The sequence below is a fragment of the Anarhichas minor genome, unplaced genomic scaffold, assembly GCF_050575085.1.
Source record: "Anarhichas minor isolate MPS153535 unplaced genomic scaffold, ASM5057508v1 ptg000004l, whole genome shotgun sequence".
In the NCBI taxonomy this organism is placed as follows: domain Eukaryota; kingdom Metazoa; phylum Chordata; class Actinopteri; order Perciformes; family Anarhichadidae; genus Anarhichas; species Anarhichas minor.
This window is the reverse complement of record NW_027466450.1, coordinates 5,638,427-5,706,778: the sequence shown is the minus strand read 5'-3', so window position 1 is coordinate 5,706,778 and position 68,352 is coordinate 5,638,427. Positions and strand designations below refer to the sequence as shown.

The 68,352-nt window shown below is 40.6% G+C and overlaps 5 protein-coding genes and 1 pseudogene across 8 annotated transcripts; 3 read left to right on the top strand and 3 right to left on the bottom strand.

Annotated features, from left to right (window-relative positions):
* The first annotated feature begins 9,165 nt into the window (after positions 1-9,165).
* Positions 9,166-12,973, top strand: LOC142971249 (protocadherin 8). Its single transcript, XM_076111918.1, has 3 exons — positions 9,166-12,050; positions 12,155-12,353; positions 12,660-12,973. Exons 1-3 carry the CDS (start codon positions 9,585-9,587, stop codon positions 12,971-12,973), a joined length of 2,979 nt encoding a protein of 992 aa, XP_075968033.1. The 5' UTR covers positions 9,166-9,584.
* A 1,461-nt stretch (positions 12,974-14,434) lies between these two features.
* cnmd (chondromodulin) lies at positions 14,435-17,327 on the top strand. Its single transcript, XM_076103379.1, has 7 exons — positions 14,435-14,506; positions 14,673-14,810; positions 15,261-15,401; positions 15,519-15,632; positions 15,799-15,952; positions 16,394-16,581; positions 17,100-17,327. Exons 1-7 carry the CDS (start codon positions 14,435-14,437, stop codon positions 17,325-17,327), a joined length of 1,035 nt encoding a protein of 344 aa, XP_075959494.1.
* Positions 17,328-24,100: 6,773 nt separating this feature from the next.
* ednrbb (endothelin receptor type Bb) lies at positions 24,101-26,998 on the bottom strand. Its single transcript, XM_076103368.1, has 7 exons — positions 26,585-26,998; positions 26,302-26,414; positions 25,906-26,110; positions 25,462-25,602; positions 25,226-25,359; positions 25,021-25,129; positions 24,101-24,265 (listed from the first exon to the last, which is right to left on the bottom strand). The coding sequence occupies exons 1-7, from the start codon at positions 26,996-26,998 to the stop codon at positions 24,101-24,103; spliced, it is 1,281 nt and encodes a 426-aa protein (XP_075959483.1).
* Positions 26,999-27,884: 886 nt separating this feature from the next.
* On the top strand, positions 27,885-42,106 carry LOC142971238 (uncharacterized; annotated as a pseudogene).
* A 155-nt stretch (positions 42,107-42,261) lies between these two features.
* cog3 (component of oligomeric golgi complex 3) lies at positions 42,262-52,981 on the bottom strand. Its single transcript, XM_076107130.1, has 23 exons — positions 52,780-52,981; positions 52,400-52,546; positions 52,227-52,288; positions 51,384-51,549; positions 50,739-50,813; positions 50,245-50,337; positions 49,898-50,023; positions 49,695-49,775; positions 49,572-49,615; positions 49,345-49,471; positions 48,614-48,705; positions 48,258-48,397; positions 47,553-47,713; positions 46,797-46,905; positions 46,580-46,698; positions 46,359-46,448; positions 45,611-45,731; positions 45,237-45,325; positions 44,980-45,114; positions 44,421-44,496; positions 44,170-44,297; positions 43,446-43,544; positions 42,262-43,276 (listed from the first exon to the last, which is right to left on the bottom strand). The coding sequence occupies exons 1-23, from the start codon at positions 52,945-52,947 to the stop codon at positions 43,247-43,249; spliced, it is 2,478 nt and encodes an 825-aa protein (XP_075963245.1). The 5' UTR covers positions 52,948-52,981; the 3' UTR covers positions 42,262-43,246.
* A 1,766-nt stretch (positions 52,982-54,747) lies between these two features.
* mid1 (midline 1) lies at positions 54,748-66,439 on the bottom strand. 4 transcript variants are annotated; one of them, XM_076107134.1, is made up of 9 exons: positions 65,765-66,439; positions 60,743-60,838; positions 60,088-60,195; positions 58,495-58,643; positions 58,275-58,402; positions 57,414-57,557; positions 56,693-56,854; positions 56,402-56,609; positions 54,748-55,818 (listed from the first exon to the last, which is right to left on the bottom strand). In XM_076107134.1, exons 1-9 carry the CDS (start codon positions 66,428-66,430, stop codon positions 55,470-55,472), a joined length of 2,010 nt encoding a protein of 669 aa, XP_075963249.1. In that variant the 5' UTR covers positions 66,431-66,439; the 3' UTR covers positions 54,748-55,469. The 4 variants fall into 4 exon arrangements, with proteins under 4 accessions (XP_075963249.1, XP_075963246.1, XP_075963247.1 ...); XM_076107131.1 differs by having other exon boundaries at positions 56,693-56,880; positions 57,404-57,557; positions 65,765-66,430; XM_076107132.1 differs by having other exon boundaries at positions 65,879-66,430.
* Between the last annotated feature and the right edge of the window lie 1,913 nt (positions 66,440-68,352).

The window sequence follows — 68,352 nt, the reverse complement described above, 5'->3', positions numbered from 1 at the left end:
AGTCAGAATCTCTGCATGTGCATGCATACTTGTCCAATGATTGATTTTTCTCATAAAGACCAAAAAACACATCGATGAGCCACACCCCATGTTGAATGGATGGATGGATGGATGACATGTTTCCCTATGACGATACACAGACACACACATTTTGAATCAAGTGCCCCAAATACCTGCTGGCGCATCAAAGCCGTGGGTGAAAATAGTGCTATAGATGAGTGCTACAGACGGAGAAATGCACTGCTGGCTTTGGTCTTTTCATGGGATTTGTTAACAATGCAAAAATGTTTTTTGTTTCATAATTTGCATGACCCAACCCTTTAAAGTGCCACACACTTCCTTCAGTTCATGTTTGGCAACAAGTATACTTTGTAAAAATACCTAAGGCAGATTTGTGGTTTTGTACCTGAGCACTGTCACAGGCTGTCACCACGAGCATCAAGCAGAGAACTAACTCTCTTGTCAGCCTAAATCACTTTCTTTGATGCTCCCTCATGTTCAGCGTCTCTCTCTCTTGGTTGTATGTTTCCATACAAACTGCGCCGCACAGCTAGATACCATGGAATCTGTGTGGTTTGCTTAGGCTATGTGGACACGCTGTCAGAAGTGCTGTGTTGAATCAAACTGACAAGTCAGACATACAAAATAATCACCCAAGATGCTGTGGATAACTGACTGATCAATCTTCAAAACCTAGAGTTGGTGTAAGTGTTGATAAAGCACTCTAACCAGGCTGGAGGAATGGTTTTACAAACTCATATCTGTGTGCCCTCCGATGTTTTCACTCGTAGCTCTTTGAAGAGCACGCAAATCTTCTCAACACCACAAGACATTTCGAATAAATTCTTCATTGGCCTGTCAAATGCTTTTCCTCTCCCTTCAACACCAGCAAGAGACTGCCGTGATCTACTATGAAATGGCCTCATTGTGCAGGGCATCAAGGATTTCTACGGCTCCATCTCCGGGTGTGCTCTGAACTGTGAGTTTCAGATTCAGACAGCCCAAGGCCCAAGGCCATGAGCCGCTGGCGCTGCTGAAGCACTCTGTTGCTTCACACATCTGAAATTGGCTGACATGTTTAAGTTTGCCGCACCTTTGCTCAATCTTTGTGTGATTGCTCTCAGGAAACCGCGCAAAGCCAAGTGACTCAAGACCTACATGTGTCAGGGCAATGAAGTTCTCCCTTCTCTAAATTTAGTCTGCATTTCCAGTACTGCCATATAGGCACATTTTGATGAGATTTATGGTAAATGCAGAAAGGCTGCTACACACGTCAGCATGAAACATGGTAATCTGAGAGAAGATTTTTGACAGATAGTTTCCAATTCGGTCTCAGTATCCCATGGTGCTTTAATCCCTTAATATCTTACCAATAACTATTAAGGATTTAATGTCACTCGCACGTATTCCGTGGGTTTGACTTGATTCTCTCTCAGTTTTTCTGAACCCAGGACACAGCTGAGAATTACTGAGCCCTTAAAATCGTTAAAGTCCTCACTCATGGGTCGCAGAATTAGACTGGGATTTCTGAGGCTGTCTAACAGGAAGTCATGATGACCATTCCGACCTGAGTCAGTATATCCAAGTCAAGATAACCTCTTTTGACTTGCTTCTGTGAAATATGAGGCTAAGACACGAGGTAATATTCAACTTCACATGGTAAATGATAGAAGAGAAATTACCTTAATATTCTTGTCTGAAATAAAGTAATAAAAGAGTTTTTAAATTCACTTTGTTGGAGTCGCTATTGAATGAAGCTTTGCCATCCAAATTATTTGTACCCCAGCTCAGACTAAAGCCAGCCGGTGTGAAAAAAATGTAGATCACACCGGCTGAGATGGATGAAAAAAGAAAAAAAGAAAAAAAACTCCACATTTCGGTCTCCTCAAAAATCCGGCAGTTAATTTTTCATGGCCGTACCTTTTAAGAGACTTGTCAGTTTGATTTAATTTTGGGCTGACAGTTATTGGTTTTTGGTGTTTACCTCTTATCACTTCAGAAAAATGGGGAGGACAATTTATGCTCTGGATGCACATAGAGCGGCATCAAAAATTAAGATCTTGACGCCCTGGAAACATCATAAAAACTTTCTATAATGCAGCTCTGTGTGTAACTGTGCTACGTTCTTTGTGTGTGTGTGTGTGTGTGTGTGTGTGTGTGTGTGTGTGTGTGTGTGTGTCTGTCTGTGTGTTAAGAGGATGGCAGATGTTTGAAATTGTATCAGTATTTCTCTCCTCTGTGTTTGGACTGACATATCCCCACATACTGTAGAGGCATCTCCAATGCTCCTCTTTTTCTTCCTACTGCAGCTTCACTCACTCACACACTGGGCCGAAGACATTTTGCATCCGAGTGATAGAAGCGCAGACTGGAGATGGTTGTTTTTTTTCACTTTTACATAATAAACAACTAATCTGCAATAAGTGTCCGTTGTAACGTACTCTGGCACATTTGATAGAGAAAATCTTTAAAAGGGAGCACACAGTGACGATATTTTTCTCAAGGGGTTCAAAGGATTTGAAGTGGAAGAAGAGAGGGTTGATGTTTGCGCTGCAAGCCCCTGAGTAGAACTGGCCCACGGTCTAATCAGAGACCGACAGCGACCCCCCTCCCCGGCCCCCCCTCCCTCCACATAGCCATAGGATTTTTTCCTCTCACTATTCAGGGGCTGATAGATGAGCCTCTCATTGTATTTCAGCCATGCACTTTCTTAAATCTGAAAAGCCAGTTTATCGTTGGCAAACGCAAGAGGAGGAGGGAGTAAACGAGAAACTTCAAAAGTCATTTTTTCGCTCCTTGCCAGCACTCAAGTGTCATTCACGAGCTCTCTATGCACTTTGTCTCTCCTTCATTAAATCGTCCCAGTGCTTCACCCACGTCACATGCCTTGACTACTCGGCTATTCCCCTCGGTCTTCTTCTCCATGTTGATAAGTTCACTATAAATAAGGAACAGTGTGCGCAGACTGTTTCATTGAGGGAAAGATATGTTTCCTGATGGACTGGATTAATCCTTGCTTTTCAGGTACAGTGCTTTTCCCACTGTTGGGCAAAGTAGTTTATCTATGCTTGCTGTCAAAATTTAATTCAAGCATTTAGTCGGCCAGTCAAATAACCAGTGTAATAAATCATCCGTTTGGGTAGTAGGGCATCAGAGAGGCTGCTGTGCAGACAGGCTGTTTGAAGTTTAGGCACTTTCATTACACACATGTCAACAACATGAACAAAGTTTAATGGTGCCATAGTGAACTCTGGGGGCAATTTTTTTTATACATCCAGTGGCAAAATGAAAGCCTATTTTTTTTCCGAAAGAAGATTATTTTTCAGCCAGTGAACACAATATACACCACAGTATTTGTTTTTAATCCCGCAGTGTTTTACTGAGCCCATGTGCAGAGAGAGAGAAACGGTGTCATGTTTAATTAGCAAATTCTCACAGTGAATGTGGACACCTTGTTGACACATTCATTCCACATGAGCTATTGCTGATTCCTTTGAATGCAATTTACATAATTATACCTCTTCCAGTCCTGTAGAGCACAAGCCTCAAACACCATGTTGCTCGCAGCAAAACAGCACGAGGAGAAACAGCCATATTAACGCTTGTGGCAAGAAAACACTAAATGTTGAAGCCGCCTCCTCCATCTGCATTGTATGAGACATGATGGCCTCGCAGCATTACAGATATGACCCCCTACCCCCCCCCCCCCCCCACATATGTGTTCACACACACACACACACACACACACACACATAACACCGCCTCCTCTTAAAACATACACACAAAGAGAGAAAATCTCACTGCCTGAGAAAGATGACCTACATTTCCACAATGCTTTGTACTTACTGTACATATTTAAGTTGATCTGCTTCCAATATGCAAAACCCATAGTGTACCACCTCATTCCAAAACATAAATTCTGAATTTACGTGCGCAATATTGCAAAAAGAGACTCGCCACCGATCAGTCTATAAGCTCTATGGTAACATTCAAAGTCAAACAACACCCATCTTCCCCAAAGAACCATGAAGCATGACAGTCTGAATTGCCAAAACATACTGTCAGAGGGCCCCTCCAAAGCTCTCAGCATTCAATTTCCCTCTGAATCTTGTCTTGCTCCTCTAATAACTTTGTTTATGTCTGCTATGGTACATGTCTGGAGAGACACCTTGAACACTGGGATACAGCTCTCAGTCCAAACATAAAGAGAGAAATGAAATATTCACCCGCCTGATTGTCTCCAAACTCCAGGATAAGAATCAATAAAACATAACATTGGCTTCTTTCTGAGTTTAAGGCTTCCGATGGGGTTTGAAACCCCCCATGTGACTTCGGAGGCTTTACTCTCGCATATGAAAACACCAGAGTTTTATTTTGATGTTTGAATTAATCATCGGAGAGCATCTTCAGAACAAAAAGATCTGATGTTGCCTGTGGGATCTGTGGCCATCTGAGATTTCAGCCTGTATTTAAAAGCATGTTTTGAAGAATGCATTTCAACAGCCCATAATAAGCTAAGACGATCCATACTGCCTCTCGTATCTGGTCTACAAACCTCAGCCAGTCTTTTTTTTTCCTCACATAGGCGTCCACAGATTTCTAATGTCCTGATCTATTGCCTTGGTGAGTGAAACTGACTTCAAAGAGTTGTTGAAATGAGTGTTGACTCAATAACCTCACTGCCTGGTATGTTTAAAGACAACCTTCATGTGAAGGTTAAACCCCTGTGAAGTGTGTCACTTGTACAACGGGGCAATTATGCAGACAAGGTCATCATACGTACCAATGTAACACAAAGGACACGGCTAAACAGGAGGAGACTGTGACCCCATTATCTCAGAGGTAACAGAAATCCTTTCAGCCATAACTCTATAAAAAAAGAAGATAACAATAACTTCACTGTTTTATTGAAACGCCGTCTCCTCTAAAATTACACTTCCATACAACTGAACTGTATTCTCAATTGCTTATCGAGGGAAAGGTATTTTCTACCTCCTAAGCAGGGAGTACACGTGATTGAAGTGTAACACAACAATTAAGTATTCGACACGTTTTGCCTATAAATATGTGGTAATACTTTTGCTGATATGTCAGAAGGCCCACTTAAACTAAAATGTAACTTAAATGTCACAGTTTGCCAGAGAGAGAGAGAGAGAGAGAGAAAGGCATACAGCGAGAAAGAAGAGAGTCAAGACGTCCGTGTCTTGAGTTCTTTAAGGCAACCGATCTCCCACTAGAGCAATATTCAGTTGAGCAGAGCTCCGCCACAGTATAATTTGCCTCTGATTTGTAATCTTTGTAAAAGAATGCGAGGCTAAGTGCCTTCCACAAATGCAGACTATCATGGCATTTCTTCAGGCACATTATGGACCAGAGTGATTAGAGAACTTAAAATGCAAAGGCATCCGTTGAAACTGAATGCATTTACAATCCCATTAAATATGGAATTGTGTCTGTGGGCCAACAGTAAATTTGAAATATCTTTCCCTGCAACAGTTATTTTTTCTTTTTTTTTTCTCGTACACTTTCCATTTGCCGCTTGCTTTCTTTGCTCTGTTGGTGAATATGTTTGAGGCTGTGAATAATTAGCCACTAACTTTCATGGAAATAGCTGCACTCGACACAATTATATAGCATTATTCATAAAACATGTTATCGTGATTTTCGATCAGCGTCATGCAGAAATGTTTTTATGACTGATGATTTTGACAGTTGATTGCTTTCACCCTGAGTAAAAACAGATGTAATAATTGTAACAAAGGCTTGGATTCAGAGCATGCAATGCAGTATTACATCATCCCGTGGAAGTGACTTTGAGCTCATATTGAATAAAGAATAAAATAGTTTTTTTAAGTATCAAATTCTGCTTTCTGTGTTATTTTCATTTTTAACCGTAGATCAATGTTGAGATGAAAGTCAGACATCCATGCAGCCTGACTATCTGACAGGACATGAGCAGAAAATCCATCGCTGCAAAAACACCTGACAAAAACACACATTAAACAACCATCTGCCAAATAACCTTCTCAACTATAAACACACATTTGCTTATCATAAATTCACATAAACTCGTTGGCGAGCCAGTTTAAGCTAACGCTGTATTGTAGTATAATAATCCATCTATCACCACAGCCATTTGACCTGGTTTAATGTAATCCAAAGATAACCGCCCACACTGAATCTATGATCATCTCTGTTCTCATTAAAGTAAAAATCAGCCTACGTAACATGTGGCTCTAAATTGAGCTGAGAAAAAAAACTCGTGTTTATCAAACTGTTCATTAATGAACCACTCCAACATTGAATCTGACACCATCAGTTGTACAAATATTATCACAGCTCTCCAGATTGCTTCTTTATTCATTATTTTGATGAGTATAATAGTAAACCAGCTTTCTAATGCAATATAATTCCGTCCATATTTCAACCATCGGGAGAGTTGAGTTTGGAATTTCTTTTTTTTTCTTCTTTGGTAATGAAATGGTAACATGTTGCTATACACAACCAGCAGATATGGAACATTAGCCTTCACTTGGAGTCATGTTTGTGTCCGCCTGATGAATACAAGTCCAATGTTCACTCTCCACTTAGCTCTGTCTGGTTTTCACCAACTCCATAAAAAACCACCTGTCTCTGTTGCTGCTAAATGCTCCACTATGTTCACCAGTTACTGTGTCTGTCTGCTGTTTTGCTGTTTTGCTGTTGTTGTTGTTGTTGTTTTTTGCTCTAAATAGCTACCTGCATCTGATTGATATGACACTGAGCATGAAGCCAAAACGGTGAAGTTAAAAATGCTAAAACACACAACAGGGTCAGTCGATAGTTCTCTGTCCCGTCACTGCTTGGAACATTTCACATGTTCATTTGAACCATTGTTACTTATTAAATATTGCTTAGTGCAGCTTTTATTGCAACCAGTATTCTTAATCGATTGATCAGTGTGCTGTTAACTCCACCATTTTTCTAAATTTCACCCTCAGTCAAGCACCTCCAAGTTTAACCGCTTAATGACAGCACAAGGTAAAGAAAATGCCACCCACTCATGCTTTCTGACATGTTTACAACGCATTTTAAAATCAGAAAACTTGTTCAGGTCCATTTGTATATGTCCCTTGAGTGGATAGTCTCGACAAACAAAATGTTAACATTGTGCTTCAAGAAATGTTGGCAGCCTTGGTGTGATTCTAAAGATGAGTAGAAATATCAATTATTGTTTGTAGTTAGAGCAATTTTAATACTGGATATTACCTTATTGCTAAACATGATCTAAACAGAGTTTATCCTCTAACGTGACCAACCTCTGCTCAAAGAAACAAATACAATCTGTCAAAGTTGTTTTTTCCATTAGCTGGAAGGCTTATTATGCTATAAAATTGTTCACTTCCTTTGTTGTTAACTGCAGCCTTTTCCCTTTTAATGTGTCTCTGTGGGCTTTTCACAATGTTTCAGATCATTATTGCGATATTGTTAGCGTGGTGTTTCAGATTGTTGTTAATGCTTCAACCGTAATACACTGTGGACTATATGGCTGACTAACGAAGTGCTCTGTGAAAAATACAAACTGTCAACAACTCTTCTCCACGCTCCATTAAGATGTACGGTAGATGGAGAAGTAAATAGTGAGCAGAGGCCCCGAACATGTGACTTGCATCCAGATGCTAGTAGAACAATTAATCTCTGGGTTTCTATCCTATGTGGTCTCCACGGCAGAGGAAAAGTGCAAAAAAATACATAATTAAACTGGAGAAAAGAAACAATCTATCAAATCGAATAAGCTCTGCTAGAGGTTGGACAGAGCATCTAAACAGAAGGGATGGGCATGAACACATGTTTGGTGGAAATTAAAACACATCCTTAGTGAAGATTTATAGATTTATTTTCAATATGATCACGTTTCAAAAATTTGGGAAATTAGCTTAACCAGGGTTTACATAAACTGTGCCAAATACAACAAAACGGGAGCTTGTGTTGCAATCCAAGACAGTCTAATGTGCAAGCGAAGTGTAGACTAGATTACGTGGTTGGATTCTGAGGATATATTCTGGTGATATGGTATGTGTATAGTGTCCCACCATTGCATTTGAGAAGATGTATAGAACGAAAAAATATGAAAAAGTATTATGGACCTAAAACCAGAACAACCCAGCATTACATCGCAACAACTGATTGTTGAATACGCAAGTCCAAAACCATGTTAATATATAGACTTTCTATAGAATTTTGGAATTTTTTCTCCTTTTCAGCCACGAAAGCTTTAGTGAGGCTGGTCACTGGTGTTGAGCGATAAGAACTGCAGACATCGACCAATTCCACACGAAGGTGCTGGATAGGGCTGAGGTGAGGGCTCTTTTCAGGCCGATCAAGTTCTTCCACACTAAACTCGGTAAAACATTTCTGTATGGACTTTGGCTTTGTTCACGGGGGGGGGGGGCATTGTCGTGTTGAAACAGGAAATCCCTGCCAGAAAGTTGAAGCACACTTTGGTCTTAAATGTCACTGTGCATAGTGCTGTCCACATACTTTTGGCAATATAGTGTAGTTGAATAAGCAACGTAAAGGTGCAATAGTGAATCGCTCATCCATATCACGGTGTTCTGAATGTGAATCTAATGTTATCTGTAATTCAGAACAGTTGGATATTATGTTTTCAGATTGGGGGATTGTAGTCAAACCCCAGGAGATAAACATGTATTTGTAGCTTACATATATATATATTTTCCATTAACCAGGTGAGATGCTGGGTAAGATCTAATGTATGATTGGAAAGATAAACAACCTCTTGATCTCAGATATGAGAACATTTTGTCAGTGAGACTCCTGAAAGTGTTCCTTTATTCACTTGCTGTTTTATGTGAAATGATCATCCTTTTTAGTAAATAAAAGGTCAATGAAAGAAACTGCATGAACGAATAAAAGTATTGCGATACCAAGTGATCGATCAAACATCACTCCTCCCTCAGAAGTGCTGTGGATGCTTTTAATAATGAAGCAGGATTCTGTTTTTTTGTGTTGTTTTTTTGTTTTCCCTCATCCTTGCTCGGCGCTGGTCTTGTGAGTGCACACACACACACACACATTCGCAAATGAGCGCACGCATGCACACATTTGCTCGCGCTTATAGGCACGCTCAATAGACAATAAACGAAACATTAAAAGAAGAAGAAATAGGCTTTTTCTAAATAAAAACATCACTCGGTGTTGGCTGTAAAAAGACGATAACAAGTGCAGGGGCTATCTTCAAGCAATGGCATATCTTAGTGCCCTTTTCTTCTATTTTGCAACTTCCTTCAGCGTACACTCTCAAAAACAGGCTTAGAGCTTTTTTTTTTTTTTCACGAGGGGGTATTTTTTTAATTCTAGAGCGAGGGATTGGTCACACTTTGTCTCATTAGCATGAGGAGCTGTATAAACCCCGCCACTGCAGAATTGTGAGCTGTGTTGAAGGCGAGGAAACAAGCGTATCTGACTGGCTGCGCGCAAGGAGCGAGTAACTTTCACTTCCAGCACAGTTCAGTTCATAAAAGTGGGAGCTTGTATGGAGAGCTCACTCCGGAGGTGAACTGGTCGCATCTGTTCAGCACACAATGAGGCTGCTTACCGAGGGAAGGATTACTACGAAGATGATAAAGGGCAAATGTATAACTTATTGGCACCGGTGGATTTTTATATTTTCAATCCATCAATTCGCATTTGCCTCACTGGCTGAGTCCGAGGGAAACACTATTCGATACCAGACCAATGAGGAGGACGCATCAGGTACAGTCATCGGAAACCTTGCCAAGGACATGTCCTTGAGTCTGTCTCATTCCTCCAAGACCAATTTCAGGATGATGAAACAATTCAACGATTCATTCATCAGGGTGAGAGAAAGCAACGGGGAACTCACTGTCGGGGAACGAATTGACAGGGAAAGAATCTGCAGACACACTCTACAGTGTCTCATCACTTTTGACGTGGTAAATTTCTCCAAAGACCGCTACAGATTGATTCACGTTGAGGTGGAAATAAAGGACATCAATGACAACTCTCCGGAGTTCCCAAACAAAGAATCTGTCGTGGAGATCTCGGAGAACGCAGCAGTGGGGTCCCACATCCCTTTAGACCCAGCTGCGGACGCCGATGTCGGGTCAAACTACATCCAAAGCTATCAAATTTCTGTCAACAGTCATTTTTCCATTGATGTGCTCCTGAGAGCGGATGGGGTTAAATATGCGGAATTGGTGCTAATGAAAGAGCTAGACAGGGAGACTCAGTCATCATACACCGTGGAGCTGGTCGCCACAGACGGAGGAAACCCGTACAGATCGGGGTCAACAAAGATAACTATCAAAGTGACTGACTTTAATGACAATAGTCCCGTTTTTGACCAGAATAGTTTCTCAGTCAGTCTGCCAGAGGACGCACTGGTTGGCGCTGTTATACTGGACTTAAACGCAGTTGACGCTGATGAGGGCTTAAACGGAGAGGTCGTCTACGGGTTCGGGAAACAGGTTTCTCATGAGATCCGAGAACTTTTCCAGGTGGATAATGAATCAGGTCGCCTGACGCTCAGGAGCACTGTGGATTTTGAGGACAAAAACACCTATGAGCTAGACGTGCAGGCGACTGATCTGGGACCCAACCCGACCCCTTCCGTGTGCAAAATAATAATTCACGTCACAGACGTTAACGACAATGTCCCAGAAATCAGTATCACCCCGATGACCTCCATTACGACAGGCATTGCATACATCAGCGAGGCGGCAGAAAAGGACAGTCTGGTGGCGCTGATCAGCACCTTGGACAGAGACGCGGGTGTTAACAGCCAGGTCCACTGCACCTTGTACGGCCACGACCATTTCAAACTCCGACAGGCTTACGAAGACAGCTACATGATAGTTACAGCGGCAATCCTAGACAGGGAGCGGATTAGTGAGTATAACTTGACGGTCATGGCGGAGGATTTTGGGTCACCTCCGCTGAGAAAGATCACTCAGTACACCATCAGACTTAGCGACGAGAATGACAACGCCCCTCACTTTAACAAAGCTGTCTATGAAGTTTCAGTGGCGGAAAACAACGCCCCGGGCGCTTATATCACCACGGTTGAGGCCAGTGACGCGGATCTGGGCAATAACGGCAAAATTGCGTACCGACTTGTGGACAGCGTTATCATGGGGTCCCCAGTGAACACCTTTGTTTCTCTTAATTCAGTCTCTGGCTCTATATATGCACTAAGAAGTTTTAATTATGAAGTGATGAAACTGCTAGACATACACATCCAAGCAAGTGACGGGGGGTCACCACAGCTGCAGGGCACAGCTGTCATCAGACTAAAAATAGTTGATCAGAATGACAACCAACCTTCTATCATAGAGCCACCCCTTTACAAAGGATCTGCTGAGGTTTTCCTGCCCAAAGATGCACCTGCAGGTTATGTGGTAACCCAGATAAAGGCCACAGATGCTGATGAAGGCATAAATGCACAGCTGTCCTATAAAATCACCGAGGGGGGACACCTGGGTTTCTCTATCAACAAAGACACTGGGAAGGTGCATGTGAGCCGACAGCTGACGTATGATCTCACAGACAATGTCAAAGTCACAGTCTCGGTCAGTGACAATGGATCCCCGGCACTTACCTCCACAGCCATTATACACTTCAGCTTCATAGAAGGAACTCTACCCAGTATTCCTTCCTTGGCTCAAAATGGCAACGAGGAGCTCTTTGAATGGGACATGTCCATAGCCATAATCATTGTCCTGGCAGGGAGCTGCTCTCTCCTCCTGCTGGCTATTATTCTCATCACAACCATTTGCAGCCGCCGGAAAAAAGAAACAAGGGAGGGGGAGTTCGAGGATAAAGAAGACACACCGAATGTGGAGAAAGTGGAAAGTGGTCATGTTGATTCATTGATTTCAAACCACAAAGGCAAAGTGTTTGATGCCCATCCATTTCCAGAGAAACCTCCATTGGCCAGCAGCAACACAACCGAGACAGGCTGTGAGGATGGCAGGCAGACAGCAGGCATCTTCGACTCAAACAGCAGGGTGGTGGACGGCAAATTAAAGGTAAGACATTATTTTTCAGAGATATTTTAAGTTTCTTTCGCACCGACTGTCGTTTTCTGAATCTTGACTCAAAATCTGTGTCGAATGTTTTTGTCTCTTCGCAGGGTTACTCAACGCTACCGGGATATGGGAAAGAAACAGTCAGGCCAATAACAATATGGAAGGGTAATTCCTTCACAACAATCTCAGCAAGAGATCCACACATCAGTGGCAAGGACAGTGGAAAAGGAGACAGTGACTTCAATGATAGTGATTCTGACATAAGTGGAGATGCGCACAAAAAAGAATCGCCGCCAACAAACAGTGAGTGTCAAAAAAACAATATGAGAAAAAATAATTAAATGGAAATTGAGAGGAATAAGCCAAATTTCAGGAGGTGAAATCCATGCAGTGATGTGACATGCATTCCCTTTTGCTTCTCACAGTGTGGTTTATATGTACCGTACAGATTGTACCCTGTTTTAATAATGTGGTTTCTAATGCACTGGACACATTATGATTGATCCTATACCTGGGCTCACTGAGGTCCTTCAGCACCAAACACCTTCAACCAAGTGATTCAGCAAATGTATTGGTATTACATCCTTACAGCCCTGCTGTTCTCCACAGGTCTCTGGGCATGTACAAGCGAGTGCAAAGTGTTGGGACACTCTGACCGATGCTGGAGCCCTTCAGCTACAAGGCCCAACACCAGCATGGCCTGCGGACCGCATCTGTCAACCTTCAACAAGACTGCCTCACTTCCCCGGAACACTGGAAGGGAAAACTACTATCCAGCTCACATGCCCAAAACCAACGGTCTACAAAGTGTGTACGAAAAAGTCCAACACAAGGAATTTGATTATATACTCGTTGGTCCACCGACGCCGGCCAGAATACAGGAAGCGGATGAGATGTCCATTCCAGAGTACACAAACGCTTAAAGATCGAACTTTCATCAAAAGGGATCCCGTCTTTATACTGTACAGTACTTTTGTCTTTATTGAATCTATGTTGGAGTGTTGCAGTGTTTTGTAGTATGTCATGTGTCTTTTGGCTCATATATGACTGTTCATTGTATCATGTGTAATATGCAAGATTTTGTACATTAATAATATATTTTTCATAATGATTCAATGTAAAGAAGAATTTTATTATGAATTTTTGAGAGCATGTGTTACTATTTAAGGGGCATGACCTATGGACATTTAGGCTGAAATGGGCCTCTCTGCTGTGGAAAACAATCAATATGAAAGATTACCATGTTTGTGGTAGATTTTGTCACATTGTTGCACAAATAAACAGTTAAAAAACAGTTTAAAGCGTGAGCTATCTGAGCTTACAGCTCTCAAATGTAATCACAACCTATTTTCCTGAAGAAATATTCACAAAAGCACAGAGAATAACCTCAATTAGCCAACTGAATGCATTTTTATTTGCCTTAAAGGCTTATAAGCCACAATAAATACAATGTGGTCCTCCAACAATCACAGTTTAATTGACAGAAAGCATAAGTCAGTGTCATATTCTTTTCATAACAATGCAGTTACTGGGCTGCCTTACTTTGCATACAAATACTACATTTCAAATCAAATGCTCTTACAATTACACATTTTTTGAAGGTCAAAGAATCCCCTCACCTTTTCTGATTGCCTCCCAGCTACCAATTATCTAAATACCTGCTTCAATCTGTTTCCAAGCAATAGCAGCACTGCACATTTGAATCTCTTTTCTTATTATGTTTCTTTTTTCAAAGTTATGATAAGGGCCGAGTAACCTTGGCTATGAAAGCATATTTCTCCCATTGTCAAATCAGAAAGTTAATAATTAACAAAGGTTACTTTTGTGTGTCGTCGCTAATTGTGTACGCGGTATTGTAAGTCAGTGCTGTCTTTTAGCATTTTGTAGAAATATAAAGACCAAAGAGGACTCGCTTTTGCATAGAGGTTTGACTACAAGCAGTGCAATCTGCTCATTCCACACTTGTAATCAGAGAAAAACATGGCAAAAATCTGCAGTATTTATATGAATTGATATCCGAATTGACAACCAACTACAAGAGGTGGGTGAATAAATGAAAGGCGTAAAGCATAACTGACTAATAAGTCAGCACTTCCTCTTAACACCGACTGAAAGATCAGTGAACAACCTTTCTACCAACCATTACATCATTGCCTGTAACACACAACTGCTTTAAAAAGTATTGTTTAAGTTTGGAACCACAGGATGGCCGCCTTGCTTTAGGCGAACTGGACCTACTGGTAACATCCAGACGAAGAATTTAGCTCAAAGAATTTATATCAACTGTGCGTCATTCACATTCAAATGTCAAGAAGCCTCCTGGTGGATAACCTGATTCTCCAAAGAGAAGCAACAGCATTAGTGGAAGAATTATAGAGGACATCATGAGAGAGACTATGGAGAAAATCCAAAATACCACTCATGGATCTAGCTGTTTTGAACACTGCACGCCTCCGGTAAGACACATGCTTAATATGTATTTGATTAGTAATATAATTGACTTCCATGACTTGTAAATAAACCAGCATATTTTGCAAACTCTTAAGGTTTCCAGAAATGTTATCAGTTGTTATTATTTAGTGTGCATCATTTCCTACTTTTCATCTTCTGGACTTATTGAAGGAACAAAGCAGCACAGTGACCTCCTCTGCGGTCAGTCGCCTCCTGAGATTTGGAGCCGTGGCCCTCATTGTCGGGGCGGTGTTGTTGTTGTGTGCATCGATGGCTGCTCTCTACCTGTGGAAAGTCAGCAGTAAAAATGTAAGTGTCCACTTATCCTCATCTACTAGTTATTACAATGCCCCTAATATATATCGAAGGTGAATGCAAGGTTGCTTTTGGAACGCTCTAATCATATCCATCACAATTCAGACCGTGAAATTGTATCTTTAATTCTGTTATGGCATACATTGTTTCAATTACTTTGCTCCATCTTATATAAAATAGTGTAATGTTTTTGTGTCCTGTGGAGCTCACCTGTAAGGCAACCATTCCCATCAAGGTCTGCAACAGCAAGTCCTGTGGTGCTTTGCTCAATTCTCAGTGTGCCTAAAAATACACAGGATTTCTGTAAGAGAAGCAACACCGATAATCACCGTGGAGAGGGATTGCATGAGCAATAGGAAGCTTGTTTTTCTGGATCTCATTTTTATTGTGTTGCGTAACTTGACTAATCCGTCATTTGTAATGTTCCACCTTGAATGCTGCCAGGTTTATAATGTTCGTTACAGTATGAACATCAATGGGGAGGTGAGGCAGGGCTCCGTGGAAATTGATTCAGACAACAACCTGGAGAGATTTAAAACTGGGAGTGGAGCTGAGGAAGCTGTGGAGATTCATGACTTTCAAATTGTGAGTGAGTTTGTCCTTGTTCTCTCTTCCTGAGGTAGTTCAGCTGGGACTTTGTGTGTGCTTAGCGAAGTGGCAAAGCTGTGAGTGTAAACATGGCATCTCTGTGATTTGGTGCAGGGAATAACCGGAATCCGCTTCTTTGGAGGAGAAAAGTGCTATATAAAATCCCAAATCAAAGCCAATCTTCCACACATGGGAGCTCACAACAAAGAGTCTCTGATGTTTGACCTGGTATGTGCACACTACTGGATACAGAAATATGCGAAAATGGAGGAGAAAAAAAAGGACATTCATATTATTGTGTACTTTGTATATTTTGCTGCTTTGATACAATTTCTTTTGTGAAACTTTCATACAAATAGAGCCACATTGAATTGATTTTGTTTCTTCCTGTCAGACTGATGAAGTCATTCCAGTGAGCTTTGATGAGGAGTTCCTCATATGGGTTTCTGCAGAACAGCCGCTGAAGGACACCAGCTTTCTGAGCAAGAAAATTCTGGGACTTTGCGGGGATCTTCCTATTTACTGGCTCCAACCTATCTATTCTAAAGGTTGCCTCTTTATTCTCCATATTATGTATTGCTTCACTGCATCCCACAGGGTCTGTAAAACTGGCCTGCTTCACAGAGCATGGTGCATTCATTTTCAATTATTACTGTACGTTCTTTCATAGTTTATTCAAAGCTTGGTTGTGATTGCCCTGCTTATCTGCTGACACACTTGTAAAATGTACAGCCTTGTCTGCGAAGTTGGTGAAACACTTGAACATCTTGAACATACTCCACATTTAGAGTACACCGAAAAAGGCTCTGGTCCTGTATTAAAAAAGAATGATCTTGAAATATGCAAGACTGCTTGAAATCACTGCTGCTAATTCAATTATTCAAGACATCTGAGACAGCCCCAGCTATGTAGGATTGAGCTCTTAGGACATGTATGGCGTCTTGTGGATGTTGACCCAAAACTCTTGCCTCTTGTGGCTGCTGTAACAGATGGGGAGAGGAGAAAGAGAGACACACAGCGAGCCAAACGGCAGTTTAACATAGAGGAGATAGAGACAGCTGCTGAGGAGAGGAGCCCGGTGAGTCACACGGAAGATGACACCTCCAGAGTCGTGGAAGAAGAGGAGGGGGCACACTCTGCTGCGGGGTCAGCATACAATCCCGAAAACCCCTATCATGTGAGTATACCAACTTCATCAACAACACTGTTTATGATAAACAAGGCTCCAGAGCTGGTGAATTTTTGATGAACTATCAAGAGGCATATACTGAGCCCTGAAGCAACCCTTAAAGTAACATTAGGAACTGAAGTTTCTCTGTTTTGTCAACACTTTCTCAGATGTCTTCATGCATGCGTAAAATGCCAGTCTTGTTAAAAAATGTATTTTTACAGAAATAGAGGTAGGGAATGTACTAGCCTTTGTCAGTTGATGTACTGCTGCGGCTGTTGAGTAGGTGTCATATCATTGGCTATGATTGGAGGTCATTGGGGTAACAGCTGCAATTGTTGACAAAGTTGAAATTTTGAACTGAAGTGAAAATTCCCATTGGTTATAAAAAAATGCATGTGCCTAAAAGAAGTGTAGTCACACGTTTGGGAGGATGAGAAGTTTTTTGAAAAGATTTGAATTGCAAATGAGTACAGACAAAAATAAAAAGATTGCTCTTCAAAGTTAACACTGTTTCAAAACTGCAGCGCAGCGGAGGGGCCGGAGAGGAAGGTGCCATGACCTTTGACACCATGTTAGACCACCAGGGGATCTGCTGCTCAGAGTGCCAACGCAGCTACACTCACTGTCAGAGAATATGCGAGCCTCTGCGTGGATACTGGCCCTGGCCTTACAACCACAGAGGATGCCAGGTTGCCTGCCGAGTCATTATGCCCTGTCGCTGGTGGGTGGCACGCATTTTAGGTTTGGTGTAAGAAAACACGCAACACTCGTGAGAGAACATATCTTTTCTTTTCTTTTCTGAAGACCCCGAAGGTCTCTAAACTTTCAGCTTCTATGCTGTTATGCATGCAGATATTTATTTTCTGAGTTTTACTCTAAATACTGCCAAAAAACAATGCCTGTTAGCATGAAATATAGATTTAGATGATTAGTATGATTATAATGCATATACAATGTTACATTTTCAACTTCTTTCCATACAGTAAAACTGGAACACATGAATGCCATATTCCTGTTAGCAGCAACACATTGACAAATGAGCACATCTGTTTTTGCATCGTGTGATACTAAAGCTAAACGCGCTGTACTGTGTTTAATGGAAGGCATGGGACTGAATCCAAAGGCTCAGCAGATCATGTACCTTTTCTGACTGAGTAGGCTTCAATAAATTCTAATTACAGTATATGCTGGCTTTGATGTAGATGTTTTCATGCCACATCTTGTTTCCATGGTTCCACAGGGTGCTTTTCTGATAAAACTGAAGTGACAGCCACGGTTGCCATAACTTCAATTCACAGCTCAGAATCAGTTTGAGGGCAATGCAATTTGTGCACACTGACATCTGCATTGATGTGAACTAATGTGAAATGAGTGTCATGGCAATGATGGAAAAATATTTTCATAAAAGTGACATTTTTATTAAATAAATAAATCCATATTTATTTATTTTTCTATGAAAAGAGAGGTGCGGGGATGCTACGCTATACCAAATAACATGATCACAGAGTCGAGCCTTTCTGGGGCTTATGGTGTAGGCTATTCTGAATACCTCAAAATCAAAAGAAATCTGATTACGATCTTTAAAGCCATATGCCAACTTTCTAAATAATTGAAAGGAGCCATGTTGCGATCAAGACGATTTCACAGAGGGAGATCCGGGCACATCAAATTACAACAGATGTGAAATTGCACCATATCTGCCACTAAAGCCGCATTGAAACTCTGAAGCTGTGTGAGGAAACAACACAAAGAGATGCTTGTCTCTTTGCTTGGAGATCGTTCCTGGTTTTATGAGGGTAGAGGTGCTTATCACATCTGCAGTGCTGATAAGATGGCCTCTGTGCTTCCGTAGGCTATATAATATTAATCCCTCTCCCACGTCTGCAGATGCACTTAAAGGAAGGTGACAAGCATGACATATCCAGGACCTCCTGATGGCTCGTGCTCTGGAGTGCAGCCGCTAAAAGAGCCCCAAGTACCCTCAAGTGATGTAAATTTGCAGGGGGAGTCCAATTTCCATCACAGCACTGTCACTGCCATGGTCATTAAACTAAATCATCCCGCTGTGTGTCACACAGCTCCCATTTTAAAGTCCCCTCAATAATGGAGTTATACTTGGACTGAAGATTGCAGCACAACAGTGAATGTCTGACCTGACAGCAGCTGGAAGAGTCCCCTGCACATTATTTCATCTTTAGAAATCACAGGCAGACAATGTATATGGATGTATATGAGATACCTTGAAGTTATTAATTTTAATTGAAAGAAATTTGTATATCTTAGCTGCTCCAGCTGTGGTTCAACGGGACTATATATAATCTCTATAGTTAGTAACTGCAGCTGAAATTCAAATAGGATCTGTTATGTGCCTGTTGCTGTCGGCGGTTTCCTTGGGTTTCACTCAGAATGTGTTGATACAGCAGCACAAGACAAAGAGCTCCGAGTCTAAGCTAGACAAAAGGAGATGAAAAACACAAAGCAAAAAGAAGAAAAAAACATATCACCACAAGCAACAACTCAAAATGGCATTTAAACTGAGAGGAAAATACATAGCTCAGAACAACAGCAGTTCTGCTATCCCGAGGCCCTGTTTCTAAAAAAACGTGTTTCCTTTTGCCATTGCTCTCCTAAGAAGAGCAATGTACCCCATTGAGTAGAAAGGACGAATGTGTTGGAGAGCAGCTTCAGTGTTTGAGACAGTGGTGCCTTTTTTGTTTGTCTCCCCTCTGGAGCCAAGCTTACCCTGGGAGCCCTGCAGGCCAGGGAACAAACAGAGCTTTGTGAGCACTGACCCAGTGTGCCCAGCAGCCAGACTGCAAGCCTCCACTCCTGTGCGAATAGGAAACCACACAAGAGGAGTTTGCAGCAGCAGAGGGAGGGGAGCTTTCTCACATCCACCTGTGCTTTCATCATTGCCCATCAAAACAGTCACAGTCAGGCAGGGGTCTGTGGTACTCTGGTGACCACTGAATCAAAAGTGTTTTTTCACCAACATCCTCTTGGCACCAACACTCAGCACAATACATTTGGGATACCTTAGCTGGTGATTTATATCGTGGCATGGATTTGTGCTAATCAAGCATGCACTCACTAGAGCTGCCTATAAATACGTCAATCGCCTGTTATAAATCTGCCTGTTGTTGCCCAAGAGGCATTAGAAGTGTGAATAGAAGTGTGAAGTGAACCACTCTAGTAAACGTGTCCTACATTTGATTGCATGTTTTCCATTACAGCCAGACATGAATGAAATAAACAGTAGTGACAGTCCATTTTGCACCTAAACCAGAACACAGAAACCCTTTTAGGCTAGCTAGCTCATTATGTTTTTCTGCAAGAAAGCACTGCAATACGTTTATAGATGCTGGCGTCGTGAAGAACCTGTAACCCGCAGTTTTGCACCGGCAATAACAACCCAGGCAACAAACATTTGTCTTTTTTTTTCTCCCGAATGGCAAGAAATAACATGGCTGGACGAAAGGGGTGGGGGGGTTGGGGGGGATTGGTATGCTGGTACAAGGCTTAAATGCTTTTTAATCCCATGGTTGAGTGACCACTTGCAGCTCTGCCCAGTAGTCTGACTCTGCCTGCCATTTGTAGGTTTCTCTGAAGTTTCATTGCCATTGGCTAGAGTGTTTGCTAGACTCTCTCTCTCTCTCTCTCTCTCTCTCTCTCTCTCTCTCTCTCTCTCTCTCTCTCTCTCTCTCTCCCTCTCACTCTCTCTCTCGCTCTCCCTCCCTCACCTCCCTCCTGCTATTTTGTATGCAAGCCCCTAATGGCCATTAATTAAAAGCCTGCTGGTAGTGTAAGGAAGTCTGTCTTGTTACAGAGTTAAAACTGTAAATATTGTCTAAAGCTACCTGCATTCAGTGAATAATACTTTCTATGTCATCAAACATTATAGCAATTCTCCCGGGTGACTCAATTACTCTGCACACACTGCAGGGATTGTTTTTGTGTATTGCACCTGGTTGCATGGTGTCCTTGTTACACTCAAACAGAAAACCTGTAGTGTGGTGTGTGGGTCTAATTTGGACACAGTGCTAGAATTTGCCCAATTCTTTTCTCAGGAACGCACTGTATAATTGACAGTTAGTGTGGTGGAGGCATCCAACCTGCAGTGGATGTAAAGAGTTCCTTTACAACACAGCAGGCATTGGACCAACAGTGTAGATTATACTCCCTCCCCCATATAATTTTATTTTACCCTGATAGTGAAATTTAATTTGAAAAACCATGCCATGCCTGATGGGATCATTATTAAAAATGTTCTCTATCAAAATATGGCATTTGTCAAAGTCATCGTAGGATGTACCCAGGAACGTACACGTCCTCTGGTGGGGTGCTTAAAAAGAGCTATACATAGCTCAAAGCAGAATCAAATCAAGACTTCACATCTACAAACTGTGAGAGAAAAAAAAGCTCCTGCACAAAGCAATGTCAAGAGGCTTCTCACATGAAAGCAGAAGTTGTCCAAAGAGTTGTGGGAAGTACTGACAAAGTTTAGGAGAATAAAGTAAATGTGTTTTTAATCTTCAGCAGCACATGCAACAATGAGGGAGCCTGAGCCCCACGATATGCCACCCCGGGGGCAGGCGCTATACTTAAGGCTTACAACAGCCTCATTATCTCCCTCAACTCACATCAGATCCTAGCAGCAGTTTGTCACAGGCAGGCTCCTCTCTGCCAGTAGGCATCAGACCAATCCTCCTGCAACACTACTGTACATAATTGCCATATGGACAGCATTTTGAGCCAGACTGAAGACTAAAAAGCCCTCCAGGCAGATTCCCCAGATAACTAAATGAATATTTTATCTCATTTCCATCTAATTTGCACCACATTATTATACAGAACTGAAATTTTTAATTAATTGATAGAACAGATCAAACACAGGTTTACACTTTGATTTTCGGGAGCTGTTATTTTGATAATTTGCATGACTTTTTTCCACGCCAAGCTTTTTAATCTCCGAGAATTTCTGCATCTCTATATAGAAACAATATAATAAAACATACAGCAAATGAATAACTGTCAGCGCACATGAAATGCTTGTCTTGGTTGTGTGAGCAGTTCCAGTGAGAAGTCATTTTACCTGCCACCCCACTGATTCATTAATTTCACACTGTTTAATTAAATCCACAGTCTGGGGAGTCTGGGCAGCATCGTGGGGAGCCCTATCTGAGCCTCGTGTGTACAGAGATTACTAAAGAAGGTCTCAGACACCCGCTCTCTCGCTGATGTTGACACTGACGTCACCCTTCTCTGGATACCGGAGCTTGATTGTGTCAGTGTCATCTGGCATTTGTGAGCTTTTACTGCTGGGGACATGATAACACTGCACCATTTGTTAATTATCTGCTGGCATTTACATTAACCGAGGAGAATGGAGCATTTGACAGCATTTGACACAAATTAGTATCCGACAGAAGCTTCGGATGAAGTGTGCTGCTGCACATGAACCTTGGATTTCCATTAAGTGAGTTAGTTAACAGCACAAATAAAAAGCAAAGACATCTGAAGTGCCATGCAAATTTAACACGAAATAGAAATGAGTCTAATAAATTACAAAAATGAAACAGCAAAACCAAAACAGGACAGATTCCAAAATGTGTATGTACATATATGTGCATAAACACATAAAATACATGGACTATGTTGTTCTAGATCAAAAACAGTGCAAATTGGCTTCCTTACAAATGAGCATATTGAACTCCCATATCCTGTCCAACACACTGTTGTATCCAACAGTCAAAGCCTGAGAGACAGAGACACTATCTCTCTTATGTCAGAACAGAGAGAGGTGCACGAGCGCACGAGTGTGTAGCGCAGCAGGCAATATGACTGTGTGGGCTGAAAAGCATGCATGTTACGCTCTCTGTTCTCTTGAAACATATTTTTGGCATCTCTAACCACAAACACATTTTGAGTCAGATGGCTCAAATTTGTCTTTACAACTTAAAAATAATCAGATTTATGGCTAAATATACAATTTTGAGGACTATGGTGTGTACAGTATGTACATTTAAAAGGATTACATTGATTCTTGCTAATCTCTCATAAAAACAAATATATTATACAAATATAAAACCTGATTCTCACTGTCGTTTGCTCAATCTTGTGTTTGTGTGTGGAGGAAAGCAAGGATAATCGATTAGGTACATAAAGATGGCAGCCTGCTGGTTTGAGGTGATGTGATGTGGAACCAGCATTTCCTTGTGCTCCATATGTGATGTGCCAAGAGCTATCAGAGCAACAAACACTTTGTACAACGTCACAATATAAAAACAAAATTGCCATTCTCATGGATTCATTTCAAATTTTAAAAAAAAGTGTGTAGGGCTTCAATTATGGTTTAATAAGGTATAAACAAACAATGAAAAGTAGTATATAATGAAAGTTTAATTTGAGCAATAAACAGTACTTTACTGGAGAGTAGCTTTATAAAATATCACAAAGTCATGTCCTTATCACGCGTCTTTTCTATATGAGCATCACAAACATCACAAGTATTCACACACTTTTATTCCAACAAACAACAGAATCTTTTCAAACAGTTGAGTGTTGTGCTCTTTACTTAGACAAGATAAACTTTTAATAGGCATTGCTGTGCACCGCATCAAGACAGTTTTGCCGACTGATACAGCATTAGCTGGAAGAACAGCGCTCTATTTGTGCTTGCCTTGTCCTGTGACAGGAAGACCTATCAGGTGCTCATCTCTACCCACCCCCCCCCCCCCCCCCCCCCCCCCAACCCCCAACCCCTCCCATCCTTCTCTCCTCCTGACCTCATTCTGTCATCTTCGTTTTCCTTCTTCCCCTCTCTCAGGTCTTTTATAAAGTGTCTCCATGCATTACACATTTAACAATGCATTAAAAATAGGCCACCATCAATCAGTCATTCAGTGGCGGAGACAGAATCTACTTGTGGCACCAATTTGATATGTTTCTCAAGGTTCAAGAACGAAAGGAATGCTATAAACTCTTTGTGTACGCGGAAACTTAACAGAGATGAAAACACACATTTATACGCTAATAATACACCGTACCCCATGAAACCCATCGTAATAATTTTGAATTTTCATTTGCTTGATTTCGTACGGCACGGTGTCTTAACAGAATCCAGACACAGAATCAAAATAATACATATGCGGTATGTACAAGCCGTGACAAGATTTCTGTTGATGTGTGCCAGGTTAGTGTCATGCCCAAAATAGTGATTTAAGGAACTGTGATGTATGATACGGGATAGGTACTAGGTAAAATCTGATGTAATGGTTGGGAGTGAGTCAAGCCCCGGGGGCAAATGGTCTGACTCCAGGTTGCTCATACCAAAGCAGATGTCCAACTGACGACAGCAGTACAAAAGACAGTGCTGCATGTTATTCAAATGGTACTTTACAATATCGGTGATGGCATGTCATGGTTGCTGAGCTACAGATAGAGATGTATTGGTAGCTGCTTTGATAGCCATATATATATATATATATATATATATATATTTTTAATATAGAAATACTGTGTTTTGTTAACACAGTAAGGTGTTCTCAGGTAGGGGTGTGGACGTCGGCTCTTGAGCTTTGATGTTGCAGCTGTGCTCTGAGGCTTGATCCTGCATTCTGGACTTCAAAACAGACTGCGCCTCATCATGTGTAACAGCTTGAAGAGGTAGACACCAACTGCACAGACATGCCTGAAGGACCACACACACAGTCAGAGAACAACAAACATTTACCATCAGCTTTACGTGGAGACAATGGCACATTACTACGTTTGTTGTGTGTAGTATTCACGGTATAATCTGAGTGGAATGCAGTTTTGCCTATTTGTATGTTTTTGAATAATGACACACAAATAAGCCTTGTTACTTTGGTACAGAGAGGGTATAATAGGAAGCAGGTTTTTTTTATCCGTTGAAAGCAATCTCAGGTTGGATTGTCTTGTAATGACAGAAAATGGGAAAAAACGATCAAATGTAAAAAAATAAATAGTGATATAAAAAACATTATTGCAGAGGAAGAGTAGTTCTTTATGTGCCACGGTGTGCACAAACCCAAAGACAGCTAATCAAAGTATGTTTTAGACATGTGCTTCTGAGCTGGTAATACCATAAAGTACTACTTTAAAGAAATGCTTTCTTGAAAATTGCCCTGAAGCCATGTTTCCGTCTTCCTCATAACACATCATTCTGATTCAGTGACTAACTCTCTGGTAGATTGCCAAGTGTCTGTTTTTCTTCTGACGAGGTTTTTCCAGACCGTTTTCACTTATTACCCCCTCGGGTCATTGCTTGCTCCAGTCTGGGCATTTTGTAGACATGACTCCAGATGTCCCTGATGACACATATAATAGCTCATCCATTGTGGATCACAATGCTTTTACCCCCACCAATGAATAGTACCCTAGGAACATCTGGAAAAACAAAATGTCCATGACAGCATGTCTTACCTTGAAACATCTTTTAAATCTCTTGCTGACTGTGTACAATGCAATAGGGTTGATGCACGAGTTGAGTGATGCCATATTAATGCCGAAGTAGTCCAGCACAAGAAAGACACTGAAAAAAGAGGGTGAACATTAGGCACTAATCAGACGAAATAGCACGGACCAGGTACAGAACAATGGGAAAAGGTACTTAATTCTGCATGCTCACCTCAGTAGCTGACACCTATTAGGATCTTTCTCATCATATATGGTTGATTTCAAGATTCTGCTTAGGTATAGAGGTAACCAACAAAGTGCAAAGACAATCACCAGGCAGAAGACGGTTTTTGCGACTTCTCGTCTCTTAAAAATAGAAAATGTTATCAATATCAAGTTTGATGTTGCGTCAAAATATGAGAAATGTGCAAAAAGAAAAAGTTGCAAAATTTGCTCAAAAGTAATAACCTGCTTGGTGTGGTCGCTCAATGTGTTCTTAGTATTCCTCAGCATTTTCCTGATCATGAGTGTGTAGAAGACGGCAGTCCAAGCCAGTGGCATGCAGAAATAGAAGCCAAACAGCCACCAGTCCTTTGCTGATTTATAGAACTGTTGATTAAACATGACAGCGGCCCACAGTCAGTCAGTGCTACAGACGACGCGATGCTCCGTTGTTGCTATGTTACAGCATGCATAAAACAATATCAGAGACATGGGTTTACAAGGACATCTACGAGAATATGTGGGCATCTATTGGATAAAGTTATGAGAAGTAATATGAGAGCCATTGTTCGTTTCATTTCCTGTCAACACTTGTAAATGTTGCTGTATGCTGGATGTGAAAAGACAAATCAAACACATGTTGATCTGTTTGTTTTATCCTGTTGCGTTGGCTGGAGACTATTACATTACCTGCATGAACGGAGTGGTTTGCATGGGATGAAGCAGACATATTCTCAGATGCTTGTCTTTATAGTTCATTGTTATCATATCAAAGCCGACAACTTCAGGCACAGCCAGCAGGATAGAAATAACCCATATCAGAGATATTTCTATTGCTGTCCACACTGGAACCCCGATGCCTTTGATTCGATTCCAGGATACTACAGCTCGGTATCTGCAAAATCAATGGGAAAATGTTATGGCTTGGGGGATTTTTTTTGTCTGGAACAATAATAGATTTTTTCAGATAAAGAACATTTCAAGGGCTAATGCTAAACAAATCTGTCTGCTTGATGAAATACAGATAGTAGCCAGCCAACACTATTTTCTTGTAGGGCACATGGACAGTGCAGCTTATCTCCGTACCTGTCAACACTCAAAGCACATAAGCTCAACACAGTAATTCCAACAGAGGTTTTCTGTATGAAGGGGACAAGTTTGCACAGCATCAAACCAAATGGCCAATCTTCAGCCATGAGCTGCAGAAAAAAGAGAAAAAAGACAATTTTCAGTGAAAAGAGAAACAGACCCACAATCAATTCAAGGTGAGATTGAAGTTTTAAAATGGATAAAGAGAGCAGAGGACAGGAGAAGGTGCAACATTGTTTTCTCATTGTAATTGTAACACAGCACAAGGTTAACAGCTCACCCTGTATGCGTTGATTGGAATGTCTATCACGATGTGGATCAGATCCCCCAAAGCAAGACTCGCAATGAGAACGTTTGGTCCACTTCTCATGCCTTTGTTTACATATATGATCTTCAGTAAGGCTGAATTCCCCACTATTCCAACAACGAAAACAACAACAGAGACCACAGTATGGACATATTTGAAGGCGTCTCTGATTCCAGCTGACTCCGAGCACATAGGAGGGTTAGGTGTTTTTTGTCCTACTTGAGGTGGATGGATTGAGCTGTTGGGTTTCTGTTTTGCCAATATTAAGAGACCAGGGGAGGCCGTCTCAGAGGTTTCAGATACAGGGAACGGTCCTGAATGCTGATCACTGGCCTCTCCTCCGATGGGAATATTTGCCAAACAAAAAACGAGAGCAACGATCCACATTGTTGATGATTTCCTCAAAAGGCCCCGAATTGGTTTTCACCAGCCCTGAAATGTAAAAAATTTGAGTGAAAATAATTAGCACAGCATCTCAGCCTTGAGATTTGCATCAAAGTATTCAGGCGAGGTAAAGGATTCATTTAATTTACCGATCAAAAGGCAACAGTAAATAGACAGCACTGACATAATAAGGTACATTGAATTATACCAGCTTACCTTTAGATGCAAACTCTGTATGAAATGAGTCTCCGCTATACCTTTAAGTAGGCTGTGTGTCCAACACAAAGGACTGTTCTACTGCTACTTTGTTGCAGTGCCTGCTGTAAATGTTAGAACCCAGCAGAGTGAAATCATGGTTTTATATACGAAGGTATTGTTGTCAGCATTAGTCATCGATCTGTCACTACTGATTGTAATTACATCCCTTGCTGCATCATCCTCAATGAAAGGATGGCGTTGAAGTGTATTGTCTGTTATCACAGTGAGATCATTTTATAGGCTTTAGTATGGATATTATGTTGCAGTTGTTTCCCACTCTTATCACTAAACAGTTGTCTGTATCTAGTTTTACATAAAACTTCCAAATCTAAATCTAAATGTAGCAAAATCTAAATGTCTATTTTCGCGAAGAGATGATTTTCTTTAGCTTGAAGCCAGAGAGTCTCTATCACTAATCTTAGAAGTCATCATTAGTGAATGTAATGGGAACATGAAGAAAGTATTCTGCAACCATATGACATTTTGGATGTCCATGAGTTTGATGCAAAACTATACTTCCAGGCAACTGCATTTGAACAATAAGAGAAAATGATACAAATGGAACTGCGCAATATTCAGAGAGTGTCCTCCAGAGATTCAGCTTCAGTTGACATATCACGTTTTTTAAAACATGAGTCAGTCGCCATCCTACCAGAGAGATACTGCCTCTGCATCTCCTGAGAGTCCTAAAGAAGGTGACTTCTCCCCTCGACAGCTTTATGACAACCTGAGGAGCCCGGAGGAGCAGGAGACATGTGACGACCAGAAAGATCCCCTTGTTAACATCACAACCGACAACTACTCCAGCTCTCTTTTGAACATTCAAATCTGTGCACCGCTAGCGGCAAATGACCTTGGAAAACTTTGTGCTGGCATGCTTCCACAAGAACAACTGATTAAGAAAAGTGAGTTGGTTGACTAGGATGTTGAAGTATGACAACTGTTGTACTCTTCATTATTACATTTTTTTCCCCTGTATAGGTAATTGGACAGAACCCAGATGCTTCAGTACATCGCCTACAGAAAAAGAGACATAAGGAAATTAATAATATTTGCATGACTGAAAGTTCTTTAATCATAATAATAATAAAATGTCAGTGTCTTCTTTAGGGACCTTATCATTGACCTGCATGGTTACACTTTAATCTCCTGTAGTATTTTGGTTTGATATGCAGCAACATTGATCAGAAACCAATCTGTGATGCTTAACCTTGCTCTACAGTGTTCTTTGATTGTCACGTAATCTGGTCTGGATGGTCTAACGGGTTAAAAAGCTTTTCAGTCTGCAGGGGAAAAAGGAAGAAAAAAAAAGAAACGCTGCCGCTGCTATCTGATTTATGTGTAGTGCTCCCTAAAACCACCATTACTGCAGAGGCATTGTTGAAGCAAATGCAGTTTCTTTCGAATACATGGATGGTTGAGTCTACTACGGTTGGCAAAGGTGGTCTAAAATGTGAATATTACGCAGTCTTAAATTGCATAATGACAGCTTAAGTAGAACAAAAAAAACTTGCTATCCGTAATTTATATCCCAGCATCTACTAAATGTATCTCCCTCAAATTTAGTCTCTTACCTTTTATGCATACTTATAGCTCAGCAGGCAGCTGTTTTCTACAAAACCCTCATAAAACCACTGCACGCCACCTAGCCAGCACCAAACAGCAGACTGATAGTGTGTGACTAACTAGCTGGTAAAGGAAGTCAACTGATAAAACGAGAAGATATTTCCATAAGAGATGACAAAGAACAAAACAGAGCTGAAAGGAGAGTTAGTGGCTACATCAGGTGACCAGACACGTTACTTCAAATGACTCAAATTGTTGCTAAAGTTGTTCCATGTCTGCGGAATTCTTAAAGAAGGGACTGCCAAAACTTCATGAGATGATAATGTCAGCTGTGTCTCGGCAGCTTGTTTAGGGGTTCCTCTTTCCCCAAGAGGACACAAATCAATTACTGTAGCTCAAAGATGAGCATAGAGTCTTTCTGGTAAAGCATTGCTCTTGTCTCTGTTCTATTGTGCAGACCGGTCCCACCAGAGTTCATGGAGGTACTCGCACTGGATGGTAGATTCATTACTTTGGTGAGCGCTCAGACCCAGACAGATTGGGAGTGGGTGGAGCAGAGAATCTCTTGCAGCAGTTTGGGTGCGAAGGGGTCACCTGTTCATGCCCCCTCTTGCCTCTCATGACTTAGACATCTGTCAAATTCCCAATTATTTCTCTTCTGTGCAGTTCAAAAGGAAATTGAAGATCCCCAGTTGTTGCAGGCAGAGGTGGTGAGAAAGGACACTATCGCTGACTCTTCAGTGGTAACCTGCTCATGGCAAAATGTGTTTTATATATAGTATACTTTACTGTAAAACTACTTTTTGAGGTTCTTAACTTTACTTGAGTACTAATTCAATATTTTACTTTATACTTCTATACATTTCAGAGGCAATTGTACGCTTTAGTCATCTACGTGTATCTAATAAATTTAGTCACTAGTTACTTTAACGATTCAAATTATTTATGAAAAATATAATCACGACATAAATTATGTATTATTACAGTATTAATGTAACCAGCGGTATATACAATTATTTAATTATAATTAACTAGCTGATTTATGTAAAATGAGTCCCAAAGATTTAAAACATCTCTCTGCAGTAACATCAGGGATTATTGTCACAAAAACCACACTGATGACAGAAGTAATTACCGGAGGATCCACCACAAGCATTACAGCATTTAACGTGTTAGCTAGATAGAGATGACATCAGAGATGAATTATGGTAAATGCAAGTTTTTTTTGTAAATATGTCAAGGTTAAAAAATGCTAACCATACTCCATCATTTCAATACTTTTACAGATTTTTAAACATTGGCATACACAAAAATACTTTGTTTGAGTAACGATAGTAAATATAATGTTTTACTTCCAACCCTGCTTTTAAGATAGGAGTACTTCTGTCACCACCGCTAAAATCTCAAATTTGTCTCGACGAAGACATTATAATATGAGCAACATACAGATTGCAAAACCCTCTAAAACAAATTTGCAAGGATCCTTTTATGCATATAGGTTATATGTTGCTTATTCATCCAATGATTTGTGCAAGTCTTGGTTTCTTGTATTCACATCAGGAGCCAGGGAATGAAATGATGCCAGAGGTGGAGCATGATCCTTGTGCTGCTTGTGCGGCTCTTCAAGCCAGAGCCAAAACAAACGCCTCGTGTTGAAAAGGTACCGTCGACTTAGTCCTGTATCTCGATATTGCCCATAGTGCTTGGAAATGACAGTGATAGCCTTTTTCATTTTCCCACAGTAGCTTTATAGCGAGTGGAGGCTATAATATCAGAGGTGGAGAGGTGATTGTGTCTTTTTTTTTTGCTGCACTGTAAGTTCCAGGGGTTGAATCTAAACAGGATGTGGTCCTTGCTCACCTTGACTGCCAGGAACTCTTTGAGGGGGTGAGTGTACAACAAGAAATTGAAAATAAAATCATTCGAAATAATGACTGTTCAGCTGACCTTGACAACATTATTTCCATTTGTAAGCAAGCTAAACAAATGAGAGAGCTTATATCGGGAGAGAGAGAGAGAACTTGGCACAGCTGGAGTCCGAGAGGAAGATTGAGGTGAACCCAGCTGCTAAAGAACAGACAAAGGAAAGGTGAGCAACATGCATGCCCTGTTCCACATTCATTTTATATGTTGGTAAGATTGAGTGGAAGACTGCCGAGGACATACAATTGTACTGCATGTTTATATTGCTGGTACTAGATTGTATGCCATGAAAGAGAGGTATTTCTCTTTGTGTTTGCAGTAGCATGAAATATGAGGTGGTATCTGAATTAGATTGTTATGCCCTTCCGGTTTTGGCATTGTATTGTACATTTTTCCCACTCCTGCGGAAAATAATTACAATTTCTGATGTAGGTTGAGATGGACTTAAGTAAGTATATGCAACCTGGGGCCCTTGTCAAATTAGTACAAATGATGAAGAAATTAAATGTGCAGTATTTCATGTTTGTCATTGACAAAATATATATTCTCCTTTTATCGCTCAGGCCATAAAGAGAGCAAACATACAATGTCAAAAGAGATTCCCAATATCAATGATGAGCAGCACATCCCTCAGCTAGATATCAGTACGACAGATGGTGAGCCAAAGGTATGTTTGAATATTTGATTTCAAAATGACATTGCTGTTAAGTGTTTTATTACCAATGTATTCACCAGACATGTAATGACCAACTGGACTATTTTGCATCACAGTGCAAAGAAGTATTTAAGAGGTTCTACAAAAGTGGGAAATGTTTCCTCACCTTATGTCCAGATGGAACAGGTAATGTTTAGTATCCTTTTAAGAAGTGCACAAAGTTGAAGATCAAGGACTTGGTCAGAGTACTTAAATAGACGGTACACATTTGTTCTTTTTGATGAAAGATTTGCACGGTGTTAATGAGCCTTAATAGACAAAGTTATCCTTCTGGGAAAGCAGCCATTATAATATCCTCTGCAGAAGCTGCTAACTTCACTTACATCATCTTGGAGGACAAGGACGTAGCTCCCAGCATCAAAGGCATTTTCACAAATAACGGCCACGCCACATGCTATCATCCCAATGGAATGATGTGGTAAGTATTACTCCATAATAACTGCTATTATGATCACTTAAACGACGTCCTTACTAAAATTAGGCCTTAATTAAAGGAATAGCTCTACATTTTGGGAAATATGCTTCATCGCTTTCTGGCATGGAGTTTGATGAGAAGAGTCATGCAATTCTCTTTTCTGCATAGCTACAGCCAGCAGCTGTTTAGCTTAGCTTAGCATAAAGACTGGACACAAGGGTAAACAGCTAGCCAAGCAGTGTCCGATTGTAGCAAAATTGGCCTACTTCAATAGTTATATCTTGTTTGTGTGGTCCATACAAAAAACAAAATGTAGAAATTTCTCCTTGCAAGGGGTTATGTGCCACATTATTTCTTGCAGCAGTTGCCAAGTTCATTTACCAGTAGAGAATCCATAAAGCTAATGGTCACAAATTGCTATTTTTTGATTTTGTTTTGTGTGGAATAATCAAACGAGGTATATTGTGCTACCTGTGAGCTTAAGAGGTGCTTTAGAGCTAGCGGCTTTCCCCTGTTTTCAGTCTTTATGCTATTGCTAGGTAACTGGCTGCATAGTTTAACAGACAAATACGAGGGATCAGTGTCATAAACAAATAGTTAGCTCGCACATCGCAGGGCTCCATTGTCCACTTTTTTATTACAAATTTGAAACTCAGCTGCTCTTCATAAGACTAAGTGTGCGTGCTAATTATTTGTTTATTAAATGATGTGCTCACTTTCAGCTCAGCACCTTCCGTCTTTGGTTTGGATGTGGGTGCTTCCTAGTAGTGGTATCAATGTTCTCATCCAACTCTCCACCAGAATGTGAATATGCATATTTCCCAAAATGTCAAAGTAGTCCTTTAATCAGTTAATTATGACTCAAATGTAAGTGTCAAAAACCAAATCGAAACTGTATATCTTGTAGCTTTGTAAGTTTTCTGAAATGACTCTTTGACCAAAGATACTTTTGGGATTCAACCTGCTGCCCTCATGCTACAGGTCTATTTCTCTGTGTGGTGTGTCTGAAGGTTGAATATGACCCCTGCTGGAGGTCTCTGCTTCAGTGAGACAGGAGCTTTGTGCAGGCGCTGGAATTGGTTGTATCGTTGTGACCCGCATGTGCGTGACCTTCCCTTCAAGCCTCTAACCTTTGCCCTGGGCCCACACATGAGCGTGCGCATACACTCACAAAAGCGCATGTACATCACCTTTGCATATCAGCAAAACAGCGTGCGCTTCAATGTGGGGTCAGAGCTTGAGGTGGGTATTGATAAATGCACTTTCAATGCCTTTGCAGTGATTTACTGTATGTGTTTCTCTTTGTCTTACACAAGAAAGATATCGGAGCCTCCATGACAAACTCTATGCAGAAAATAACATTCAATTCATTCATGTTTTGCAATATGTGCAGAGATTATTACTATTGTTTTGTCAGGGGACCTCTTGTTGTTCTTCTTTTAATGCAGCTCATTTATCCAGAGAGCCATGACCAGCCGGGGCAAGACGTTCTGAAGAGATATACCCAAATGAAGAGCTCAGAGATTTACTCTCTGCTTGGCCAGATGCAGACCTGCATGTCCCACCGCTCTTCAAGCATGAGCAACATTAAGCCTCATTACCGTTTCATTGCCCGGACACAGCGGCTTAGCAGACAAATGGAAGAGGAGAAGTCACCCGAAAAGATAAAGGCCCATGTAAATTAAGAGAGAAATACAGAATTGCCAAAAGCTGATATCATTTTTGGCTGTGTTACAGTTTATATCCTTATATTATTTAAAACCTCTTGAGTATCTGTTGGTGCTTCTAATCATTCACGGTTCCATTCAGACTGTAAAGCTTGAGATTTATAGAAAAAATATTAAAGGAAGATTTGGTTAATTGGTTTTGAGAACATAAAAACTCCCAGGGAAGAAGCCCAAGTTGTATACCTTAAACATAGTATCTAAAATATCACCCGCAACAAGTTAATTTCTCCAGAGATCATTCTTCCTTCCTTAAGATCTGCTGTGATGGATTCAATGCTACACTGTGATTGCAGCAACTTGTTGTCCTTGGTTTTAGAAAGATGCAAGTTGTACATATATTTTACTTGAGAGGAGCCCAAAAAACGGCCTGCAGCAACAGACACTTAACAAACACACAGATTTTAACGTCCACCGTTCCATCAACAATCTAATCCAAAATCATCAACCGGCTCATTTTCCCAATTGACACACCCATCAAACCTAACTAGCGGTTTCTTGGCATTCATATGTTGTGTTGTATTGTTGTTAATGTATTAGCACATAAATAACCCTTCAGTCAGACATGTCTGCAATACCAAACCTAAAGTGATCCTCATATTGCATTAATAAAGCTTTTTCTAAGGAAAGGCGTCCGTTGGGTCCTATGAGTAAAATTGCCTGAGATCAAGATAGTGTTTTGATTAGACATTCAAATTGTATTCATTAAGGAAGTAACATAATATATTTGCAAATGCATTTGAGAACAATGCCTTGCAGTGTAAAGCTTACCAATATACAGATTTCAAGGGGTAGTATTATTTCCATCTATTGCAACTTCTTATCGTATGTCAGGAATAACTTTTGTATTACTTAAATGTAATACATTTTCAATCAATTGATATAGTTGTTGTCTACCAAAAGTCTGTGGGTTTTATGTCGTTATTTAGTCGTCATTCAGGAAGAAGTAAAGGCTGTGAGAAACCGAGAGGGATAACTCCAGGATTCCTGTGATAAATAAACATTACTGGCATCCCTTATTAAAACAGAATACATCGTGGTATACTTCACAAAGTGTTTCAATCACCATATTGATGTGTGTCAAAGGCACCAACAGTGCGTGTAAATTGAAAAGAAGCACATAAGGTTTAAAAAAAATCTTTGTTTGGCGATGCATTTTCAGTTCACGGTAACTTTCTTTAACAAGTCTATTAATTAGACTACTGTAATTATATACATCCATTATCTAGTTACTATATATGGCCCACTGGAGGGCTGTTAATTTGCATTATTCGCAGACTTCTAAATTATGGAGCTCATACAGCAATTTGACGCGAGTGTGTGGCTGATTAACACTTATGCTCAAGATTTTTTACAGCAATTGCAGATGGTGAAAACACCGTACAGAGATATTTATAATTTTCTCTTTCCCTCCTTTTCTCTCAAAGTCAAGATCAACATGCGCTTTATTGGCATGATTACGTACAGTAAGGTTTGCAAAGATAATTCAGATTTTTTTTAAAGAAAAAATCAACAAATTGTAGGCACATTGCTACGAAAGAAGAAAAAATAAATGTTGACATCATTAAAAAACATACTGTATATATGATCAGCAATGAAATATCATGACCACATAATAATCACACAACCATTTCCCATTAGTTTAAGTACAACAGTGCTCATATTGTATGTGTACTGCTTGCCTTGTAACTTTGAGTCAAATTGCTCTTGGTTTCAATTTTTATATCTATTAAAGATTTATTTGAAATACTTCTAATTATTTATTTTTTTACTTTTCACAATTAAACTGCACTTATTTATGTCCTTGTGCTGCTGCGACATCTGAATGTCCCCTCTGAGGATCAATAAAAGGCTTATTTTGAACAACTGGACATAATGGCAGCGTAGAGAGCTATGAAAGAAGAGAAATCAAATAAATGAAGAGGCGTATTTTGAAGAACCTCAGTACAGTTTCTACCATAGACAGTCGCTTATTGTTCTGCGGTTGCTATGTTACACTCAGAGCAAAACATTATTTATCTGATTTTAAAAAACATGTTTTAATTCATTCATTTGTGGTTTCTCTGCTAACCCTCTGTTTCACAAAGAGTAAAGGATATCAAGGAGATGAAGATTTTAACACTTGACTCGCCGGGCGAATCAACTGAGATGGATTCCACAACAAATCCTGGACTTGTAAACAAACAGAGGTTTGGAAAAAAAAATGCCACAAATTGACTTTGGCGACGGCATCATGAACAGTAGATCCGAGGCAGTGCAACAAATGGAGATCCGAGACACACACAACTAAAATCTTGCTCATAAGTGATATTGTCTCATCTTTTAAAATGTTGATGAATAGAGAAGAGTTAAATATGTATCCATTTAAGGCCTTCTTTTAACATGAAGTTGAATCAGCATCTGATACACTATGCTTCCAGTACAGTAGCCAGTACTTACTGAAGGGTAGCTGTACTGGGTTGTATTATATTGTGCAGGTGCTTGAATTATTGCATCCACCCCCTGCACGTATGTGGGTTTATTAAACTAATAATAAAGACCTGGTTCCTGTTCAAGCTCAACTGAATATCTGACGATCCATGCATTTGACGGGAGAGTTGTGACCAGAGTCAGCGTGGATTCACAGACCGACTGGGAACACGAGGAAGAGCGCAGTCAAGGTACTTTCTTCCCATTTCATGCTAATTATTTACCTCTGACCTTGGTTGGTACACTGGGAATGTCTTAGATAATAATAATAATTATTATTTATTTACATATTTGCATTTGCAGATTATAAATACCCAAACCGAGAAACATCAAAAGCTCCTCAAAAGAATTTGGAGTTGACATCTGAGCAGGTGAGTGTGTTAAGGTGCAGTCAATACCCAGAGGATGGTTAACAATGACAAACTCACAATGAGGTACCCCCCCCCCCCCTCCCCCTCCCCCTCTTTCTGTCAACTGATGATGTCCTTGACAAAGAAAGAGCTTTGCGAGGACACATACGAGTAGAAGAGGCTTCTCTGAACTTAACTGAGTATCTTTATGTCGTTAAACTAACATTAGAAACGCACTTTGTAGAGAGACCTTAGACAAATGGTGAATAGATGCAATTAGCATATATGAGGGCTTTTTTGTGTGTTTTAGAGATCAATATACTTTTGCCAAAGAAATACTGAAGTTTTCATTTCCTTGTCTATGATATTAGACGATGTGTAGATATGACATGGTATCCAGAGACATGGTTTTGATTTATTCATGAAGCACAAGTTAAAGACCTCAAAGAAGTTAATAAATTATGAAGCGTCTTTGTTTTTTCTCCTCAGAGCGTTCCTAAAAACATGAAGTCTGAGTTGGAGATATCCCCAGATAATGAAGTGTTGGATTCGCTCAGCAAGGAAACTCCCCAAACTCCCGCAGCCTGCCAAGGAGAAACGGAGGAGTCTTTAACTAATCTGGACAAGGTATGGAGGAATATGCCCCTTTTAAACTGATTATTTTTCCTCTTCTCGATAAATATGAATACATTTATGGGACACGCAATTAGTCTGCGAATGTCTTGTATCAAGACTTGCCTGTCACTGCTGCTTGTTTCAAAACATGCCAGACAGTAACATGCTTTTTGAATACCTCATTAACTGGAATATTTGGATACTACGTATTTGTGACAGTGTCTTTTTGAGAAAGAAAATGTGATTTTCTTTTTTAAAGAAATGAGCGTCTCCTCCAATAACATTTTCAGATCCCATTCTCAAGAGGATCAGAGTCATCAAAAGAGTCGCCTCAGACTGTGAGGAACATTCACTGCCAGCAGCTGAAGAGACCACCAGTGACCAGTGATCAGATAGCCAACAGTGTTGGCCCAAAGGAGGTGAGAGAGAGAGACTGACGGAACTGAAAAAGAATGTGACTTTGCTCATTTTGCTGAATGAAGCTACATTCAGTGACAACGTGTGCAGCTGGGACTTGAGATGATTATGGACGCAAGTAATAGCCATGATCATTTGCATCTCATAATCAAGCTGTGACATTTATCCACTTATGAATACTTAACCTGGAAATTGAAATGCAATAACGTTATAGCATTTAACTATTTAACAACAAAGTCCATCTGAGATTAGGTGGTTTGAATTCCCCCCCTCTGAAATTTCCGGGTAGTAATTTCAAGTATACCCTATAGTGGCATATTTAGCCTTACTAACAGCATGGCTCAAGGGATAGCTACGTAGGTCTGTCATCCAGATTGAAATGCCTCAAAAACGACTGGATGATTGCCGTGCAATTGGGAACAGACATTCGCAGACCCGAGGATGAAGGATCCTCTGATTTTCTTCTTAGTGCCATCATGAGGTTGACATTTGTCATTCAGAGTGAAATATCTGGATGACCATTGGATGGATTGTTTTTTAATTTGGTGCAGATTAGACAAATCCTTCTGACTTTGATGATCTCCTGAATTTCCCCACATCCAAGTTTAAATGTGTCTAAATATTATGGTTTATGACATTCACATCAGTCTCAGCTATGTTTATGAGGAAATGTTGTCATGCTAACATGCTGAACTAAGGTGTTGAATGTGGTAGTTATCATACATGCTAAATAAAGCATTGTCATTGAGAGCATTTTAGCATGTTGATGTTAGCATCTAGCTCAAAACACAGCTGTGCCTAAGTAGATGGCTGTAGATGTCTGTAGACTTCTATTTCTTTTTCTTTTTAAGAGTTTACAAATTCACAAGTTAAGCAATCATGCCTGAATGGATCCAATTTTCTTTCAGCATTTCAAACAGCTGTCTAAAACACAAGAGGGAACAGGACCCTGGGTAGCTCAGTTTTTCTCTTGTATGTTGCTGAATTTCACTAATCCAATTTGGGCAACCTGATTATTTGATTAGATCAGAATTTGACTCATTGAGCAAATTGAATATTTATTTTTGGACACTCTTTAAAGTCAAGTTTATTTTTCCAAGAACCAATTGAAATTACCTACTTTACATTAAGAATGTATTTGGTTAGATGTTACAATTCGGCTAACGTGTGATAGGAGAAGAGTAATAATAATAAATATGAATTTAGAATTTTGTAGCATTTTGACATTTACACTACTCTTTTTCTCTCTCTCTCTCTCTCTCTCTCTTTGTGTGAGACGGCATGGAAGTCGTCAGAGATTCTGCTGGAGGGAGCAGCGGTTATTACTAAGAAACCCGTGACCAGTGGTGTACAGTAACGAAGTAGAAATACTTCGTTACTGTACTTAAGTCGTTTTTTTTGGATATCTGTACTTTACTTTACTATTCATATTTCTGTTGACTTTTACTTTTACTTCACCACATTTTGCAAAGAAAACTGATACTTTTACTCCGATACATTTCCCCTGAAACCTTCGTTACTCGCTACAAAATCAAATCTATCTTTAGAAAACAAAATGAATCATGAGACCAGCGTCGGGGACTGTGGTGGAACAGAGACTGCAAGCAAGCAGGTTTGGTGAATCAGTTAAATCATTGGTTAATCACGTTAATGCGCAAAACACGTGCTCTCAAAGCCGCGGTGTTTAGATTCCCAGTGATGCCCAGGATGCTACATGCTATAGCTAGCGAGCGACTACATGAATAGAATTCCACACAGGACGGGTGGGATGAGGAGAGGTGGATGGGTCAAACAAACACTGGTGTTTCCTCCAGGAGGCCGCAGTTTGTGGTGAAACGAGAAGCCAATGTTGATTTATTTGTGACGTGACTTCCGTACTTAAGCAACGCCACTTCCGTAGATATTTTAACGCAAACCACGATCTTTTCCTAAACCTAACGAAGTAGTTTCATCGCCTAAACCTTAGTTGTTTCCTGTGAAGATGGAAGTTTATTTTGAAAAGACAGTATGCATGTAACAAGCGAAAACTGACTCATGCTGCTGGACTTTTGCAGGAAAAACGCACGAAAAATGAGGAGTAACTTTTCGTAAGATATCAATAAAACGGGGATGGATTTGTGTCATTGTATAAAGAGACATGAGAAGATCAATCTCATGTCTGTAAGTTAAGTCAGCTATAATCACTCTTTTAAAGTGATTAGTGACTCGTCTAAAACATTTAAAAAAGGAATAACTTCAATAGAATCATTCTATACACTGTAGCTTCTTTACATTCTATTAGAATGTAAATAAGCTACATTGTAGCTTCTTTACATTCTAATAGAATGTAGCTTGTTTACATAGAATGTAAGGAAGCTGCATTGTATTAGAATTGTCTTTTGAAGATGAACAGGACATTTTTCAGTTTCCAGTAATGACTGGGTTGTTACTTTCGGTGCTGCTTTAGTATTGATCATGTTTTGATATTTGAGTCATGTTGTGGATGATCAGATGGAGTTATGATGGTAGCAGTCGCCCAATTGCAGATTCAGCTTCAGCAAAACCTTTGCCTATTGTGTTCAAATCAGGCCCATAGCAGTTTACAAGGCAGGTGTCCTTTCTCACAACACTGACCTGATGCATCAAGTGGATATTTTTTGCTGAACACAATATTATGCATTTGCCCTCTAATCCTCTAGTCGGAATGAGCATACTTATAAACGCACTGTTACAACTCCTTGTCATATTGCTTTTCGGAGAATTATGATGATAAGTTCATAGTAGATGCAAAAGTATACTTATGTACAATATATTATGTTGAACATTGTTGCTCCTGGATGGATCACAGCCAACCCAATTATTTTCAACACAGCTCCATGTCCTTGGTCATGGTGCCACAGCACTTAAAAGAATAAACTTCATAATTCTCAAAATTCTGACCCTTTGCTTTTTTATTAACAGCATTTACTTGTACTTTTACTTTCAATACTTAAGTACATTTAATATCAGAAAATTACTTTTGATACTTAAGTACAATAAATATCAGATACTTTAAGACTTTTACTCAAGTAGTATTCTAATAGGTGACTTTCACTTTTACTGGAGTAATTTTCCAGTAAGGTATCTTTACTTTTACTCAAGTATGGCTTTTGGGTACTTTATACACCACTGCCCGTGACTGACAGAGACCCGGCGAAGCAGAAAGATCACAGGTCAGGATCGCTCTGTTCCATTATTGGCTTTCACCATTAAATGGTTTTCAAATGAAAGGTCTATGCCTTTGAATCTCTGATGCTACATTTGACATGATAAACCGCAGGTTGAAAGGTTTGCAATTTGAAAGCAGCTCAGATCGTCAGACCCCTAAAGCAGGTTACACACCGTACACCATCTATCACAGACAGATTTATCATGCAGATTCAATTTACGTATCTTTCCCTCTCGTTCATTCGTGCTGTAACACCTTTAACTACATTACAGGAAACAAACAAGTATCTGCCGCCCTACACGATCAATCAAGTGTTTTTAGAATCCACAATTTCTGTGGCAGTCCGATCATCGATGATTGGAGTGCCACAGAAATTGTGGATTCTAAAAACACTTTCTTTCAATGGAAACAATTCTGGAGCGAAGGTAAATCACTGTAGAACGTCCTATCTTGACTACAGCTGAGAGTATAGAAGACTACATTAATGAATAATTACGTTATTTGGTTCAACAGAGGACAATGCCACTTGTCAAACATTACAACGGTCAAACATTTCTTGTGATCTTTCCTGATGGAACTGGACAAGTGAATCTAACTGACGTATGATTAATACCTAAAGTTGTATTTGTTCACCTTAATCATATTTGAAAGCTATCCGTCAGGAAGGCTTGCCACTCTTCTCTCTGCTGCACCATGTTGTGTGGGTGGTCCTGGAGGACAAACGTCTGCAGCCTCACATTCAGGCAGTTTTCACCAGCAGAGCACAGGGTACCTGCTATCATAACAACGGCTGTATTTGGTATGATTGATTGTTTAATCATTCCCTACATTTCATTTCATAAATGTAACCAACATCAAATCATCATATTATTTTGTAAATAAGAAACTTGTCGAGTGTCACTTCTTCATTGATGAAAATGGCAGCAGACAATCTGTCTGTGAGAAAGAATGAAACCCCTAAAGGGCTTTTTGTTCACAAGCTGCTTCTCTTTATTAGGGTGAATCTGACTCCACGGGGAGGCACTTACTGCAGTGACACAGGAGATTTGAAGAAACAGTGGGGCTGGTTGGCCAGCCCTTCCGCCTGACACTGAGCCCTAACATCAAAATCCACATCTGCATCGCTTTTACCTCTGGCAAACGTAGTGTGCGGCTTAATGTAGGGGCAAAATTAAAAGTAGGTTATTGTGGCATCAATATTCATAACCGCAGAAATACAAAAGATGAGTTAAAGTAGACCCAATTTTAGGTCAAATCATTGATTCTTCTTTACTTTGCAGTCGAATCGAGGCATAGGTCTAACGCTGCCGGGGCCCGACGCGCTTCAGAAGTATCTGCAGCAGAAGAGTGCAGAGATCAACGTCCTGCTCCAGAACATCCAGTCCCTCACCAACTATCAAAAGACCGTCAGTCCACGGAAGGTCAAACCCCAGCAAAGATGGCATAGATGGAAAGACGGAAGCTGCCAGTGAAACAGCAACAGTCTGCCAAGGAGACCCCCTAAAACCCATGATGTCCTTGAATGGCAGTTTCTCATTTGTGTGCAGTACGTGGCTCTTACTTTATCGTCGAGAGAATTAGAATTCAATGACAGAGTGCTTTCACACAATAAAATCAAAGAACATCATTAACCTTTTGTTTTTTAATCAGTGTGTTCATAAATAGCACACCTGTACACATCATCTTACACGGGGCACACTAAAGCAAATGTCACATTGCCAGTGTCCTGCTTCATTTTTTAATTCTAAGAAACATAAATCATACAGTATACAGTGCAAAACTGCCACGGTCAATGGAGTAAAAGCATATTAGTTGCAATCAACCTATGTACAAAAGGAAAAAGTATAAAACATGTCATTGTATTTTTTTTTACACATTTGCAACAGAATAACAAAAACATTCACGAGAAGAATCTTTAAGAACACATAGGACAAGTAAAGAACTGAGTGGATTTTGCTATGATCAGAAGGGAAAACCTGTTGGACCTGAGAGTCCTGTAGCACATCAGGCCACTATATGTGCTACTGAATGTAACCAATGCCGTTACATTTCTAAATAGAGGAATAAACTATTTTGCAGCATTTTTTTCTTATTCTTCCGAACAATCCAGGGAATCTAGGCATCTGAATAAAAACAAATCCCCCTTACTGGCCAATAGCTACCGGGCTGATGAAAGACCCTTCAGTGGCTCTATTTGCACACCAACGGTGTCCTTGTCTTAACACTATTAATACATCACCCCACCACCCGCTCATAGTGTGCAACTGTGATCACGAATCCACCACAACAAACCCACCTTCAAAACAAAATCATCAACTCTGTAACCACAGTCATACCCTCCACTTCCCAGATAGTTATGGACTTCAAGATGAATACCTGAAGCAGCTGCTTGAGCCTCTGTCAGAGAATCTTTGGTCTAGTGCAGGATTTTATTTTATTTTTTATTTTTTTTCTTCGCCGTCAATTCAGCGCTCCCAGTCCAGCTTGCAGCTCAGGTGGAGCTTCTCTGGTCATCTCGCACACTCAGCCTCACAGCTCCTGGTTGGAGTAGCGATATCCCATCGCTATCCAGAGGGTGTTTCAACCAGCACTGCCAACGCCGAACTTGGGCATTACTTATTCACAGACAGCAGTAGGTTAATCTGACAGAGAGAAGTAAAAAAAAAAAAAAATGATGAGTGCTCACCGTGACTTAGCGGGCACACGTTATCTTAACGTTTCTCAACCGAAGTTGCCCTCAGCAGTTTTTGGATGTTATCATTAAAACCATGTCAGGTGCCCTTGGGCTGTTACAATCAGACAGCACTGTACCTGCTCCATCGACGGACATGCAATGATTTGAAGGTCTTCTCCGCTGTATTCCTCCTGAAGCGAGGCGTGCAGTCTTTGGAATACCTGCTGGATGTTATTCTGTGGGAAAAGACATCCTATTACTGAGTGCTGGAGAGAAATTAATACTACATTTCCATTTGGCCTGTGTCCCCCTCACTATCTTGTTTCCATGTCAACCGCTGAATTTAGTTTCCCCTCTCATCCAGCTTCACCTGGCACGTTGATGAACAGTACACACAGGGATGTCTCTATTAGAGTTCAACCGCACATACTATTTAGAGCTAAAGGAACAAACGTGAAGCCAAATGTAAACTAAAAGGGTTCAGCCCGAGACTGTATGTCTGTCCCCCCCCCCAAATTGATTGACAGGTCTTTCGCTACAGTGAATAAATACAAGTCATGGACGGTTTGTGATGCTGCGAGAGGTTTGTTTACATGGTTATGTCTGCACACACCGCTGCACAACAGACCTACACTTTCAATACATCTACGAGGGGAGAAAAACACAAATGTACTTCTCAGTGACGCATGTCAATAACCTCTGATTATTTAAGAAAATTACTGATTTGATCTTTGAGTGCAAACACATGAGATTCCTGCTTTTTAAATACTGTATGAAAGAATTATTTGAGCTCTAACAAGGACTTGCAAAGAAACTGACGTATGGCAGCACATGCTACAACCTAGCGTTTCCACCACCCACCCGGACGGGCTTGAAAAGGATGAACTCCGTGTCTCTATTGGCGAGGTACAAGGACATGCTCTGTAAAGTGCTTGGCAGCTTGCTCTTCATCACACGGTAGGTAGTCATCACTATATCGTTGATCTTTGCTGAAAAGAGAAAAAAGGACAAGCAGTTAAAGGGAAAACATTGACATGCCCTCTAGCATGCGCTACACAGGTTTTGATGAATTACAGCACGATGCCCGTGGTGCTTCCTGAGACAACTCTTACCTGGCTGTGCCCAAGGTTGCTGAGACAGACTGTACGTGGGACCACCTTGGATAGCCATCGTTTTAAGAGCTGCAACCTGAGTGCAGTCAAAACAAAACATTACAATCTGAAAGGACTTAATTGGTACTGGTGTTACTAGAAGCCGTGCAGAGAAGCACAAGTGACTGAGATGGCAATTTGGTAAATTCAACTCGGTCTCGAATTCGACAAAGAGTAGTATTTACTTCATGAACAAATAACTGAGTGAGGTGGGTAGGAATAAAAGACTGGCAACTAATTATTGTAGCACAATTGCTGCATTGAAAGATTTCAGAACACAATGAAATATCAAAACACACACACACACACACACACACACACATATATACACTACCTAGCAATAGATTTAGATAGGTTAGATGAAAGACAGCCATTTTATCTTCAGTTGTCATTTAAGTACCAAGACCTTCAGCGATCAGTGAATGAGCAAATCATTTTTTTTTTTTTAAGTAAAAGGTTGGAAAAACAAAGGTCAGGATGAGCCATCGCTGCCTGAGGCAAAGTCTGCCTGCACGGTTACCTTGGTGAGAAACTCCTCAAGGTTCCCCACAAAGATCTGAGTCTGCTGCTGGATGAACTGCTCACAACTGAACTTCAGGTGCCGGTCCACATCCTTCTTAGAGTCAATGTAGTGCTCCTTTATCTCTGGTGTCCCCTGGGGGCCACATAGACGAAGGGTTTAGTACGATCAAGTGCCGTTTCTCTGAGACACGGTGCTTATCAAAGCACGTAAAGTGTACGGTAGGTTTAATAAAATAGGCAAAATAAAAACACTACCTCCAACAGGAATTCTAGTATGGCGTTGTGACTGTTAAGTCGGAAGAATTTGGGAACAGCCTTAGGGTTGAGGATTTTGAAGGCAGCATCTTCACACAAAGCAGAGATTAAATCTTGGCTGGTGTAGAAGTAGAGTGCCCTCTAGTGCTACAAATTAAATATGACCTTGACTGAGATGAGGGTAACAGGAGGAAAATCTGCCCTGTGAGCCATCGGTTAATGTACATTATGGTGTCGGATTACACTGTAATTTCCAGAGAAATTGTTGCCACCGGTGCATGAGATAGGCAGAAGTTGCTTAATGAGCATGCCAATGTAATGACTGGCTTTATGGAGCTGAACACCAATGTTCCCTCCACCTTTAATTATCTCACCTCGCGTTCTCCTCAGATCCAGTGAGATTTCCTTGATGGAGAAATCGGTGTGAAACGGGGCAATCTGTTCACGCACTATCAGCAGGTGCTTGATCAGGAAAAGTTGCCCGTCTATTTGCGTCTACGGAAAGTGATAGCACACGGTTAGATCCACACTGCAGGCTGCCAACACGAAAGGGCATCTGCTGACTATCCAAGCGACAGGGAACATAAAAAGCATAAGCTTAGAGACGATAAGGGAATATGTCTAATTGATAACTGCTGATTAACCGGAGCTGGAAAGGGATATAACTGTGACAAAAAAAAGGCAGCTGAAACCATTTATTGCTCAGCTAGCGACTAAAACATTGGAAAAAGACATCATCAACATGGGGTGGGAACACATCCTCTGAGATTGATGCTGCTGCTTTAATTTGAAGTGTTAGGTTGAAACGGGCCAGTTAGCACAGACAGACAGCAAATTTGAAGGTGAGAGAAGTCCATAAATAAAGGATGGTCTGCTGAACACTCTGTAGAGCATAATAAAGCACCCATTAAAATAAACTTTAAATGACATCCCAGCTGCTTTAGTTAGGGATCCAGTAGCAGGAAGGAATTTAAGTAACAGAGCACATTTTATCTTAGAGGGAACTGATCTTATTGTATGTCAAAAGAATGGCTCATCTCCAGCTATTCTTAAAATAATACAATTCTGAAAAGTTCAGTAGGAATATAAAACCATACTCTACTCCTAACCATATGTGCCAACCTTGTTTTTAAGGATGATATCTGAAGCTTTAAGCAGGGACTGGATGCAGGCCGATAAGGCTTCTTGAGATAAACCCTGGAAGACTGCTCTCTGGAAAAAGACCAAGTCACAGGAAGGAACACAGGAGTAAGAAATGCAAAGAAGAAAATACACTATATGTCACACATCCTGCCATATTTAAGGATAGGAGACTATACGTGAAATAAAAACTGGCCACTCACATCTATACATCTGTAGAGCTTGGACAGACAAACCAGCGTTCGTCTGACAGTAGGGTACCACATGCCGTGCAGATCAGCAGGAGAGATGGATGCCTGTAGGCGGGATGCGTCTACATTTCCTGGATTCATTGTACAAAGGAGGAAAAGAGCTATCAGGCAACGAATACACCACCAAAAGTTGTGTGTATGTGTGTGTAAAACAAAGCGAAACACGGACCAGCATTACTGCTTCTTCTACCATCAGGATCCTCAAGCTGAACATCAGAGAACATGGACTCTTGTGACATCCGCTTCATCTGCTCCTCCTTCAAGCTCTGAGCAATTCTCTATTGGCAAGAGTTAGAAGATACGACGTGTTAGCTTCTTCTTTTGCCATTTGCTTCAACAAAAGGCTAAATGAATAGAAGATAAAATACAACTCAAAAGGTATTTAATAACATGCGCAGATGTTCACAAGCCCGAAGAACAAGGCCTTGAATTTACATAATGAATTATGCTTTTCAAGGACCTGTAGATAGAAAGTGTTACGTGTTGGAAAGTGACTATTTTTCCTTTGCTTCAATAAGACATCTACAGGTTTCTAAAAGCTTTTCATGAAATACAATTAAACTTGCTACAAGAAACAAAAAGACTGAGGTTTGACAGGTCATAGGGTACGTGAGACACATTCAAGAGCTTTGAAACATTGGTCAAGACGCAGAGTCGTATTTAACGACATGTGCAGACATTGAACAGCGAGAAGACCTCGCAAAGCTTGAATTGACTTTAATTCAACTCAAAGTATTAAGATAAACTTTCGCTGGCCAGCTTCCCCTATTTTTGACATTTCAAAGACAAAACGATGAATCTAAAAATGGTCAATACATTAACAGGTAATGAAAATATGAATGAGTTGCAGCTGTAGTTACACTTTCTGCAAAGCCGAAATTTTTCTGAAGATGTTACAAAGAGAAAATGAGCTCACGAGACTCACCTCCATCATCTCTAGCTTCTCAGGATAGGCCAGATCCCCTGGAGCTGGGTTGTAGCCTGTGATATCGGTCTGGATGTAAATGTGAGTCCTGTAGACCAGCCTCTCCTGGACATCCTCCAGCATCTGCTTCACCACCGTATCAAAGGCCTCCAACTGAGTAGCTAAATGAAAGAGCTCAGAGGTCAGTTTACAGTTGAACCTGAATCAAAAATCACAATGCGGTCTCACGTCCCACTGGGTCTTAAGTATGAAGATGATAAGATAGTGTGTGGGGTGAAGGAGAAGGGGAACAAGCAAGGTGCTGTACCAGGAAGTCTGGACGTTTCAAAGGAACAACAACATCAGCCTACCAGCACCTCTAAAGCTCACTAAGGAACATTTGTTAATTGTATCTTGTTTAATCTGTAAAGTGTAAAATCTACAAATTCCTGTTTTCCTGGGGGTTATGCATCAGGCTATTTCTTGGGAGTAGTAACTTCCAGGACTCCGGTACATAACTCTTATAAAAAAAGCAATTTGGAGTTTTGGATTTCCACTTTGGATTTCGTACATGTTCTACATATTTTGTGATTCCGACCAAAAGTCGAGGGGTGTGCAAACTTTAAGGTACTACATCAGTCCCCAAACTCCAGCACAGCTGCATCTTAGTAACTCAACAGTTAAAACTCCATGTGACGAGTGAGGAGAACAACAGCTCTAACCTACCATTGTTATGGACGTGGTCTTCCAGCATCTCATTCTTGAGGATGCTGCAGAGCTCAGACAGGGTTTCCAGGTGGACGATGTGGATGATTAGAGGCCGGAGGACATCATACAGGGACAGACACAACTTCTCCAGCAGCTCGCTGTCAAAGATTAAACGCCATTTAATTGCTTTGTACATCTGAGAGCAGTCTAAAATTATACTTTCTGCTCAATTAAAGCTTTGACTTTCCTTCAAGTTAAGGAGTAAAGTAATGTCTAAAAATAATTGTGAAAACTGTTAAAAAAAACAGTTTCGCTTATTAAAAACCATGACTCTCTGTGTGTCCATTGATACTACAGAGGCGGGCGCTACTCACTCTAGTGTAGGTGTAGGTTTGGAGAAGAACTCGTTATACAGTTGGTGTTCGTCCTGGCAGACGTGGACCATAAAGGCACAGCCACTGCGTACCTGCACAAATACATCATAATGATCACCTGCTGCAGAGCCGACTGATACTTTGCTTTGGCTCCACTTCAAAACAAGCGAACACATTCGCCCACATAAATGATGCAGGCGGCCATTACAGCAGATGCATAACCTTTCAAGTTTCATTAAAAAGGAAAAATCTCGGACAGGTGGTGCCGCTGGTGTGACATTTGTTGTATGCAACTCTGACCTTTAAGTGTAGCATCCCCATCAAGCCAATTAGCGGAGTGTTTTTAAATGCCACAACAGCGACTAAATACGTCGTCTGTCTGGCTGCCAAAATGATTCCTGAAGTATCAAATTAGAATAAAAACTATTTTACCATGAATTAGTGGGCCCAACCTTCAGGCCAGTCACATGTTTAAACAGTAGAGGAATACACTGCTTTATAGATGAGTCGACAAACAACACTGCACAGTAATTCACTTGTGAACGCAACAAGAGTATAAGCGTTGGATGCATGCTGTGCACAACCTCATTCATCATGTGCACAGCTTTTGAGTCTGCACCCACACTACCCGAAAAATATCCCAGAGGGGCCATACTGTGCGTTCTCCATTAGCTCAAATGTCACCTTATTTCTAAAAAGGGCAGTTGTGCTTTAAACAAGTCGTGCCTCACCAGAGCACAGTGGTCTTTGCTGTTCTGGTTGGTCAGGTCGGTAATGGTGGATGTAATGCTGGGACTGAGGAGCAGCTCTCTCTGGTCAAGGTAGCACTGATGGATTTCGTCGAGCAGCTGATGGTATCTGCTCACATTAATATGAGGAGGAATGAGTTCATTTAGCACAGGGGACAAAACACAACAGGAATGCTGCTACTTTAATCTGGAGACGTGCCAACACTCACTCAGGAATCTTCTCTGCTCGCTGTTCTATCTGTTCAATCAGTGACTGAAAAAAAGGCAAAATATCAATAAAAAAATGCCTTACATCACAGAAAATGGTCCATGGATAAAGTCAGTGTACTCACTCTAACTTTAGGTGCAGCTGCTCTATACTTAACGTAGTACAGTGTAAAGGCATTGTCTGCGTTGGTCAAGCCCATTGGATCCTGGGGGAGACAAAACAATTAAATGCATTATTGATATTGGACCAGACACACATGCTGTTCAGTGCGATTGCCTCCTTTCCACCATTGTTGGCCTCGGAGGAGGACATGTGGCTCTTCCTTACCCTTTTCGTCAACTGGCTTGTGAGATGCTGCATCGTGTTAACGATGTGGATCTTCATGAAGTGCATCGCTTTAGAAAGACATTGTTTGAACTTGGCCAAATAAACTGGATAGTCCTTGAAATTGGGCTGCAATTAACAGAGATTAGCCAAGTGTTAAGGCAGCGTTAATCGTGATCACATATGATATATTGCAAAGCATAAATAATACGGCTTCATCAGTTCAACATTATATTGCCATCGTCTTCGTTTAAACTATAAATATGCATAAATTACACAAAAGGCATTAAATCATCTAGTGTTTAATTATGCTATCGCTGGTGATAAAATGAGATTTGCGGGCTACTTACATTTGAAGAAACGTATTCAATGCAGTCATCCAATTTTGACAGCATTGGTATAAAGCCTTCACTATTTACAGACAAGGTTGGCGAGTTCAGTTTCTGCAAAGACAAAGCTCGGTTCAGAGTAATTCCAAACATAAACAATTATAGTATTCCAGATTTATAATCAAAACATTTCTATTTTCATTTGGCAGTTACCACTGCCAGAAATGTCTCCTTTCTATGTGAAACGAAGCCAAAGTCAACTCGTTAAAAAACGGATTTTACTTTGATGTTTGAAAGTTTTAGGAGATGAAACAATATTTGACGAGTACATTTTATTAAACTTTTTAGAAATAATTACGTAGGAAATGTAGCTGACGTTCAAATCCTTCAGAACAATGTTTTTAATAATTGATGATCTTAAGGTTTAGGTTAATATCTAATCAGCAATCAACTTGTACATCATCTACAATACATAGATTTAGCCATCAAGGTGTAGATAACCGAAAAAAACCTACTGTGTTTATGTTTTCTAACTCATTAAAATATGACAGTTTCTGCTGTATGTTCTCTGCCAGGTCAACAAGCTCCGACTGCAGAGAGAGAGAGAGAGAGCGAGAGCGAGAGAGAGAGAGAGAGAGAGCACAGCTGACATAACACAACATGACAGTTTAATTTCAGTTCACCTTCAATTCAGCTCAAGTTCCTCGAAAGGTCCAATCTATTTATGAACATGAGCAGCATCTTTCAGCGTGAAAACAATAATGAAACAACAGTGCCAATAAGATATGAAATATGTCACAGAAGGAATGAGCAGCGCAGCAGATTTCTTTTTAACCTGCTGAATGCCTGCTAGCAATTCAGACACGCTTGTATTTATGTCACACTGTTCTGAACTAGATAGTGGAGTTTACAGTCATCTCTGGTGACTCCTTCTGGTGTTACCACAGGTACTTTTACACAATTACACAGCTAATCCTGTAGTTCCTGGGTTTTGGAGTGAGGTTCATGTTTGCCAATATTTAGTACTTAAGCCTTTCCTGGATTATAGGAAAAATACATTCAGTGACATTACAATTCAAACATATTCTGTTGATTATGTCTCAGCCTCAGATCCTTATGTGGCCGGGGTTAACAGATGGATAGAACAGAGTGCAGCTTACCTGCTCTTTTAAGAGCTGTTCGCAGGCCTCGTGTAAGGTGCCGGTCTTATTGGACACAAACAGATACTGTTTCTGGAGGGAGTCCAGGTGCTCCAGAGCGGTACTGACATCGGTCAGGATAGCGTCGCATTGTTCCTGGTAGCAGTTTAGATCATCTCTGGTTTTCCTAAAGGGAAAGCAGAAATATCATCCGTGTGCTAAAGAGAAGATGATGCAGTGAAGCTATACCTACAGGTTTGCAGGTTTGTTTTAACGCTGAGCAGACAACTTGACTGTTCCTGCTGTACTTCTGACCACTTATTGGGGTGTGACCAGAAGTACAGCAGAAACGTTTTAGCCCATATAGAGCAGCATAGCAGCAGATTTCAGCCTTGCTTTTTGTAGTTTTAATCATACTCCGTAGAATACACAGTCTGAGGATTTGCCACAACTGTGGCAACTTGAATCTTCTTCGTCTGCCAATGATTAGTTACTTGGTGTATGTCTGTGCATGCTTGTGTCTGTGGTTAATAACTAGCTAGCCTGGTAAATCAGACTAAAATGCTATTTCCTCTTATTCAATGTATTTGAATCTGAGATTTGGGCAGTGATCAGGGGTCTGGAACCAGGCTAGTTTATGATGGGTTTGGGGTGTGTGATGACGAAATAGTCCTTTAATGTAAAGCACATTAAGTGTACTTGTCATGATATATGTATATCAACTGTAATAACACTGCTTTACCTTGTCAAAGTGGTTTGTTTCTGATTAACCCTTTCAAAAAGCTTACTCTAAGCCTCCCCTAAACAAGCATATGGCCAAAACAATCCCGTACAGTGGGGTAAAGCACTTAAACATGTATGCACCTGTATTTTGAGCTCTCATCCTGGTCCATGTTTGCCTGCAACTTGGCAAACCAGGCAAAAAACTGCAACACAAGTTGGCACCGTATTAAAACCATGCAGCTTAGTGTAGCTTATTGTGATACAGCACGTCTAACTGGCTCCAGCACTGTTTACTGTGGGCAAAGACAAGTCACCTGCTGTGCGGTTTCTATCCGCTCGTTGCCCATATCGAGCATCTGGAAACCCTTGAGTAGGACGTCCTCTGTTGACGCGGGCACCGTCGCTATGAAGGGAGACTGCAAGGACCGCGACGACAGGCTGCACAAGTCCTCGATGGGCAACTGCAAAACAAAGCGGGGCTCTTTAACTCTGACGAGGCTTGACGTCGCGAAGAACAAGCGCAAGCTTGCTAGTTAGCCTACAAGCTAACATTCCGTGACATGTAAACGTCAATGTTCGGTTTAATTGAGTTCACACAGAGGCACGTTTAGGTTAGCTAGTATCGCTGACGTTAGGAAAGTAAGTTAGCAACCCTGTTAGCATGCTAGCTGGCTCCCGGGGAGTCACAGCTCACCTCTGACGGGACAGAGAGCGTCTCAGCTGCGGCTCGGATCTCCAGGACAGCGTCCATTTGTTTCTCCGTGAGGGGAGCCATGGCATCGGTGCGGCGATCCCAAAACGACAGTTTCTCCCGGGTTTCTTTATCTGTTAGGTCCAGGAGGGACTGATCTGTGGACGCCATCGTCACTTTGTACAGCTCCAACGTCAGCAGCAAAAACGCGCAGGTACTTCCTGTTCCGGGATTGTGGGCGGGGCTTGGGGGAGTGGCTGTCTGATGCAGTTAGTGAAGTTCAAAAATAGTTCAATCTACTAAAGTGTGTATTTGATTTGAATACTTTTTATATTGATCTTTGCTAACAACATAAACTACATGTGTGTGTGTTAAGTGTTTATTATAATTATGTTGTGTCCATCTTCAATTTGATGTATAACATGCTTGGTATTCATGCTATTTATAGTTTAGTTATTTTTTTATTTCCAGCTCTCACCTGGATGAGACTGAATGTTGCATCATTCCTTCTTTTCTTTTTTTGCACCAAGGACCAGGAAAACACAATCATGTTCCTCTATGTGCTGCACGGATGGATGACAATACAGTCTCTGTTCTCGCTTATCTTATCTTATCTTATCCTATCTTATCTTATTTTATATGAGGCCCAGTATATTGTTATTACAAAGCTAACATCACAAGACAAATAGACCGACATGGTAGATGTCATTTCTGGGTGTGACAGATATGGCATCTAGCAGCACAATCATCTGTCACAGAAAATACAAATCCTGCAGGTGGAGCCTCAGGGCACACTTTTTGTATTTCAAAATTAGATTTCCAATTCTTGTTCATCATGTCTGCAAACTGCTTTCTTTTCCCTGAATGCACATTCAGAGTAAAGCCCTTAATGACGCTTTGCCTATTGTAAGTCACACAAAGACAAGTTGTGTTATCATCCAAAAAATACAGAACCGTAACTTAGCCTCAACTCTACAATGCCTTTGTTTAGAACAAAAATTGTGTTTTTTGTTTAGATGTGTTCTAGGTCTTTTTTATTTCATAATGTAAAAGCAGACAATGGACGAATATGTTAACAGTACATTTATTTTGTGTTTTGTTTGTTTTAAAATACTGTCAGTGATAAAAATCATTGCAAACACCCCTCAATCAACGGTCCATTGTCTTGAGAATTTGTTTTAGATTTAACTTATAATATGCTCGGTATATAATAAAATGATACAAAACAAAAATGTGATTTCGTTTTTTACAGTGATCCTGTTATCATATTACTTTTTTAATCAACAAGATTAAATATCAACTTATGCACACCAACATGTTATTACTTGATTATGATAAAATGTTTTTGTTTGAATCTTTTTTACAAAATCTTTTCTTTATGTCACTGTCACATTGTATGTTTGTTGTTTAAATAATAGTGAATATAAAAATATCCACCTAAAGCTTAACTTAGAGCTAAACTTGTAGTCAAAACCAGACCCATGTAGTGATCTATTGTGATTACACAAACAACTTTCAGTATTTCTTCACAAAGAAAAGTGTATACATCTCAAAATCCTGGTGGCATGTCGTGGAGGAGGTAGTGTTCACGTATTACAGCTTCATCTGCAGGGTGTCTCATAAGGAGGTCACACAGAGTTCAGAATTTTTATTTTTTCCTCCTGTCTACTTTAGTTGAAAGGGGATGCTGCAGAATTCAAGCCATGTTACTCCAGAACAAAAAGAGATGTCAGAGCAAATCTTGTCAAAAGTTATATTTTAGCTCAGTGTGGGTCAGTATAGGTCAGACACTTTCCTCTAGTGATGTTGTTTTCTCTTCACTGTGGTGTTGTGAGAGCCTGTTCAAGCTTTAATGATAGATCAAGTATAAATGAGTGTAAACAACAAGTGTACAGCATATTAAATGATCATCTTACTGAGACACGTTTAGCATGCAGTACGTCTTAAAACCAGGACAAATTACACAGCTAATCAAATGAAGTCACTTTTATTACAGCTTGTCAGAGAGAAACTTAAATGTGAAAATTGTAATGAATGATCTCATAATGCTGAACTGCACACATTTACAGGTAATAAATATTTGAATGACTTAAATGACTGATTTCACATTAGTCTTAATTTCAATTTTTTTATCTGATCTATTTAGTGCTTTTTCCTTACAAGTCAATGACAAGGAAACATTTGCATTACGGTACAAGTGGCTTAGAAATCAATTCTATAGTGACAACTTCTCAAAGTGCTATGATTTAAAAAATCTTTCAAAAGCGTAACATTTAAAATAGCCAATAATACAAATCCTGCAGAAACAATAACGCCAGAGTCCGTTTGTCACTTGCACCTAAAGGTTTATAATCAAACATGAATGGAACGGCATTTAATGAACTTAAGAAATAAAAATTATCTGGAGCCTATTTGAAAATTAATTTCAAACTGTAAGGAAATCCTTAAAGCCATCCGGCAGTGTAATGTACATACATGTGCAAAGCAAAGAAATACATCTACAGATGCTTGTAGATCATTTCTCAAATAATTCCTATTCATTTCAACATAGGCTTGATTAGGAATGTACACCTGGGCTATGAATGGCATCTCGTTCAGTTTGTCAACATGTAAGTGGGCATCACAGTCAATGAGGCGCAGGCAGTCTGGTTTCTTTTTGGGTACACAAAGAAAATCTAGCAGGACCGGTTTTGTCAGTTGTTGTAGTCTGTCCCCTCTAAGTGATCTGGGATGGGCAGTCCGGTGAGGACTGTTAAACACCTGTTCCACACGTTGAACACAGGGCAGACTGGCTGAGCGAAAGCGATGTCGAATGCATGCAAGTGCTGAGCGCCGACAGCGTCATGGAAAGACAGCGATCCAGCGTCATAGTCCAACAGCACTCCGAGACGACGCAGGTGGGGTGAGGGCTCGATGGGCATCTCCTTACTGTTGTGACGCACCACCCACGAGTTGTTGCAGCGAGACAATACCCAGGAGGCAGAGTTTTTGCCGACCCACTCATGTTTTGGTGCTGACTTGTATGCAATGCCCACTGCAAACCTGCATGCCCAATAGAAGAAAAAACAGTCATAAATTACCTGTACATTGCTAGAATTTACAACCCACCCCATTATCATGCTAGGGGCTCTGTGAGGCTGTACTTATGCACAGCAGTGTTTTGCGCTAAATGCATGTTAAAGCAGGCTGACAATAGCAATGTTAGCATACTGCTATGTAGCAGGTATAATATGTATAATGCTTACCATGTTCATCATCTTAGTTTCGCGTGTTAGCATGGTAACATTTGCTAATTAGCAATAAACACAAAGAAAAGCTGACACTGATGAGAATGTCATTATTTTTGTGGGTATTTGGCCATAAAACTAAAACATTGGACAGATGTCAGATTTTGACCTGAAGTTAAGGTATGACCTACGGTATTACAATTAATTCTGCAGGGAACCGGAATTTACGAACCAAGTTCGATGGAAGTATGTTAGATAGTCGTCGTGACATTTCACTCAAAACCACAAACGTGTTTGCGCAAGAGCAAAAGTCAGAGGATTACCAAAGTCAGAGGATTTATCTTCTAAGGACCATGAATGTCGGAGCAGAATGGCTGTAAACGGGTAAATGATTTTACCATGAGCTTCCTCCAATCAGAGCCTCCCAGTAATGGCGGCCGCTGTCGATGTAGACATTTCCTGTGACACCGTAGCTGCTGTGACTTGAGAAGCGGTCCTGACTGTGGCTCTTCTTGGATGACGTCTCGTCCCTCTCCACCGTCAGGTTGTCATGGGACACCCTCAGCTTCCGGTGAGCTGACTTTGGGTCTAACTTGAATGGTTGACCTTGAAGAAAGGAGGAAACATTTTAGTTTCTATGCATTACAATTCTCATGGGAAATGAATCATGGAATACACTCTTGACATACTGTTGGTCTTGAGTTTCCCTGGTTCACTGCTGCGGCTTCCAGCCTGGTTTATGGCCTTCACTATGAAAATGTACTTGGTGCCACACTGGAGCCCGTGGACAGTGTAGTGATTTTGCTTGATGTTTGGTACAATCATCCAGCTGTCAGCAGAGTTACACAAACCTGCAGCCCAGACAGAAAGACAGTCACTGACAAACCAATTTGAAAATCCCCCTAACTGTTGAGTTAGAGCCTCATTCAATGGGACAACACAGTGTAATTGTATGCAGTCTTGCAATCTATAGCTGCTGTTTTTGACTCATCAAATATAGCTGCATTACAACTCATCCAAGTGTGCTTGAGCACTGAGGCAGTTGAGAATAGATCGAGCATTCGTGACCTTGTTAGAGTAATCAATTCAAACAGTCGGCTACTCATTTCAACCCCGAGATAATATTGAGCTTATGGGCATCCTGATGTAAAGCCAGTCTGACTGAGCTGTTATTTTCCCCTGTATCCTTTTCTAGACACTGCAAAAATTGCAGTGTATTTTGGTAACATCTCATGACCATGAGAGCCAGGACAGAGCTCTCCTCTCCTGCTGCTACAGTACAATATTATGTTTGCATATCGTAACATAGCCCCCCAATCAATTTAAGGTCCTTGAGTGAAATCCCTTTCAAATCCCTCCATCATTGTTTCCCACCACGAACATTACACTGAGAGCTGCACATAGACTTACTGACAACATTGGATTGGCTGGTGAAGATGGCGTACTGAAGTTCATATGATACAACAGCGAATTCATCATCTGATGTCCAGTGAACTGTGATTGTGTCGTATGAAGCTGTACATAATTCCCCACGGATTATTGCCGGATTTGGTGCTGCAATCAGAAAACAACAGACACATGTTTTTTTCTGAGACAGGAATGAAAGCTGAGTGGATTCTATTCTGCACACGACAACATAAAAAAAATCTCACAATATAATAGCACTATCCATTTGTGTCGATTAATACTGACAAGTGTAATTAAGCTATAGTTATAGTTCCCCCAGCTATTACAGCTAACAGCCCCCATGCAGAGGTAAAGCCATGCTGCATAGCGGGCGCTGAGCACAAACAATCAAACCCATTTCATTCAGCAGAAAATTGTAGCCGTACATTTGTGAGTTTTGTTGGTTTTCTGTTGCTAAGAGGCACATAGTTGTATTGTAAAGTTCCTGCTTAATATCCCTGCCGAAGGCTTTTAATTGTATAAATCTATATAATTGAAGGCAGAGATGCAAAAATACCCATACTGATATCGGATATCTGTCCGATACTGACTAAAATAGCTGGATACTATTATTCTAATAGATTTATATCCATGTAGATAAGAAAGCAATATTTGAGTCAAGCCTGATTGATGCCTCACAAATGAAAGAAAGATCTCAGTCCTTCCACACAGTGAGGCATACAGCTTATTAATCAAACACTGGTGTGGGATCAGTACTCGGTATCAGCCAATCCCCAAAGCCCAGATATTTGTATTGGGAAGTGTAAAACTACCCAAAAGCTGTAATATGACTAAACTCATCTGGCAGTATAAGACCACACTCACCTGTGAGGTAATCCAAGCTTTCTAGCATTTTTTTCTCCCTTGTGAAGTCCAAAGCAAAAGTATCAAAGCTGTCATTCAGGTTAATATCTGGTAACAGGATTTGAGAGGAGGCCGTTGCCATTGAAACTCTGTAATTAAAGAAGTATATTAATAGATGGTGACGGTTTTATACACCATAGCTATTGTCAGTTGATAGCGTTGGCTATCTTTGCTTCCTCACCTCTCACAGGTGCTTTTAGCCGTTTGGAGGAAGCGAGCTTGGTCCGTCTCCTTGAGAGTTTGGTCGGCCTGAGTGATGAGGGAGGAGGACCTCTCGATGCACTGCTTGCAGCTGGCTATCTGCTGGGCTAGTTTCCTCAGACGTATAGACTAGACAGAAAACAAATAAGGAAATGTTGATGATGATGAAAAGCTTGGTAAATAACCAGCAAATGTCCTATTTACTGTATGAGGCACCAGCCTGCCAGATGCTAGATTGGATTTTACTTCACCAATTAGAACATCCTACTGGGGAAAATCTGATTTACACCTTTGATTTTTCAGTTGTGTAATGCCCACAAGAGTGTGAGCTTCAACCTGTTATACAAGCTGCACTGGCACGAGAGGTGTATTTATGACACTGCCATAGTAACAGGACCCTCCTATCCCGCATCTGTGCCATATTGGCTTAGTGGTTGAAAGCAGAAGCAGAAGCTGACACGAGGCACGGGGTGAGGAAGGAAAGAGTCCTCCTCCTCAGAGGGCCATCACAGGAAGCAGGGCTGATCTTACTCTGACACTGAGCATGGCACAGCATGCCACTGCCTCTCTAATGGCATCTCACATGGGAAAAGGAAGGGGAATGATTCAAGAGGCACAGAATAAGCTCATTAAATATATGGACACTGTGCCAGAAGAACCCCGGCGCTCAAGGCTGATACCGAAGACAAAATAGAGCAATAAACTCAGCAGTCTGGTGGATATTTCAATGTACGGAGCTTGTGACAAGTGTACAAAACCACAAACAGATCTGGGGACATGTTGCCACCAGCCCCCTGTCTGAGCTATAAGGTCAGAAAAAGAGGATGAGCGGGTTAAATTAGCTGAGATGTCAGAAAGCTTTCTCTGAACCATTTTTGCATTGTATGTTTTTACCATCTACGGTAGGTTACCAAGGGCAACAAAGGTAGAAAAAATAACCAAAAAGCAGAAATACCTGCAGAACAGCAGTAAATGACTTGAACTGTGTTTTGTCAAAGATCACCAGGTATTTATTTTTAAGGACAATCGGATGTTTAGCTCTGTGACGCAAATGTAAACTGGAGCTAATCTGTGACATAATGTAGCACAAGTCCAGAAAAGATATAAAGTTAGCAGAATGACATCAGTACACAGAAAGCCCACACAAAGGTGCCATAAGCTTCTGTTCCTATGAGACCAAGTGAGGCATAGCAGCAAAACCTTTAACATACTGAATTTGATTAAAATAATTTTATTATTTATGGAATTAACATGTTATTTGTAAGAAAACAATATGTTATTGATTCTTTCAAAAGTGAGTCTCACCTTAAAAAGTAACATTTTGATGAGTTTTTTACCCAACAACAGTGATTTTTAACACATTACAAGCTCCTCCAATGATTTCAAATGGTATACACTTCCTGTCTCCTAAGTGGGCGTGACACACAAACAGGAATCAGACTCTCTCTCCTTTCTGTACTGTCTCTGGTTGTATGCTAGGTTGTAATGTGGGCAGGCAAGGTTATCAACATGCACAAGGTGATGAACAAACAAAAAAAAGTTTATCGAGACACAAAAGGTTACAAAGATGTACCTTTCCCTCCTTTATCTTGGTTCCTATGATTTGTCTTCGTTGCTGTATGATAGTAATCAGCAGGTCAGACTCCTCCAGCAGCTTGTTTTCCTGTCGCGAGGCATTTACCTGGACAGGACAGAAGCAGAGATAAGAGACAGTGTCAATTGTGGAAGCGTTTTGGTAATTAATTTGCTTTGACAATATGTTTTGCTGCACTACTGCAGGTCCATTTGATTAAATCATTTTTAAATACATTATATAGGACAATGATAGGAAAACCACTCCAGAGGATAATTATGGCTTTTATTGTTGGGCAAGCAGAGCAGCAGTCCACCTTGTCCTCAGTTTGTATTTGTATCCCAATCACAGCCATTGCAATGAACATGTACACAATATGCTTTTTGAGGATTCACATAATAACTACTTTATATCTTTATTTCCAAGTTCACGTTCTGAAAGTACTCAATTTGTAGCAAATTGTATGCATGTTGAAGAAATGATTGATATATAGACTAAAGAGCACTTCATCTTGTTGACGTGACGAAAAGCCACTCTCAGTACTATACAACACAGCAATTCTTCACTGTGTTAATAATTGAATGAACTGTTGCCCATGACGTGCCATAAAAGCAAGGAAGCCGCACCTGAAGGCGAACAGATAAACAAGCCTCACCTCCACATGTTGACAGGTTTGGATGAGTTTCCCCATAAGACTTTCCAACTCACTGGTCCTCTTGATTAGACTGCTGAGGTTGGAATCCAAAGCATGCTGTTAAACAAAAATGAAAATGAGGTTTTCATTACGCACTGCCCCCCTCATCAAACTGTAAATAGCTGAATACAACTTGGAGGAGAGTTAGGTGAATGGGAACACAAGGAGCGTATCCGGGCTGGAGTGTAATGGGCATGGGAGTGGACACACAAGGCTACCGCTGGATATGACTGGCCACATTCGGGCTGCGATCGTGTAGAGGCCCCAGTCCTCCCTGTGTGCCAGAGATCCCAGCGTACTGTCTGCTGAGGCCACGGAGCTTAGCAGAGCATCTGCCAGTGATTTGGACAACTAAACCCCGGCTGTGTTAATCACTGACTCAGATCAAAGGCTTATGTTTCACACTTAATCTCTTACTGTAATTGGGTAGCATGATGACTGTGTACTGTGGTAGTACAAAACATCTTCTGATGTGACAAATTCTTCTTTTAAAATGGAAGATTAATGTGTCATTGCATTGTGCTGTCAATGAATACAATTAAAACAAAAGTGTACTCCCACCAAAAGCTGAGGTGTGTAAAATTGCTGTTTTAATACACACACTAACACCTATCAACAGAATCTAAATTATTATTCATGTGTGGCACAGTAAGAAGCCCACATTTTTGAATGATAAAGTTAAAAGCAGCAAATGCTTGTCTTCATTTATTGCTCGGGCTGGTAATCTTGAGAAACAAGCAAAAGTAAGTTTGATTTTAAAAGATATCGAACTGAAAAACCCAGCCCAGTGTTGCTAGCTTTGCACATAGTAGTGAGCTTCCCAAAACGTTTCACAGATTACTAAAATATAATTGTGAGCGTTGTGCCTGATCTCCCTTGATCAAAAACAAAATATGGAAAATAGTCAAAAGAAGAGAAGAAACGGTTAAGAGAGGCATTTAAAGATCCAAAGTTTGTGGCACATAGTGGGTAGAGCTCTTTCAGCTTGGACGTCTCACATTGTGATTTTATAAGGTGGGTGCGTCACTGTCAACTAAAATAGCTTTATTTTACCACTCTCACAAATATGATTTATTTATATGAAGAGAAGGTGATGAAAGCCTTTACAGATGCTGAGTTGAAGGTACTGGTGAGGAGTTTTAAAATGGACGCATGAAACATAACATATTAATCAAACTGATGTTGAATATAGCCAGATGTACACAGTTAAAACTCTCCCCCAACAATGGTGTTGTTTGAATATGACAAATATCACATGAAGCCAAAGAGAGGCAGAGCAAATGGAAAAAGGCAGAAAGCGCGAGAGACATTTTGGTGTACTGTGTTTCTCACTGTGCCTAAAATACGGCTTCTCTTGCAACATTAATACTCTTATTCGTGTGTTTAGACCACTCTCTCTAATGGAGGTCTCTCTCCTAGAGTCGTTTAAAGCTGATGAGAGGAAAGAATAGCAGCTTCCTTTTATATCTGCACGCTTCTGGTCCCACACCTTTGCATTGGCCAGTCTCTCTTCCTTCCTCTCACAGTCCTGTCAGGTCACTGACAGGACTTTGAGTTTTATCCTGTGTCAACATTAGAAACTCTATCCATTGTCAGAGTTTGTCACTTCATCCTGTGAACACCGCAGGCCCCGTTACACGTCTATGGTTTTTACTTTGTTGGAGGGCTTTTTAGGCTTTCATTCAATCAGAAACGCACATGATAGAGTGTAAATACACACTATTATCAAGTATATGTACGTTGTATTTTAGGTATATTCACATTTATAATTGAATAGTTTGCTGCATATTCTCATCTGATAAAATTTTAAATACGGTTCTGTTTTACAAACATTACCAATGCAAACAAACCTCAGTATATTGGTTTATATTCTCTAGTGTAGCACATTCTGAAACTGTCACAGGAAGAAAAATCACTCTTGTAAATAATCAAATGAACCACGGCTGAATTCCATGTAGCTGCTTCGGTTTCAGGCTCCTATTGTGTCAAATGTCATGCCTTACTTGGATAAGTACATAGAAAGGAGCCATCGTGAATATTATTAGTAACACCTGTGCTTTACCTACTATGACAAAAAAGTCTGCTGTGAAAAAGGCCTATTGTTAAAGAACCCGTCAGTTAAGGTGTGGATGAAAGCGGGTTCCAAACCTGTTTAGGTGGTGGTTCCCCACCTTTTGAAAAGTTGAGCGTGTGTGTTTCATCCTCTTTGTTTTTCAATACCACTTTATAAAGTGGAATAAGCATTACGCTGTGACATTTATATATTATTTTTATTTATTTTTTAACAGAAAAAAACTGAACGGAAAAAAAGTTCCTCCCCATTTCCCCCATTGCATGCTGGGATATACCCGAGCCACTCATCTGACCCAATATACGAATATATACATTGAACATTGACAATGTATGATGGATGGATAATATAATGTCAGACTTGGATCATGTCACATAGTGCCAAAAGCAGACTGAAGGAATTACTGCATTGTGCTTGCTTGCACACACAAACACACTCGCCAATGTCACAACATCCTATTGTGTGGGAATCTCTGGGAAATCTGAGGCACTGTGGCTGTAACCATGTGTTTAGAAAAAAAAGCAACTATAAACAAGCTCAGCTGCGCTCCACCTGGGTCCTGTCCTGCGTGCCACGAGAAAAAAACAATGTCTCTCTATGATGGGAATTGCTATTTCCTCTTCTGTCACTCGAGGCTTCTAACAATGCAGCTAAGTGCACGTAATGCAAGGTCAACAGGATGAAAAGACAAGCAAGAATTATAATTTGGAAAAAAACTAATTGGTATAATATGTCCCATTGCTAAAATAACATCAAGCAACTGAGGATGTTATAGAAGAGAAAGAAACAGAACATAGTAAGTCTTTAAGACGATAAAGGATAAAGGATTCTACTCTTCAACACCGAATAATAAAAACACAAAGCAGTATACTAACATTTTCACATTAATAACCTCCAAGGCTACATTACTCTGTGGCTGACCAGTTGCAATTTTGTTGATTTTCAAAAGGATTAAGCCCTCGAAAAGCAACATTGTTTTGTTTGTATTTTTCTCCATGAAAACATACTGTCCCTGAATGTGGAATTAAAGAAATGATGCTGATCACCTGGTCTGCCTCCTGGTGTGAATGACCACGCCCCACCACACAGAGAACGCGGCCAGGCGATTTCTGCACAACGACAGCATGATCAAAACAGAGGAGACAGGTTAAGACTGGTCCTCTGACCTATCTTTCCAAAACTGTTGCAAAAGATTGCTTGCACCACAGTTATGCTGTGACCAAGCATTGTGAAAGAGAGGAACAGGCACACAAAAGGGTTTCGAGTGTTACCTGTGAGACACTACCCCCCTCCCCTTTCTTTTGTGTCATGCATGGACACTGAGTGTTTGTGAAAACAAAGCAGAACCTCATTTTTATTTCATGCTGTGGATGCCATGCAATGTTCAGGATACACTTAAGGGTGAACTTTGACAAAACTAGAAAGCTCAAAACCATTATTAAGCTAAAGACATTTTTGATGATAAATATTTTCATGATCCGAGAATTTACCTTGCTTGAATTAAGTTACATACAGTAGGTCAGAGTTGTTATTGCCAAGTCAAAGGCTTCACAATACAGCTCTGCTGCATGATTGTCTTGTTTTGGACTATAAAATGATTCCCTGAGGTTACTGGAGAGATGATAGAGACCAACATTGTGTAGACAAAGCACTGACCCGCGAAGCCGAATTCTGAGTTTTATGATAAAAGCTGATCCACGTATAATGGAAGGAATGTGGAGCCACATTTGTATATGCTCCAGCTAACAGCATCTTCTCATGCCTTATTGATATCGGCCCATCTGCTGAAAGTGAGCACTTTCACTTAACCTAAAAACTGTGAAAGCATTCTCTTGCATTGGGTGTCATTATATTTAAGACTAGTCGAGAGAGAGACCACCTCAAACTCAATTCATTTATATAATTTTTTAGGGCTTATGACACATTTGGTCTTCAAGGATAAGGCTGGCAATATTCTATATTTTTATACCAAAAAAAAAATCCTGTGAAAAGACCAAAATAAAGCCCCAAGCCCATATTAAATATGTAAATCTTTAAAAACAAGATACTTTCCTTAAACAACCGTAGGTGTTTAAAAAAAGGTTTCTCAAACAGATGACATAATGTCTTTGTCGGGAACTATTTTCATTACGCTAGCGAATATTCACAGCAGAAGGACGATTTGTGTGGGATTGATTCAAAACAAGCTCAGGGCCCATGTTCATCGTTATGAGGGAACATGGCACCCAGTGCACTTGTGTGGCTCATTGATGTGTTTTTGGACTACAATGGAGGTCTAAGGCACAGACGAATACGCTATATCAGGTACAGAAGAACCAATGAATTACCCAATATGTTGTTGACAATAAGAAAAATATAGAATATCACCAGACGCACACATTATTGTAATATCTAATTGAGTGACGTTATTTTGTAACATTAGTTATTTCGTATAGTTTATCATATGAAATTAACAGTATATGAAGCTCAGATTTGCTAAAAGATAATGCCTGCTTCACATTTGAATTACAATAATAAACACAAATGCTACTTGCCATAACATTAAGCAGTATTAACTAGTTTGTACTTGCAAGGAATATCGCATTGTATTTTAGGGGTTATTTTAACAAAATAATAGAGTCCAAATCCAGGATCACATTCCCTCTGAATGGGGTGCGGATCCAAAATGGAATGAGCAGTTGAAACTGTACCCTTAAAAAAATAATGGTTCAGCTAAGTTTGCAGTGCAAACAACTAATGACCAATGTTACAATGTCATACTTTACTTCACTTACTGGATGAGATGAAACAAGATTTTGAGCAAATATCTAAATCAGCTTTGAATTCTGTGGGACTGCAATAAGTAGTAAATACGTTTTCGTCAGTGCATCATTATTCTACAAGCATTCCTCCAACTACAGATCATTTCTTACCTTGAGTTTGTCAAATCGGTCACCGAGGGCCGCAACGTGGTGGTCCCGGTGTCGGCCAACCAGCTTACACAATGCACAGATCAACTGTTCATCTGTCACGCAGTACATGTTGACCTTCTCATCCTCGTGCTCGAGGCACATGAGCCCTCGCAGATGGGAATCGAGCAAGGGCTCGATTAGACGGTGGCCCGTGAAAGGCTTCTTGTTGGGGTGGGTGGCCTTGAGACACTCGTCACAGTAAGACACCTCACAGGTGACGCAGGTCTTCACAGCGTCCTGAGGAGGATCCTGCTCACAGAACTGACACTGCACCCGGTCACCGGGACAAGTCATGGCTTTGCTGTCGGGGGCGGCTCGCTCGCGCCGAGTCTCGTTAGGAGAATTAGGTCCGCTTAGAGAAGCTTTCTGGTAGCGGTCAATGATGTTCTGCAATGTCACGTTGCGTTTGAGTCCCTCTAGGCCCCTCTGGTTGAGGGTGATGACATAGCGACAGGTTGGGCACTGAAAGGCGCTGATGGATTGTATTGGCTCGCTGGGCGTGCAGTGTGAGACCAGAATACGATGGGCACAGTTGAAACAAAGGCTGTGAGCACAGGGCAAGAGCAGCGGGTCCTCGAAGAGCTCCAGACAGATTGGGCAGGTCAGTTCCGACTCCAGCGTTTCCATCTTCAGGCAAAACAAAGGGAGGTTGTCAGCAAAGTCCAGGGAAGCTGATCAGCTATCTGTAAAGATGACACAGAAGTTGATTAGAAAATGGTGATAGCTGTGAAAAGAGTTCATCTGTGGGAAGTTGTAAACTCTCCTTGAATACGAGAAAATCATCACAGCTTTTTTTAAGGCAAAAATACTAAACATTCCTTTCTTCTAGTTTGTCAATTGTGCAGATTTTTAGCTTTAGTTTATCTTACGTGATAGTAAATTGAATATCTTTGGATTTTAGACTGCTGGTGAGACACAACAAGGCATCTTAAGACATCACCTTTGGCTTTAGGAAATTGTAACCAGCATTTTTCACTATTTTCTGAGATTCTATACACCGATTAATCAGGAAAATAATCCTTGCCTAGGTTGAGACAGGCGGTTTACTTGAAGAATAAAAATAGACTATGCATATTCTGTCACTATTTATTATCATAAGTACTTATGATAATAGAATCAAAATTATTCATCCTAGCTTGAGTTTAATTTGATTTCCATTGCACATTGAATACGAAAACATGAATATAAATATTACTCTGTGTAAATATTTGTAAGAGATATCTAACAAGCAAACAGGAGAAATCTCAGACAAAAAACATTTGCCTGCATTTGATACACGTATCAAACTTCTGCAATGTCTATCTGGCTGAACTTACAACTTTGAGAATGTAGCAGTGGCTCATTTCAATTTGGCACAGGCATAGTTTAGCCAATCCCCATGTGTTCCTCTCTATACTGTAATGTGTAGGCCAGCAGGCCAGTGAGGACTGACAGCTCAGCCAAGCAGAAGTGTATTGGCCTGCTTGCTGATGGCTGGGGCTCCACACTATCGCAGACACTAAGCCTTTGTTCCCGGCCAGTCAGACACCCCAGCTGCGAGTGGACACACTGTGCTCACAGCGTCTATCTACCTCCACTCATTATGTGTGAAGAAGGCAAAAGCTCATTATCAGAACAGCCGGGCACAAGTAGCCTTTTGAAGTTGTGAGGATACTGCAAGCTACAGACCTGGGTTTGTTCTTTCCATTCTATTCAAATCTTCACAGACATGCAGCTGTCCCACTGCACTGTACAAGACAAGAGGCGATTGTTGCACTGGTCTCTAGTGACTGTGATGCATCTGTGGGGCTTTTGTTTCTTTGCCTTTTTGTTCGTTAAAGACAAAGCGGCGAACGTATAGGTATCTAGAAGTTATCACAGAGGATCAAACACGACCTCTTCACTGTGCAAACCCTTCAGTCTTTAACAAAACATGCTAAATATGATGCGTTTTGGCACTGGTATTGTTTAAAAGTTTATCAATCATTTACATATTCTCTTTAACATTTCAGATACTGCTTGAAGTGAATAATCCTCAACGTGCATATATTTATAAGTAGCCTATAAAACCTCTACAGAGTACCCAAACTGTGGCACATGAAACTACTAAACTACATGTCTAACCTTTGAACCATTTGTTTAACATGTTTTTACTTTGGACACACAAGACAACATTAAATCATTTTTAGCAACGCGGCCAGTTACAATATAGCGGTTACTGCACTTGCCAAAAGGGTTTAGTTGTTACTTTCACTGTTCTTAATACAAAATGAATAAAGAGCTTTGTATTACAAACACAATGCAAAGACGCTAACTCTCTGATGTCATCGCCTGTGGTATGAAATACCATAAGTTACAAAGAGCTTGTAAAACAATACTATGGCAAAGAGCCACTGCAAACTGCATTACAGCTCGGTGTACACTACGCACTCCTGAAAGCTCTCCCATTCATACACAGTCTACTTTACCCACCGATGGATTTCGCCCCACTTTGCAATGCCGAGACATTTCTGCTGAAGGAAAACTTCTGTCCTAAATCATGAAAACAAATTTATGACAACATGTGCACC

Excerpts from the sequence above, each read along its gene's own strand:
- ednrbb (XM_076103368.1), bottom strand. The coding sequence starts at position 26,998 with ATGTGGATCGTTGCTCTCGTTTTTTGTTTGGCAAATATTCCCATCGGA. Across the intron at positions 25,360-25,461 it reads TGAGCGACCACACCAAGCAG|AGACGAGAAGTCGCAAAAAC; the intron begins GTTATTACTTTT and ends TCTATTTTTAAG. Across the intron at positions 25,130-25,225 it reads AATAGGTGTCAGCTACTGAG|TGTCTTTCTTGTGCTGGACT; the intron begins GTGAGCATGCAG and ends CTCTTTTTTCAG.
- LOC142971249 (XM_076111918.1), top strand. The coding sequence starts at position 9,585 with ATGAGGCTGCTTACCGAGGGAAGGATTACTACGAAGATGATAAAGGGC. Across the intron at positions 12,051-12,154 it reads TGGTGGACGGCAAATTAAAG|GGTTACTCAACGCTACCGGG; the intron begins GTAAGACATTAT and ends GTCTCTTCGCAG. Across the intron at positions 12,354-12,659 it reads AGAATCGCCGCCAACAAACA|GTCTCTGGGCATGTACAAGC; the intron begins GTGAGTGTCAAA and ends TGTTCTCCACAG.
- mid1 (XM_076107131.1), bottom strand. The coding sequence starts at position 66,430 with ATGGAAACGCTGGAGTCGGAACTGACCTGCCCAATCTGTCTGGAGCTC. Across the intron at positions 60,839-65,764 it reads ACCGATTTGACAAACTCAAG|CATGCTTTGGATTCCAACCT; the intron begins GTAAGAAATGAT and ends TTTGTTTAACAG. Across the intron at positions 56,881-57,403 it reads AATGTTGTCAGTAAGTCTAT|TGACTGTCTTTCTGTCTGGG; the intron begins GTGCAGCTCTCA and ends TTGGTTTGTCAG.
- cog3 (XM_076107130.1), bottom strand. The coding sequence starts at position 52,947 with ATGGCGTCCACAGATCAGTCCCTCCTGGACCTAACAGATAAAGAAACC. Across the intron at positions 45,732-46,358 it reads ATATCATCCTTAAAAACAAG|ACGCAAATAGACGGGCAACT; the intron begins GTTGGCACATAT and ends CACTTTCCGTAG. Across the intron at positions 45,326-45,610 it reads GGATCTGAGGAGAACGCGAG|ATGCTGCCTTCAAAATCCTC; the intron begins GTGAGATAATTA and ends CTTTGTGTGAAG.
- cnmd (XM_076103379.1), top strand. The coding sequence starts at position 14,435 with ATGAGAGAGACTATGGAGAAAATCCAAAATACCACTCATGGATCTAGC. Across the intron at positions 14,507-14,672 it reads TTGAACACTGCACGCCTCCG|GAACAAAGCAGCACAGTGAC; the intron begins GTAAGACACATG and ends GACTTATTGAAG. Across the intron at positions 15,402-15,518 it reads AGATTCATGACTTTCAAATT|GGAATAACCGGAATCCGCTT; the intron begins GTGAGTGAGTTT and ends GATTTGGTGCAG.